This window comes from Salvelinus namaycush, chromosome 14 (assembly GCF_016432855.1).
Source record: "Salvelinus namaycush isolate Seneca chromosome 14, SaNama_1.0, whole genome shotgun sequence".
Classification (NCBI taxonomy): domain Eukaryota; kingdom Metazoa; phylum Chordata; class Actinopteri; order Salmoniformes; family Salmonidae; genus Salvelinus; species Salvelinus namaycush.
In genome coordinates this window covers 2,806,042-2,870,476 of record NC_052320.1, presented here as the reverse complement: position 1 = coordinate 2,870,476, position 64,435 = coordinate 2,806,042, and the positions used below count along the sequence as shown (strand labels likewise).

The 64,435-nt window shown below is 41.4% G+C and overlaps 2 protein-coding genes and 1 non-coding gene across 8 annotated transcripts; 2 read left to right on the top strand and 1 right to left on the bottom strand.

Moving 5' to 3' along the window:
* The first annotated feature begins 3,939 nt into the window (after nucleotides 1-3,939).
* On the top strand, nucleotides 3,940-24,847 carry LOC120059040 (tumor protein D54-like). 4 transcript variants are annotated; one of them, XM_039007808.1, is made up of 9 exons: nucleotides 3,940-4,215; nucleotides 9,147-9,313; nucleotides 10,715-10,863; nucleotides 11,698-11,757; nucleotides 14,905-14,952; nucleotides 16,732-16,833; nucleotides 20,470-20,518; nucleotides 22,173-22,206; nucleotides 22,588-24,847. In XM_039007808.1, the coding sequence occupies exons 1-8, from the start codon at nucleotides 4,197-4,199 to the stop codon at nucleotides 22,179-22,181; spliced, it is 603 nt and encodes a 200-aa protein (XP_038863736.1). In that variant the 5' UTR covers nucleotides 3,940-4,196; the 3' UTR covers nucleotides 22,182-22,206; nucleotides 22,588-24,847. The 4 variants fall into 4 exon arrangements, with proteins under 4 accessions (XP_038863736.1, XP_038863738.1, XP_038863737.1 ...); XM_039007810.1 differs by lacking the exon at nucleotides 11,698-11,757; XM_039007809.1 differs by lacking the exon at nucleotides 14,905-14,952.
* Nucleotides 24,848-26,894: 2,047 nt separating this feature from the next.
* LOC120059039 (pancreatic progenitor cell differentiation and proliferation factor B-like) lies at nucleotides 26,895-51,343 on the top strand. 3 transcript variants are annotated; one of them, XM_039007806.1, is made up of 5 exons: nucleotides 26,895-27,119; nucleotides 46,532-46,620; nucleotides 47,414-47,491; nucleotides 50,120-50,219; nucleotides 50,777-51,343. In XM_039007806.1, exons 2-5 carry the CDS (start codon nucleotides 46,566-46,568, stop codon nucleotides 50,892-50,894), a joined length of 351 nt encoding a protein of 116 aa, XP_038863734.1. In that variant the 5' UTR covers nucleotides 26,895-27,119; nucleotides 46,532-46,565; the 3' UTR covers nucleotides 50,895-51,343. The 3 variants fall into 3 exon arrangements, with proteins under 3 accessions (XP_038863734.1, XP_038863735.1, XP_038863733.1); XM_039007807.1 differs by lacking the exon at nucleotides 26,895-27,119 and adding an exon at nucleotides 44,498-44,601; XM_039007805.1 differs by lacking the exon at nucleotides 26,895-27,119 and adding an exon at nucleotides 44,608-44,752.
* Nucleotides 42,373-42,444, bottom strand: trnae-cuc. Its single transcript has one exon. It is a non-coding gene; the product is annotated as a tRNA-Glu (tRNA).
* Nucleotides 51,344-64,435: the final 13,092 nt, after the last annotated feature.

Below are 64,435 nucleotides of genomic sequence, written 5' to 3'. Positions count from 1 at the left end.
AAGCAGACATTCAATATCCCTTTGAGCACGGTGAAGTTATTAATTATACTTTGGATGGTGTATCAATACACCCAATCACTACAAAGATACTCAGTCGGCGGAGAGAAAGGAAACCACTCAGGGATTTCACCATGAGGCCAATGGTGACATTAAAACAGTTAGAGTTGAATGGCTGTGATAGGAGAAAATTGAGGATGGATCAACAACATTGTAGTTACTCCACAATACTAACCAAATTAACAGAGTGAAAAGAAGGACATCTGAACAGTCAAAATATTCAAAAACATGCATCCTGTTTGAAACAAGGCACTAAAGCAATACTGTAAAAATTGTGGCAAAGCAATTAACTTTTTGTCCTGAATACAAAGCGTTATGAGTACCACTCTCCATATTTTCAAGCATATTGGTTGCTGCATTATGTTATGGGTATGCTTGTAATTGTTAAGGACTGCCTTCTGATTACAATGAAGATCAAGATGTGCCGCTCTGTTCTGGGCCAGTTGCAGCTTAACTAGGTCTTTCCTTGCAGCCCATGACTGGACAATAATCAAGATAAGACAAAACTAAAGCCTGCAGGACATGCTTTTTTGAGGCTGGTGTCAAAAAATCAGAGCATCTCTTTATTACAGATATACCTCTCCCCATCTTTACAACCATTGAATCTATATGTTTTGACCATGACAGTTTACAATCTAAGGTAACGCCAAGTAATTTAGTCTCCTCAACTTGTTCAACAGCCACACCATTCATTACCAGATTCAGCTGAAGTCTAAAACCATCCATTCCAAAACAGACTGCAACTCTTTAAGAGTTTCAGTGACTTCATTAGCTGTGGTTACTGATGCGTATATGGTTGAATCATCAGCATACATGGACACGCATGCTTTGTTTAATGCCAGTGGTAAAAGAGTAGAGGGCCTAGAGAACTGTCCTGCGGTACACCACTCTCTACATGTTTGACATTAGAGAAGCTTCCATTAAAGAAACCCCTTTGAGTTCTATTAGATAGGTCAGAATCCACAATATGGCAGAGTTTGAAAAGCCATAACACATATGTTTTTTTTCAACAACAGGTTATGGTCAATAATATCAAAGGCTGCACTGAAATCTAACAGTACAGCTCCCACAATCTTCTTATTATAAATTTCTTTCAACCAATCATCAGTCATTTGTGTTAGCGCAGTGCATGTTGAGTGCCCTTCTCTATAAGCACGCTGAAAATCTGTTGTTCATTTATTTACAGAGAAATAGTATTGCATTTGGTTTCTAACAGTTTGCTAAGAGCTGGCAGCAAGCTGATAGGTCTGCTGTTAGAACCAGTAAAGGCTGATTTACCACTCTAGGTACTTTCGCTTCCCTCCAGGCCTGAGGACAAAGACTTTCCTCCAGGGCTGAGGACAAAGACTTTCCTCTAGGCTCAGGTTAAAAATATGACAGATAGGAGTGGCTATAGAGTCAGCTACCATCCTCAGTAGCTTTCCATCTAAGTTGTCGATGCGGTTTGCCATTATTGATCGCTAATAATATTTCCACCTCTCCCACACTAACTTTAAAAGAAAAAATCTAACTTTCAGTTTTTTACTTAAATCTACTTGAAAATCTATGGCAAGAACTGAATATTATCAATGATCAAGAACCAATTTGACAGAGCTTGAAGAATTTTGAAAAGAATAATGGGAAAAAGTTGCACAATCCAGATGTAGAAAGTTCTTTAGAGACTTACCCAGAAAGACTCACAGCTGTAATCGCTGCCAAAGTTGCTTCTGCAATGTATTGACTCAGGGTTGTGAATACTTACAGTGCATTCGGAAAGTATTCAGACCCCTTCACTTTTTCCACATTTTGTTACATTACAGCCTTATTCTAAAATGGATTGACTAAAATAGATTGATACTTTTCCCCCCTCATCAATCTACACACAATACCCCATTATGACATCACAATACCCCATAATGACGAAGCCAAAAAAACAGTTTTTTAAAAATGTTTGCACATTTATTAACAATAAAAATCAGAAATACCTTATTTACATAAGTATTCAGACCATTTGCTATGAGACTCGAAATTGAGGTGTATTCAGGTGTATCCTGTTTCCATTGATCATCCTTGAGATGTTTCTACAACTTGATTGGAGTCCACCTGTGGTAAATTCAATTGATTGGACATTATTTGGAATGGCGCACACCTGTCTATATAAGGTCCCACAGTTGACAGTACTTGTCATAGCAAAAACCAAGCCATGAGGTCGAAGGAATTGTCCGTAGAGCTCCAAGACAGGATTGTGTCGAGACACAGATCTGGGGAAGGGTACCAAAAGAAATGCCTGCAGCATTGAAGGTCCCCAAAAACACAGTGGCCTCCATCATTCTTAAATGGAAGAAGTTTGGAACCACCAAGATACTTCCTAGAGCTGTCCGCCCGGACAAACTGAGCAATCGGGGGAGAAGGGCCTTGGTCAGGGAGGTGGCCAAAAACCCGATGGTCATTCTGACAGAGCTTTAGAGTTCCTCTGTGGAGAGGGGAGAACCTTCTCTGCAGCACTCCACCAATCAGGCCTTTATGGTAGAGTGGCCAGACGGAAGCCACTCCTCGGTAAAAGGCACATGACAGCCCACTTGGATTCTGCCAAAAGGCACCTAAAGGACTCTCAGACCATGAGAAACAAGATTCTCTGGTCTGATGAAACCAAGTTTGAACTCTTTGGCCTGAATGTCAAGCATTACGTCTGGAAGAAACCAGGCACCGCTCATCACCTGGCCAATACCATCCCCACGGTGAAGCATGGTGGTGGCAGCATCATGCTGTGGGGATGTTTTTCAGTGGCAGGCACTGGGAGACTAGTCAGGATCGAGGGAAAGATGAACATAGTAAAGTACAGAGAGATCCTTGATGAAAACCTGCTCCAGAGCACTCAGGACCTCAGACTGGGGTGAAGGTTCACCTTCCAACAGGACATCGACCCTAAGCAAGCACACAGCCAAGACCAATGCAGGAGTGGCTTCGGGACAAGTCTCTGAATGTCCTTGAGTGTCCCAGCCAGAGCCTGGACTGGAAACCGATCAAACAACTCTGGAGAGACCTGAAAATAGCTGTGCAGCAACACTCCCTGTCCAACCTGACAGAGCTTGAGAGGATCTGCAGAGAAGAATGGGATAAACTCCCCAAATATAGGTGTGCCAAGATTGTAGCGTCATACCCAAGAAGACTCAATGCTGTAATCGCTGCCAAAGGTGCTTCAACAAAGTACTGAGTAAAGGGTCTGAATACGTATGTAAATGTTATATTTCCGTTTTTTTTTGTTTTTTTAATGTCTAAAAACCTGTTTTTGCTTTGTCATTATGGGGTATTGAGGGGGAAAAAACAATTTCATCAGTTTTAGAATAAGACAGCAATGTAACAAAATGTGGAAAAAGTCAAGGGGTCTGAATACTTTCCGAAGGCACTGTTTATATATATATATATATATATATATATATATATGTACATACATGTATATACTCCGGACTGCTGGTCCTAATATTTATATATTTCTTAATTCCATTATTTTACTTTTAGAATTGTGTGTATTGTTATAAATTGTTAGATATTACTGCACTGTTGGAGCTCAGAACACAAGCATGTCGGTACACCCACAATAACATCTGATAAATATGTGTATGCGACCAATAAAACATTTGGTTAGAATAAAAAGAAGCTGTAAAAATGGGGTATCCGCTAGTTACCACAGCCACAAAGTCACATTTGGCTCGTAAATAATAATTAGCTTTTTGGTCTTAATTGTAGGTTAGGGTTTGGCATAATGTTAGCAGTGTGGTTAAGGTAATGGTTAGGTTTAAAATCAAATTATAAGAAGATAAATTGTAGAAATGGGCGGGGTTTATGACGTTATGCCTGTGTTAACAAGTGACGACGGGGCAAGGTGACGCTTTGAACACGTCATCCACAGACGCCGGAAAAGGCGCAAGCTGAAAGTTCATCATCAAGCTGAGGTGGCTTTATTATTGGAGCGAGTACTACCTGTTCGTATCTGTCTCCCTCGACGAATGAGGTTGTTATTGTTGAGTACTGTCACGCCAGAGGTTCTCAGGTTTCGATTTATTGAGTGGACGGCACTGCTAGCTAGCCACCACCCTTTTCCATTACTAGCTAACATCGTTCTCGCTTAAGGCGCTCAAACACTCCGCTTATTCGACGCCATGGACCCTGTTGGTCAAGGTAACGTACATTACTGATACTATTGTTGTTGAATTTAAGACATATTTGCCAGCTGGCCGTTGGTTTAGGGGGAAGTTATTACGAATTATTGTTCATGATTGTGCATTGGATATGAACGCAACTCCGGGGGCCCGACGCAGCAACAGCCGTTCTTCTGGAAATGTCATAGGAAGGGGAAAGGAGGGCAGAGATCGAGTTACTGTGATGAAATATCTTTGTTAATCTCATTAATTTAGTCCTCTATCAATTATCTCGTTTAATGTGTTTATAGTTATGCAATCATTCAATTTGCTTTAATGACTCGTATCTTTTTTGTAAACAAAGGCTACTTTGCTTGCTAGCTAGCATACTAGTTAGTTAACGTAACTGGCTAGACAAGAACGCAGCCAGGATGGTTGGTTAACTAGTTTGTTAGCTTGCCAGCTGATATGGTTCAATTGAGTGACACACCTTGGCTATGTTCCCAAAGACCAACAAGGCAACAGTACAGTGAACATGTCATACCCCACGAACGATGTAGCGCCCCCCACTGGGCCATTGAGTTATCGCGTGTGACACATTTCAGTTGTGACCACAGATTTATTATGTTGACCAGATACTCAAGTGTCTGCTCAAATGGAAAATAAATGTCTTTAAAAAAAAATGGAAGCCAGTTAGCCTCTGTACCAGTAGCATATAGACTCCCTGTAGTTCATGTCATGTGCCAATTTTTATTTTTTTGTATTAAAAACTGCTTCTATAAACCAATAAGGAGATGGGAGAGGCAGAACTTGCAGCGCGATCTGCGTCAGAAATATAAGTTCTATTTTAGCCCTTGGCAACGCAGACGCTCGTTGACGTGAGCAGTGTGCGTGCAATAATTGAATAAGATTTCTAAATGTATTTTACAACGCTCGCACATGCGACGTGTGAGGTGTGGTCAGCCTATTAAGACCTTCAATTGAAAAACGACTAGGGGGGAAAAACGGCAAAATTACTGTTTGTCTCGCTTGAGTCACCGTAGCAACAACCTAGCCAGAAACTGTTCGTCAAAATAGGTTGAATTAATCCAAGATATCAAGAAAGCGGTCATTAATTTTGACGTTTTTCCAAAGAGGTCTTAGTTGCGCAATTTTACATCTCACTAAGATGTTTGGTGCAGTATTTCTCAAGTGAAAAAATGTGCATATGAACTAGTCGTCTCTCATTGAATGAAAAGGAATTAATGTTCCCACTCCTGCTAGGGGTAGTACTGTTGACCAATCCCAGACGAAGGGGTGTAAACTTAATTTCTAATTGATATTTTCACCTATGTCACATGAAACCACGCACATGTGCGGTGCGCATTTTGAGAACGGTGTGTTGCGCTAATTGCATTTTGGAAATTTTGCGCGTAGCCTACAGCGATGTGCTTACTGTTGAGCTTGTAATATGAAGAAATGAAACTAACATTCTAAACGGTCTGAGCTGTTGCATCTGTCTCATTGCTTAATTTTAACATTTAAATTCTGTGCAGTAGGTGTATGAATTTTGGATCTGTCCTCCCAGTCTTTTTCGAAACGTAGACCCAAGGACGACGGGCCCTTAATTTTGAGCCCTGGAGGCAGTTATTTTATAAGGACATTTACATATTTGGTTGTAATTGTAATGTTGCAATATATTATAGGCTACCGAGGGTGGCCAATCATCCTCCAGGAGAAGCTAGCTTTCCATCCAGTTGGCGACAGATTTCAACGGAAATATTTTAAAATCTGCATGAGGAAAATATGCGCATTTTCCCACCAAACAGACTTGTTGTTGATAAAAATCCGTGTGCTGACGTAGTGCACACAATGACCTTTAGGTTTTTATTCGGTACAATGTGTTTCCATCGCAAGTTTACTTTTTATATGGTTATTATGTTAATATTTGTGCATAAAGATGTTTCCACCATCATTTGTCGCATAATACATTTTACAGACACAAAGATTCCACCATGTCGAACAAACAAGTCTGTCGACATTTTATAAAATTGTACCTAAATGTAATTTATTATATATACATGCAGTGTATTCAGACCCCTTGCATTTTTTCCTACATTTTGTTACATTACAGCCTTGTTCTAAAATTGAATAGAGAAAAAAAAATCGAATCAATCTACACACAACACCCCATAATGATAAAGCAAAAGGTTGATCAATTTTTTTGCAAAAAAACCCAGCTGAACCCCCCCCCCCCCCACCACCACCACCACCATGCTTCACCGTAGGGGTGGTGCCAGGTTTCCTGCAGACGTGGCACTTGTCATTCAGGCCAAAGAGTTAAATCTTGGTGTTAATCAGCCCAGAGAATCTTGTTTCTTATGATCTGAGAATCTTTAGGTGCCTTTTGGAAAACTCCAAGCGGGCTGTCATGTGCCTTTTACTGAGGAGTGGGTTCCGTCTGGCCACTCTACCTTAAAGGCCTGATTGGTGGAGTGCTGCAGAGATGGTTGTTCTTCTGGAAGGTTCTCTCATCTCCACAGAGGAACTCTGGAGCTCTGTCAGAGTGATCATCGGGTTCTTGGTCACCTCCCTGACCAAGGCCCTTCTCCCTTCTCTTTGTTTATTTTGACTATTTTCTACATTGTAAAATAATAGTGACGACAGACATCAAAACTATTAAATAAAACATATGGAATCATGTAACCAAAAAAGTGTTTCCTCTTTGTGTCCTAAATTGTACCCTATTGCCTAAGTGCAGCCATGTCAAAAGTAGTGGATTATATAGGGAATAGGGTGCCATTTGGGACTAGCTTAGCCCAGTTCACTCAAAGGATAGACGGGAGTGAACTAATGGCCATTTAAAAGGCTGCTGCTTCCGTGGTGGGCTAGTTCTTCTTAGAAGAACGTTTAGGCCTAACTGTGTAATTAGCCCCACTCTCCCCCAGGAGTCTTCTGCTTTTGTGGCACTAAGCCCTTTCCTTACATTGTGTCGCTGTTTCAGTCTCCTTATCCATTTCTGTAGCTTGCCTGTCTCTCTGTAGCTGCCTGTAACCAGGTTTCCATCCCAACCTTTTTTTTATGAGAGTACGCCGGATAAAAAATAAAGTCACGACAGGGCCTGATAGAAACAGCAAATTTGTCTAAACTTTCAAAATGTCAACAAAACAGAATGCCTTAGGCAAGGTGGGATCGTTTATTCTGTAAAATGTATTATGCAAGAAATGGTGGTGGAAATATCTATGCGCAAATATTGATATAATAACCACCATATACCGAACTACACGTGGAGGTCACGTGATGATAGTGTCGTCGGAGCGAATTTACACCTTGACTTTTCCCACATCTTGTTGTTAGCCTGAATTTAGAAATATATTTTATGTCACTGGTCTACACACCTATTACCCCGTAATGTCAAAGTGGAATTATGTTTTTCAGACATTTCTACAAATTAATTATAAATGAAAAGCTGAAATGTCTACTATTCTACCCCTTTGTTATGGCAAGCCTAAATAAGTTCAGGAGTAAACATGTGCTTAACAAGTCACATAAGTTGCATGGACTCGCTCAGTGTGCAGCAATAGTGTTTAACATGATTTTTGAATGACTACCTCATATCTGTGCCCCACACATACAATTAAGGGTTCTCAGTCAAACAGTGAATTTCAACCACAGAGGTTTTCTAATGTCTCACAAAGAAGGGCACCTATTTGGTAGATGGGTAAAAAAAAAAAAGCAGACGTTGAATGTCCCTTTGAGCATGGTGAAGTTATTAAACTTTGGATGGTGTATCAATACACACAGTCACTACAAAGATGCAGGCATCCTTCCTAACTCAATTGCCGGAGAGGAAGGAAATCGCTCATTGAGGCCAATGGTGACTTTTTTTTTAAACAGTTAGAGTTTAATTGCTGTGAGAACTGAGGATGGATCAACAACATTGTAGAACCTAAATGACAAAGTGAAAAGGAGGAAGCTTGGACAGAATACAAATATTCCAAAACATGCATCCTGCACTAAAGTAAAACAACGAAAGCTAATGGTTTGTCCTGAATACAGTGTTATGTTTGGGGCAAATCCAATACATTACTGCATCATTTTTCTTCCACTTTGACATATTTTGTGTAGATTGCTGACACACAAAATGGCAGTTTAAATCTTGGTGTGAATATTTCCTGAAGGCCCCGTATGTTGTGTAGTCCTCCCACATTATACAGGGTGATGCTTGATGCTCATTTCCTCTAAATAATAATAATATTATTATTCTGAAGAGATGATTGATGCTTGACAAATAAATAAAAATATCTCGCTCTTATCCATAATATCATCATGTGCATGTAGGTAGTCTATACCTGCCACTATGGGCTCCTGAGTGGCGCAGCGGTCTAAGGCACTGCATCTCAGTGCAAGAGGCGTCACTACAGTCCCTGGTTCAAATCCAGGTTGTATCACATCCGGCCGTGATTGGGAGTCCCATAGGGCGGCGCACAATTTGGCCCAGCGTTGTCTGGGTTTGGCCGGGGGTAGGCCGTCATTGTAAAATAAGAATTTATTCTTAACTGACCTTCCTAGTTTAAAAAAATATTATAATACTCTGCGAGCTGTTGACTAGAGCCAACGTGCCAAGACTAGAATGGGCACATTCGCTATATAACGCAACATCGGTTGTGACAATGCGATAGAAACCCATTTGACTTTTTTATTCAACCGCACAAGTTATTTTTATGTGCACTACGTCATCAACGCGCGTCCTTTGATCTGCAACAAGGCAAATTGATTGAAACATCTCTGGTGGGAAAATGCGCATATTTTTTTATATTTTATTTTAGAATTTTCATATGAAATTCTGTCACCATGGAAACCTTGCTAGTGTGACTAAAGACAGTGGGTGAAGATACAGACGTCTGGTTCTCTTACTGTTGATGACATTAACACTTCAATTCAAGGCCTTCTACTCATCTCAGCGTGCCCCCACTCTCTCTCTTGAACCAGACATCAACCTGAACTCCCCCAACAAGGGCCTGGGCCCCGCAGGAGGAGTAGACTCCCTGACGGGTGTCTCCATGGAGGGGGGAGCCATGGGAGTGGCAGCCGTCAACACGCTGCCCCCAGGGCTCACAGAGGAAGAGGCCGAGGAGCTCTACTCTGAGCTAACCAAGGTAGGTCCTGTTGTCCTGTCTGTTGGGGTTAAGGTTAGAGGTAGCCAAGGGCGTAGCAGCCATCCACACGCTGCCCCCAGGGCTCACAGAGGCAGAGGAGCTCCACTCTCAACTAGTCAAGCTAGGGTCCTGTGTCTTCATCCGTCTGTCTCTGTCGTCCTTTCTGTTGGTCTGAGCTCACCAATGTAGGTCCTGTTGTCCCTAGAGTTTGGTTTACTAATAATTCATTCGACAAATATTTGAGGAACTCTGTGTCAGACAATGGGGACATTGAACAAAAATATAAACGCAACATGTAAAGTGTTGGTTCCATGTTTCATGAGCTGAAATAAAAGATCCCAGAAATGTTCCATATGCACAAAAAGTGTTCCCCCCCCTAAAATGTTGTGCACACATTTGTTTACATCCCTGTTAGGTAGTATTTCTCCTTTGCCGAGATAATCCATCCACCTGACAGGAAGTGGCATATCAAGAAGCTGATTAAACAGCATGATCATTACACAGGTGCACCAAAGATTTTTATAACTAAGATAGACCACAGCCTGTCCTTTTCAATGGGAACAAATGAGTCATAGGGGGTAAAACAAGTATGGCATCGTGTGGGTGAGCAGTTTGCTGATGTCAATGTTGTGAACAGAGTGCCCCATGGTGGGGTTATGGTATGGGCAGGCATAAGCTACGGACAATGAACAAAATTGCATTTTATCAATGGCAATTTGAATGCACAGAGATACCGGGAAGAGATCCTGAGGCCCGTTGTCATGCCATTCATCCGCCGTCATCACCTCATGTTTCAACATGATAATGCACAACCCCATGTCGGAAGGATCTGTACACAATTCCTGGAAGCTGAAAATGTCCCAGTTCTTCCATGGCCTGCATACTCACCAGACATGTCACCCGTTGAGCATGTTTGGGATGCTCTGGATAGTCGCGTACCACAGCGCGTTCCAGTTCCCGCCAATATCCAGCAACTTCGTACAGCCATTGAAGAGGAGTGGGACAACATTCCACAATCAACATCCTGATCAACTCTATGTGAAGGAGATGTGTTGCGCTGTTTGAGGCAAATAGTGGCAACACCAGATACTGACTGGTTTTCTGATCCACACCCCTACCTTTTTTTTAAGGTATCTGTGACCAACATATCTGTTTCTATTCATGTGAAATCCATAGATTAGGGCCTAATTTATTTCAATTGACCGATGTCCTTATGTGAACTGTAACTCAGTAAAATCTTTGAAAATTGTTGCATTTTATATTTTGGTTCAATGTAGTTTGCATGCTTTGAGACTAATTCACCCAAAGAAGACTATTACTCTTCAGTTAACCACACATGTCAGACATTGGTGGAAAGGGGCCTGGAATTGACCTCTGACCTCTCCTGTGTGTTGCTGTCAGGTGGAGGAGGAGATCAACACCCTGAGACAGGTGCTGCTGGCCAAAGAGAAGCATTCTGCTGATCTGAAGAGGAAGCTGGGGCTGAGCCCCCTCAACGAGCTCAAACAGAACATCACCAAGGGGTGGCAGGATGTCCAGACCTCTAATGCGTAAGTAGAAGATCCTTTAAAAAAAATGATCATGTTCAAATCCTTAGTGTTTTTTTACCAAGGCAAAATAGAAGGGTGAAACATCTTTTTAATGTTTTAAAGTTTCAGTATGAGTCATTGTAACTGGATTTTAATGACCGAAGATAAAACCACAACCGGTTGTTTTTCAATGGGAGAAAATGAGTCCTAGTGGGCAGAGCCAAGCATGAGCTACCGAGATCCTTTTGACGCGTATATATATTTCCTTTAGGGAACGCCTACTCTGAAGTGCACGTGTGCAGTAACTCAATTCGCCCTTGCGCTCGTAAACAACAAAACATTTTAATACTTTGGAAAAGGTTAAAGTCTACAAAACTTAGTCCACTCTGTTTTATACCAGATTTTAGTTTTGAGAACTGAAAACTGTATTGCGATCCAACGATGAGAAAATTAGCAGAATGTCGTCCCGACTCCATCTTCTCCCACAGGCGGCCACTGGGCTTCCTCTCGTCACCATATTTGGTAGTGAGTGGAAACACCGATTGGATGCTTCACATTTGATACATCCGGTGAAACATCTGGCTCATTATTCTGTCTGTGGTATTAGCTACTGGATTGTTCCCTTCTCAGATATCATATCAACTTAAGCCTCTTGCAAATGCTTGACTCTTACTGTACGGCTGTGCTAGCCTGGTTATCTCTCCCGAACCGTTCTGGAAATGACAAGGTGAGTAGAAAATATCTGAGCCAGCACGTTTACGGGTCTGAATCTATAGCATGAATCAGGCGACAGACGGCTAACAGCGGGACACACCGCTGAGCTGTACATCTCTAACCCCAGTCTCTGTTTTCTAGCTATGTCAGAACCACTGAGAAACTTGGCGAGTGGAATGAGAAAGTTACCGGTTCAGAGTTGTGAGTCTCCTGTTTTACTGCTCAATCGATCGCCACCTGTCGCCTGCAACTAGTGTGTTTGCGCTCCCCCCCCCCCCCCCCCCTCTGCTCAGAACTTTAGTAACATAGCTGCTGTATCTCACCATTTTATTATGTTTTAACACCTGTCTTTGTCCGTAGGGAGCATGTTAGTTTCCTCTTGGCTGCTACGTGTGAAAACTCCCATCCCCCATGAGACCATCTGTTTTATAAAGGCCATGTATTTAATAATACAGAGGGCTTTAACTTCACAGAAAGATGTAGTTTAATATAAAGGCCAGGTATTTAATAATACAGTAGGCTTTAACTTCATAGAAAGATGTAGTTTAATTTGCAACTTTTTTTTTTTTTTTCTCAGTGTCGTGATGTCATAGTGGAATTGTTTTTATTTTTATGTCATGAGTCAGTAAGTGTTAAACCACTTATGACAAGCCTAAATAAGTTCAGGAGTAAAAATGTGCTTAACAAGTCACATAAGTTGCATGGACTCACTGTGTGGAATAATAGTGTTTAATGTGATTTTTGAATGTCTACCTCATCTCTGTACCCCACACATAGTTATCTGTAAGGTCCCTCAGTCGAGCAGTGAATTTTAAACACATATTCAACTACAAAGACCAAGGAGGTTTTCCAATGCCTCGCAAAGAAGGGCACCTATTGGTAGATGGGTAAAATAAAAAAAGCAGACATTGAATATCCCTTTGAGCACGGTGAAGTTATTAATTACACTGGATGGTGTATCAATACACCCAGTCACTACAAAGATACAGGCGTCCTTCCTAACAGAGTTGCCGGAGAGGAAGGAAACTGTTCCGGGATTTCGCAATGAGGCCAATGGTGACTTTAAAACAGGTACAGGCTGTGATAGAACTGATGCTGGATCAACAACACTAATTTTCCACATAATAACCTAAATGAGAGTGAAAAGGAAGCCTGTACAGAATAAAAAATATTCCAAAACATGCATCTTGTTTGCAATAAGGCACTAAAGTAAAACTACTAAACATTGTGTAGATGGGTGAGATTTTTATTTTAATCCGTTTTGAATTCAGGCTGTAACAAAATGTGGAATAAATTGAGGGGTATGGATACTTTATGAAGGCACGGTATGTTATGCTAGCTAGCGAATATGCTAACGTTAGCTAAACATGGTTATGGGCTGGCACTGGCAGTATGGGATTATGGAGAGTGACTAGTTTATTTGTCATCTTGCTAGGTAGTTATCTAGCTGTGGCCATCTTGCTAGTATCAACTAGGGCTTTCTACAAAATGGCAACATTAGCGACGCTAGCTAACATTGGAATTTTATTTATATATATATATGCTCGCCATTTTAGCAGATGCTTTTTAATCGGAAGCGACTTATTTATTCGTGCATTTTACATATGAGTGAACCCACTACATCTGTGTTTTTATAAGCTACAATCTAGACCAGAAGTAACGCACGGACATGTATTCCCAAACGACGCTACTGCCACCTTCTGGTTTGGAGTTTTTTTTTTTACGAGGCTGACTACTTCCAAGGTCATTGCTGTGTGAACACGAGATTTCCTGCCGACAGTACTTAGAGATCTCTGAACATCAGAGAACGTTTCATTCTCCTTACCGGTGTAGGATTATCCAACGAGCTATGAGGGAGCTAAAGCTGCTCTATCTCAAAATGATCCTTTTTTTTGATCGCTAGCTAGCGATGATTCACCATCACATTGACGTCTATCAGTTCCTTTCCCCTTGTACTATATTTCATACTATAAAGCAGGGAACTTCCTTGCCCTAAGCTTCTCGGTGTTAAGGTGACATCCTCTGAGCCAACAACCAATATTTGTTTTTACACTTCTGTTATTAGTTTGGTGGCAGTTGTGCTTACAACTAGGGAAACGGGGGGACATGGGACCTAATGTTTCCCCCCTCTTCCATGCTACAGTATTTATATCCTACATCTATGTGAAAAGGTAGTGAAACTAACCTTCTCACACCACCACTGTTGCTACAGCAAATTTTATTTTCCGGGTGGCTGTAGGCCAATATTAACAGGCTTGGTAAGTGGCTTATTTGCATTGTCCTTTCAGTATACATACACACACAAATAGTTTTACTCTTAACAGGATTGTGTGGGTGAGGACTGGAATACTGGAGAGGGAGAGAAACACCAATCGAGAGAGCTAGTTGGCTGTGTGTGTTTGCGCACCTGTGAGATTTGAAATGTGACCAGACACATTTTGAAAAGCCAACTGACATTTTACTCCTGAGGTACTGACCTGTTGCACCCTCTATAACCACTGTGATTATTATTTGACCCTGCTGGTCATCTATGAACATTTTTGAAGAACAATCTGGCTTTAATGGCCATGTACTTTTATAATCTCCACCCGGCACAGCCAGAAGAGGACTGGCCACCTCTCAGATCCTGGTTCCTCTCTAGGTTTCTTCCTAGGTTCCTTCCTTTTCTAGGGAGTTTTTCTGAGCCACTGTGCTGCTAAATATGCACTGTTTGGGGTTTACGGCTGGGTTTCTGAATAAGCACTTTTTTACAAAGGGCTTTATAAATACATTTTGATTTGTATCAGTATTTACAGATAAAGAAGAAAGTTAAGGGTTTTATTTAGCCTATTTTTAGCAAGACTGCAGCTATGGTATGCTATGTATTGCTTTCCAGTTTCCTTTCTAGTCAGCAGATACTAAGCCACATCCTCCTTTCCATTCAGGCAACCGACAAACAGGATTTGCAGGATACCACTAATTCCATGTTTTGTTTCAGGGACTGTTTGGTTGGTGCTAAACGAATGACATATCAAATAGTCTGCTGTATCTGATGCTGGATAGTCTTTGATGTGGGTTACTAAGGAAGTTCTAATCCCTAAACACAGAATAGTTTACTGCAACCCCGTTAGGTACTCGAAGCCCTAGAAATTCTGCGGAATTGGTTATTTGTCACGTCTGCAATTTTCCAAAGACCCCAAAAAAAGAGGGGGGAAAAACTGTCACTGTTGTCCCGACCCAGTAATCAAGATTTTGAATTTGTGTGTGAAGTACAATTTCATATAAACTTCATAAGTCTCTAACTTGCCCTTTCCTTCCATGTAAAAAGTCTTTTTTTTGTTTAAATGTTCATTGTCACTGTGTCCGTAGATATCTTACAGCGTCTGCCACTTTGGACGACATTGCCCAATCTGAAGCGTGAGTCAATATATATTACATTTTTTTAGTTTATTTGTTTAAGTTGGTTTTTCAGCAGGGGTAAAGGGGCTTCTGACTTGATGCCATTTGCTTGGAGGGAGAGGGTGGAGTTCTGTCTGACCATGCTTCTGTTCTGTTTGGCTGGTGGTGTGTGGATGGTGTTGGGGTTTCAGTGGGTTTGATGGTAGCTTCTCTCTGTATTGGTTCTTTAGGCCCTGTTCCTCAACTGCAGCCCTGGAGTCCCCCCCCCTCTCACATTTTTGGCTTAGCCTTGCAAATGCCTACGTTATTATTATAGCTTGTGAGGCAACAACATAAGTTGTTGGTTACTTGAGGACTGAAGTTGAGTTGTTTTTTCTTTTCTGTGTTCTACTGGAGGCCTAGTCTAGCTGAATGTACTGGCCTTCTTAGTCATCACATCTCCTGCGGACCCTCTGACCTGCTTTACAACGTGTAACAATCGATCATTCATTGATTGTCCACTAGCTGCACAGTTTCCCCAACTGTGTTCACTATTATCAAACGGTTATCAATACCATTTTTTAGTTGTTTGTATTGGTCAGTCTGAATAGAAATCAATCTTAAGGGATGAGGACTTAGACCCTATAGACGTGTGTACTGAATGGCTGTCTAGTAAGAGATGCTTGCGCTATCAGGGTGACTTAACTATTGATGCCACGCTAGAGACAATCGCCACCTCTGCTCAGTTGTCTGTGTGGGTGGAGTGCCGCCCCTGTATAGGCCTAACAGCCATACATTGAGGGATATCTGTATATACGATGGGATTATACAATATTATGGGCATTGGGGCAGGAATGTGTGTAGAATGGTATGGAACACGTGGTTGCCATGGTTTTGATTCCCGTCCATTATTACGAGCCGTCCTCCCCTCAGCACAGTCGTGTCGGAAGATTTCTGCTTTAGGTTGGTCACATTGAGGTTTGTTATGGAGGCCTAGATCATTTAATGTAAAGACTATTTTACTTCTGTTTTTCAACTCTACGTTTTCAATTTATAGTACGATCTAAAATAATAACGTATTTGTTTTCGAGATCGTTTTAGGCTGCTGCGTTTTGCAATTGATCCACCCACCCTGTTGAACTTTAAAAATACTGTACACGGGGTCGGTAGTCCGCCTCGCCCTACTGAACTCCCACTGGGGTTGGGTCGTTTGTCCGCCTTGTCCCACGGGGTCGGTGGTAGTGTAATGTAGGCATACTGTAGAGAAGGCCTTGTAACTGCAAGACAGTCCCTGTTTTTGGCCCTTATAACTTACTGGCTGTCAATGAAGCCATTTTAATATCCTTTTCAATCAAACCATTGAGAGGAAACCTAATGCTTAATTTAATGTTCTTGGTAGAGACATTGGTCACGTATTGGATACAAGCTGTTTGCTGTGCTATTTTTCTCTTCTCTCCTCTGTGTTTCTGCAGACTTGTATTTGTCCTGTATGGCTGTTCATTAGTCAAAGGCTGCGTTGACACAGCCAGCCCAATTCTGATGGTTTGTCCAATTGTCAAAGAAGCTGATCTGATTGGTCAAAAGACCAATTAGGTTTCCACTATCAGAATTGGGCTGCCCTGTTTTTAAAGGCAGCTTTTGTCTGTGATTTAACTCCTTAGTGGCTGACGTCCTTCTGCTTAATCTGTTCTAAACCAAGTGAGGCTGGTTTTCAGTCATGTTCTAAGGAGATTCCCTTCTCTCTCTCTCTCTTCTGTCTACCATCTTCCCCCTACTCCCATCTCTCTCCCTCCCTTATTTTCTTCTCTCCCCTTGCAGGTATAAGAAGACTTCTGAGACCCTGTCTGTGGCTGGACAGAAGACCACTGCTGCCCTCTCCACCATGGGCACTGCCCTCAGCAGGAAACTGGGAGACATGAGGTACAGACCAAGACACAAAATGGCCGCCGCCGGCCCTTCCTGTAGAACAGGGGTGGCAAACCATAGAAATAGAATTACTAGATTTTTTTTTTTTAAAGACCCTCGGATAACAAATGTTTTCACTGTTACAGAACAGTGACTTGGGTATGTTAATTGTAGTATTTATATAGACCAACCCTCTAGGGCTGTAGCAAATCTACTAATCAGCTGTACCTCAGGACCTTGATTAGCTGAATCAGGAATTACAGCAGGACTGGAGCAAATGCCTGTATACTACTCAGTAGTTATCCAGGAAGAGGGTTGGCTACCCATGATGCCACAGATACCTTAAAGGTAAGGGAGTGGATCAGAAAACCAGTCAGTATCTGGTGTGACCATTTGCCTCAAGCAGCGTGACACATCTCCTTCACATAGAGTTGATCAGGCTGTTGATTGTAGGCTGTGGAATGTTCCACTCTTCGATGGCTAAGTAAAGTTGCTGGATATTGGCGGGAACTGGGACACGCTGTCGTACACATCGATCCAGAGCATCCCAAACATGCTCAATGGGTGACATGTCTGGTGATTATGCAGGACATGGAAGAACTGGGACATTTTTAGCTTCCAGGAATTGTGTACAGATCCTTGTGACATGGGGCAGTGCATTATCATGCTGAAACATGAGGTGATGGTGGCGGATGAATGGCACGACAACGAGCCTCAGGATCTCTTCACGGTAAAATGCAATAATGTTCGTTGTCTGTAGCTTATGCCTGCCCATACCATAACCCCACCACCACCATGGGGCACTCTGTTCACAACGTTGACATCAGCAAACTGCTCGCCCACATGACGCCATACGTGTGCTCTGTGATTGAGGCCGGTTAGACGTACTGCCAAATTCTCTAAAACGACGTTGGCTTCTGGTAGAGAAATTAACATTAAATTCTCTGGCAACAGCTCTGGTGGATATTACTGTAGTCAGCATGCCAATTTAACGCTCCTTCGAAACTTGAGACATCTGTGGCATTGTGTTGTGTGACAAATCTGCACATTTTAGTGGCCTTTTATTGTCCCCAGCACAAGGTGCTCCTGTGTAAAGAGCATGCCGTTTAATCAGCTTCTTGATACGCCACACCTGTCAGGTGGCTGGATTATCTTGGCAAAGGAGAAATGCTCACTAACATGTAAACAAATTTGAGAAGCTTTTATTTTATTTCAGCTCATGAAACATGGGACCAAAAACTTTACATGTAGAGCTTATATTTTGTTTCAGTGTAGATACTAGCTGTGGTGATGCCATGAGGACCATACTTTTTACAGCTATGTTGAACATGCCTGTATGGTTCAAAGCAACACGGGTGTCATTCATGTTATAAATATGTTAAATAATCCCATCTGTCCATTCATCACCGACACTTTAATCCCCCTCCCTAATTGCATACTAACTCCAGTATCTAAGGGAACTGGGAATATGCTTGTTCATTAACATTTTAACGTTTCCAAGTTCACTTCAGTGTGTGTGCGACTGTATGTTGGCATCCTCCCCCGTTCTAGCCGTGTTTCCAGCTCCATTACCCCGTTCTAGCCGTGTTTCCAGCTCCATTACCCCGTTCTAGCCGTGTTTCCAGCTCCATTACCCCGTTCTAGCTGTGTTTCCAGCTCCATTACCCCGTTCTAGCCGTGTTTCCAGCTCCATTACCCCGTTCTAGCCGTGTTTCCAGCTCCATTACCCCGTTCTAGCAACAATACTTAATTTCCTGTCTGTATCAATGTGTCTTATGACCTTCCGTTCTTTGGCTTGTTCTGTTTGTCCCATTTGATCATTGTTTTGTCTTTGTCATTTTCATCTATCACCAAGCCTGACTAATAGATTTTTTCTGATAATGGGTCCTAACACCCCCTACAGCAGGGCTTCATGACATGTGCCTCTGTTCAATACCATCTAACATGTAACCACCATTGCTGCCAGATTTGGGTAAAAATAAAAAATGTCTGACCTGCGTAATATTTCCTTTGTCCCTTTTAAAATCATGTCAACAAATGGTAGTGTCCCAAACGGCTCCCTTTTCCCTACATAGTGTGCACTACTTTTGACCTGAACCCTATGGTCAAAAGTGACGCACTAAATTTTTGAATAGGATGCCATGCCATCTAGGACACTTCCTCTGCGAGCGGCCTCCTTGCAACCCTGTTCTACAGTAGCTTATCTATACCCCAACCTGATAGGCTAGCTCTGCTCGACCCACCACTGCTTGTTCCTCACCCTGTTTTCGTTCTTCCTGTGTTTTTTTTTGTTGCTGCGACTGGTCTACAGAGCGCTGCCTTTCTCAAACTCCTTTGGGTAAGAGTTCTCTGCTGCTGCTGGGACCGAAACATCCCAATTAGCTACTTGGTCAACTTCTACAGCAGATCTGTCCAGTAAATATGGCTGCTCTGCTGCAGAAGTTAATTCATTTTAACTTTTATTGAATGCTAATTTGCATTCCCTCTTGCTGTTATGATCATGAATATTCTCGTTATTATTGGAGGAAATCCGTTTCCCTGCATATGAGTATGACTGTTAATCTGATTGTTTGACTGAAGTGGCCACCAGGGGGCAGTCTCCTCAACTTGCACAGACTTGTCTGCAGACATTCTTTAACTGTGTTCGTTTGACTGGCTGTCTGCTCTTTAATCTTTCTGTCCCATAGAGATAGTTAGAAGAAGCAACATTGTATTTGTCTCATTAGGGTGTCTGTGAGAGCATGGGCAGCGCCATTGAAGGCATCTCCATTTTGAAGTAGTCCATTTTCTTCTACTTCTGAGTTTGTTAACAAACTGAAAGGGTGCATACTGTCATCTGGAGTGTGTTTGAACAGGTATAAAGACAAAGTTGGTGATTTACTGTCACCTGCAGTGAGGGAATGTTGGCTGATCCCTCCTGACGACCTGGTTGGCATCATGTGATCATTAACCCTAGATGACTACTTCAAAATGGTGAAAGTCATCAATGGCGCTACCCAATGCTAAAACGGGCTTTTGGGGTCTAGAGTCCTCTCTCGCTCTCTGCTTGGCTCCTAACACTCACACTTCCTTGTCTCCTTCCCTTTAACGCTTACAAAGTAGCAACTACTCCATCCGCCAATCGATAAGTATGCCAACGATGAGGTAAATTGGCTCCCACACTTTTTTGTTTTTATTATAGTTTACTATTTATTTTATTGATCACTTTAATGAAATTAGGCATTTTAGATTAACAGTTGTGTGGTCTTGTTTGTGATGTTGGTGTTTTTAAATAAAATAACTCTGCTTTTGTAATTGGAAAATTGCTGGTAATCAGAATCGTAGAGTCTCACAAAATACTGTTGACTTCATTTTTTATTTATTTTTTAAAGCAACTGTGTTAAGATGAGCGTAAACCCAGATGATGTGTGAAGATGTCACCTCCATCAGTTTAACCCTGGATTTAAGGAATCTGGTGGTTGAGCATCTTTAGTATTCTAAATGTACCATAACCCCTTAAAGGAGAGGATTATTCTTTTATCATCCGGGGGTTTCTATCGTGAATGAACACTTCTGAAAGTTGTATTTTTTTGTTGTTGTTGCTTAGTCAGTGATATTGCTGTTTTTATTTTATTTGTTGCTTGAATGTTTTTTGTAATATCTGTTTTGCAGAAACTCTCCTACCTTCAAGTCGTTCGAGGACAAAGTTGGGAACATCAAGGTGAGCTGAAAATGGTTCATGGGCAGACGATGACGGTGTACTGCGTCAGGGACCACTTTTGATAGCCAATTCATCAGGGACCCCTCATATCAGAACACAACTTTAATGTGATTTTTTTTTAAATTTATTTATGTTTTAATCGCATACAAGCAGTTTAACTATGACTTCTACAGTGCATGGCCTGACTAAGTCTCAGACCCTGGGAAAGAACATTTTAAAGGTTCCGTCTTGGCATCAGAGAGAATGTTACTGTTTTTAAAGCTTATTTCTTGTAATTCTATATGTTTTGTCAGTGTCATTAGCATTTTTAAGCTTAAGAGATTCTGTTACTTTTGTAGACTTTTTAGCCAGTAGTTCTGAAAGTCGTCCCCCGACTATTGCGTCCAACGTCGTTGCTCTCTTTGCTGTGTCCACTGAGCCTTTGGGCCCGCCCTGCAACCTCATTTGATAACGCTGGGCTGGCCTCTTGCTCACTGTCACTCAAATTCAAAGGGCTGAAGCTCCATTGGCTAGAATTTGAATTGCTGCTCATAGATTATGCATGTATGAATTACACAGACACATCCAGCCCAAAACGGGAGGTTTAAAATATGTGTGTATATGTATGTTGCTAAAGAACCGGCTAACGTCTTAAATAAGTGCATTTATGTTCAAAAACTAAAATTTGGGCAAATACAAGAATTGTGTCATTGATGTATTATTGTGGATACCAATTATCCCCTGCGAGCCTCCCAGGCCCATGTTGTGCATCTGAGAGTTAAGAACGTAAACTGTGGATGAATAATATTACACCCTCACCTTTTTCCACAGATCCCTTGTCCAAAAATGTGTTTAATCTGTTATTGCTTGCAATATTACCAAAAAAATATATATAAATATTTTTTGACGTCTAGTCGCGGATCCCCTTACAGGACCTGAACCCAACTTTGAGAACCTCTATACTAGTAGACGCTGACCTAACACAACTCCATTTTGAACTGGAATGTACCAACAACAAGCCAAGTCAAATGGAAAAGTATATTTTTCTAGTTTGTACTTTCAAAAAATATATATATTTTTTTTTTGAATCTGCAGTGTGCGCTAACAGCATGTTTTTGCTGTGCTGCCAACAAGTGTACCCTACAAATGAGTTGGAGGTTAAATGCTTTACCCTACAAATGAGTTGGAGGTTAAATGCTTTACCCTACAAATGAGTTGGAGGTTAAATGCTTCTATAAACTGGGTGGTTCGAGACCTGAATGCTGATTTTTATTTTTTACATTTATTTTATTTGTGATTTAAAAAAACATAAATAATAATTGGCTGAAAGCCTTGGTATATGAGACCATAAACCATTGGTATGACACAACATGTATTTTTACTGCTCTAATTACGTTGGTAACCAGTTTATAACAGCAATAAGGCACCTCGGGGGTTTGTGGTATATGGCCAATATACCACAACTAAGGACTGTATCCAGGCACTCCATGTTGCGTCGTGCATAAAGAACAGCCCTTAGCCGTGGTATATTGTCCATATACCACACCCCCTCGTGCCTTATTGCTTAAGTATCCTATTTATTATTATTTTTTGATATTGGATTATTCTCAACTGTCTCAACACCACTTTTTAAGCGACTGTCTCCCTGACGATTGACCATCTATTCTGTTCACAGTTGGGCTGATTGGTGTCCCTGCACTGCAGCACAGGTAAACAAAACGTGGCTGGGGAAGTTGATTAGAATTGTACCTAGTATTTACTAACGGGCTTGTTTGGGTTATTGTTAGATTGTATTATAGCTTGGTGTCACCCTCGAGAGTTTGTCACATCGTTTAATAATTTACTGGTGCTGCAGCATTTTTGTTAAAGTGTGAAAATTCTTAACAGATTCATGATCAGTACAAATCTCAAATGACTTATATATATATATATATATACTGGGTTAACCTCTCACACACAGCTCCTTTTGAATTAAATTACTTCTGGGAAGATTTACCATCACGTTGATACCAGGCCATTCTTTTTTCTTTCCCCCCCCCCCCCCCCCCCCCCCCCCCCCCCCCCCCCCCCCCCCCCCTGTCATCCTTCAGTACATGGTGGTTGGACCCAGAGGTAACGGAAAAGCTGTCCAGTCCCCGACCGAAACGAACCCCGTTCAGGACCACGCACCCTTCTGAAGATCCTCCTTCCGCTCTTATCACCGGGGACTGTGACATCATCACTGAGTGACCCTTGACCTGTGACATCACCCTCCACACCATATGCCATTACTCACTACTGCCTCCCACCTCAGTTACCTATAGCCCAGTCCTAAATGGGCCCTTGGCTCCTAGGCCCTTGTGGAGATCTGATAGGTGTAAGCAATACGGCAACAATTCCACCTATCCAATGAGAAGGTGGAGCCACTACCATATTGTTGAAACCTATCTGATTCTGATGATTTGTTGCCAGATTGCTTGCGCCTATCTAGTCAATTTCAGCTCTACACAAGTGCCTCGGGAGTTATGGGCTAAGGGTCGATCTAGAATCTCAGCCTCCTCGCCTACTAAAAGCATGTGCATATCTCATCTCAAAGGACAACAGGTTACACAACATCAAATCACCACCGCTTGTAAAACAAACAACAACAAAAACTGTTAAACCATTTTTGTATTATAACTATTTTACACTGCTTTGCATAATGTTTTTACATAACTTTTATCTATATGTAAAATTATATATGAATAGATATATTGTAAACAATACTGCAAGTCGGCATTTATCAGTAGGTAACGCGGATGGAGAGTCTCGGAAACACGAGTGCAAAAAAATATATAATGTCCAAAAGGAGAATAAAAACACTATGAATACAACAAGGATCTCTGTTTTGTATCCTGCTGGGCATTTACTTCAGTTTATTTTCTACACTGACTAGAATGTGAAGCAATGCTTTGCTGTATAGCTACCTGGCGAAATGTAGAAACTGTCTTTTAGCCTTTTATTCTTTCACTCCTGTTACTTTGTTTACTTTGCTGGTAGAAAAGTTTATTTCGGTATTTTTCTCTTCCCCCTTTTTTTTTTTATGTGTGGAAGAGGGTTTTAAAGGGGAGGGTTTTTAATCACACTGTGTGTAGGCTCACTGCTAATGTGCCACATCTGAAATGATCTACTGTGAAATACAGTCCAGACATTCTGACATTTATTATATGAAGAATTGTCCCCATGCCCCAGAACTAATCCCCCACTGGTGTGGTGTGTGTGTATATATATACACACACACGAATTATGTACACACTTGTCTCGTGCACACAACATACACTCCCACAGACCCTGACTAATGTCACTGTTATGATCACCAACTGTTTTAGCCAGTGTGGACTTTTTAACACGGATGATCAACTAGCTGTAACTTATCCAACCACAACCTTCAAACACAACCATCAACAGCTGCAGTTGGTTTGGTAGCACAGTCACTTTTTTGTTATTTTCAACATGAAGTACCTATTTTAGATTTGTGTTATTTTGCCTGATTAAGTCTATTTCTATCCATGGGATTATTCATTTTTCCTTTATCTATCCTACTTAAGTATTTTACTTTTTTTTTTTTTATTATCTGTTTTGTGTTCATTTTTTGAAGTCATACTTGGGTGATGTATTTTAGATTTTTTTTCTTGGGTGGAGTTTAAGAGTCATTTTGTATTTAAGTGCCATCTGTAAATTTGTTGATTTAATAAACCTGCCTGTTAGATTTCTCAAGAGAATCCTAAAGTTTAGATTTTATTAGGATGCCCATTTAGCTGTTGGACATGCAGCAGCTACTCTTCCTGGATTCTACATAAAACTAAATATATGACTGAGTACAGAACCGTTGTAGATGAGAACAGAAGATAATATTACATTACATTTAAATTAAAATAACAGTACAGATACTGGTTTCCCAGACCCAGAGAATCTCCATTGAGAATACTTTTTAGTCCAGGACTGGTCTTGTTGGCAGACCGGTCCTCGCAGGCAGCCTAATTCTGATATTTTGGGCAATTATTGTTAAGATCTGATCTGATTGGTCAAAAGACCAATTAGCGGCAAAATATCAGAATTGGGCTGCCTGAGTAAACACCGTAGGTTTCTATTGTCTCTGGTTATGACACGGCAAGGAGAACGGCATATGTAGCTTGTGTAGAGCTGCAAATACATGTTTGGGTCAAATGTACATTTTTGCAACGGGATGAAAGAATGAATATATATTTGCTTTAGGACGTGAGCCTAATTGTAGACATTAAAGGGATCAGAAAGGTGAATGTTGGCTGAATAAAATAAAAAGTGGTTTGTCGTTATGTTTTGGATTTCAATAAAGCATTCCTTTAAAGGAAAGAGTTGTGTGGTTTAGTGTTTTAATTGTATACATTTTATTTGACCTCCGCAGGTCATAAAGGAGGGATTTCCTATCTGAGTTAAACAGGTCATAAAGGAGGGATTTCCTATGAGTTAAACAGGTCATAAAGGAGGGATTTCCTATCTGAGTTAAGCGTGTGTCAATGGAACGTAATTCCCTTTTTTTTTAATTAACTTTTCACTCTACATGTATTCTGACATTGAACTCAAGCACAAGAATAGCACGATATTCACCCGCTATTTGCTTAGGGTGGAGATCAAAGAAATGGTGTGTCTACAGTTACACCATATTCTGACCTTTACTTAATTTCCTCATAATTCCCACCACTTTTACGCAGTGGTGTGTATTCACGGATCAAATAAAACTTTTCACATGCGCCGAATACAACAAGTGTAGACCTTACCCGGAAATGCTTACTTACAAGCCCTTAACAGTGCAGTTCAAGAAAGAGCTAAGAAAATATTTACCCCAAAAAAATACAAAATAACAATATGGCTCTATTCAGGGGAGTACCGGTACCGAGTCAATGTGTGAGGGTACAGGTTAGTCGAGATAATTTGTACATGGAGGTTGGGGTGAAGTGACTATGCATAGATAATAAACAGGATACCAAGGGAAACCAGGTTTCCCCAAAAAAATTGACCAATAAAAAAAAATCTAAATTATAAAATATATCTTTTGTCTATAATTTTCCTTTAATTCGCAATTGACTTTATTTTACCAGAGAAATCAACCCGAGCGAGGGGAACAGCGCCCCTCTGTCTCAGTATGTGTAGCCTATGTATCTGATGCTGTCTGGACAAAGAGAGTATGACACGTTGCCGTAGCGTTCGATTGATTCCAGTGAGCGTAAGTAAAATATAATAACTCGCCAATCAGCATTGAGCTGAGCTCAACTGTGGGTGGTCCTGGCGCAGCAAAACACCCCCAAGGGAGGCCAGTTTTGATTTGGCGTCACACCAAAAGCAAGAAGTATTTGTCAGAAATAAAACATGTTTCTGCCATTTGCTTGTGCCGTGTGACCTGTAGTAGATACTGTAGATAGGAAAGGGCCGATTTAGCGAAACCATGGATGGAGATGGGAATTTGGTGCTTTTATTTAATTTAATTCACCACACAGGACAATGATTAGGCTATGACTGCGATCCTGATTTAATCATAAATTCATACATTGTGCCAGTGGCCTGAGATGATTGAAAGTGTAGCCTACAGGTGCACGTTAACTAGCTAGCTGGTTCATTGTTACCCATGCAATGAAGTTAAGACTAACAAGCATGTTAAGGGTTTATCATAGTCCAAAACGTGTATGCAAGGTTGCAAGATCGAATCCCCGAGCTGACAAGGTAAAAAACTGGCATTCTGCCCCTGAACAAGGCAGTTAACCCACTGTTCCTAGGGTGTCATTGAAAATAAGATTTTGTTCGTAACTGACTTGCCTAGTAAATATAAATATATATATATATATATATGCACAGCAGTGTTCTAGAATATTGGACTGTTGGCTTTCATACACCAGATTATCGCGTCTCATCATCTGTGGATTATGATTTAAATTTTAGCCAGGTAGCCTAATCTAGGACATCAACAACTAAAAGCGTGTGCTATTGTATGATTGTCATGGGCATTGACATTCATCTAGTCTGGTTTCTACAAATTATTCAAAAACAGTTGTGTTCTACTTGCGCGCACACACACACACATACAAATCAGTAGGCCTACCATAAAACAGCCAGGATATTTAGCAACATTTATAGGACTTAATAGTTTTTTATCTTTAAATTTGTTTTCACTGTATTAGACTAATCATATATTCCCTCGTTGATTTGATGATGTTTTAGTTGAAATGGTGCTGGAATATCGGAGGCAGTGTTGATTTGTAACTCAGTGGTTCTACATCAGTAGTTTAGTAAACTATCGGAAACATTTAACTTGCTTGACCATGTTCCAGGTCATGTGACTGTTTGTTACATGCAATATTTGCTTTGTGGACTTCACCGGACAGATGTTGCTCTCTGGTTTTGTGATGAAACAAACGTACGGTTACATTTATTCACTGTGTGACTTGTCTTTTTTTTGTCTCCGCCTTATTGTATATCACGGTCGCGTATGAACGAAGGGTTTTTTGAGCGAACAACGCAATTTTTACAACAGGTTGTAACATGGCTTTTCCCCCCTGGCTTCCTTTTGCCCACGCACCGCTACTGACTTTATCCGCGATGAAACGATGAGTAAGAACCTGTTGGTTGCTAGGTGAGCATCTACTTTTGTTAGTTTTTTTACGATAGAAATTACACCATTCTCCATGCACTTTAATTTACAAATGGATAAGAGCTAGGTAATTGATTACGCCTTTTTGATAGGGGGAATTGTAAATATAAATTACAATTGTTTTAGAGTTTTCCTTATGATCGCTTGAGACAAAATGTGAAACCAGTCAAGCATATCAACATATCACATTTTCCACAGTGAAGTTTGAAATGCTTGCCTTATAAACTTTAAAATATGAGCTATAGGCTTCTGTAGCCATGTGTAAATGACAGTACAGCGCCAAACCGACAGTTTTCTCACATTTTGCATCATTCCATTACATCGTTAGTTGACCTTTATTTCCTCTGTCCTGTTGGTGTGGTTGTTTCTGAGGATCGCTAGCTATAGTGGATCATATTAGGCTAACGTATTACAAGTTGTGCAATAATTTGGGACATGTAACATATTTGAATCATTATGGATCCATACATAGAAGTTTAAACCTGGAGCCTGGCCCACAACAACTGGGCCGTTGTCATTACAGTCCCATGATTCATGAGGATTGGTAGATTTATAGGCCTACTGTTCAACCCCTATTGTACACTTTTCTCACCTTCCAATATTTCATGGATTGAACAATTTGAATATGGCAACTAAGGATGAATCAAACCACACTTTTTTTTAATTCATCAATATATTTTGTGCTTAAACGGGAAGCAAATTAGTAATAGTGGGCAGCCAAGCACGAGCTAGCGAGATCCTATTGGCGCGTTCTAACATGTGTTTGCATATTTCTGTTAGGGAACGCCTACTCAAAATGCGCCTGCGCAATAACTCAATTGGCCCTTGCACTCCTAAACAATGCCATTTTTAGAAACTTTAGCAGTGTAAAATCTACCAAAAAAAGTCCACTCTGTTCGTAACAGATTTTAGTTTTGGAAACAAAACTGTATTGAGATCAATTGTTTAAATTGATGAGGAAATGAGCAGAATGTTGGCCAAATATTAATCTCGCTCCATCTTCTTCCACTGCCGGCCACTGTGCTTCCTCTCATCACCATATTTGGTAGTGAGTGGAAACGCCAACGATGCTTTGGATTTATACATCCGGTGAAACATCTGGCTCATTGTTCTGTCTGTGGTATTAGCTAGCTTGCTTTAGCTTGGCTAAAAACATAGCAAGTTAGCTAGCCTTTTTAGCTTTCCACATCTCCATGTGAAATAATCAGATTTATAATAAAACAAATACGCCCTGGTAAATATTGTTCTACTTGCCGGTGTAACCTAAAACATCATAGTTTGATATGCTGCTTGTGTATTCATTCCCATGTCAGTCAAAACAAAATGTAACATCATGTTTAGGTCGTGGACAAGAAAAAGCACATAGCTAGCTTGTTGGCTACAGCAAATTCTACCATTTCACAATAGCCTGTAATCACTAGTTACTACTTCTAAACAAAATACCTTTTTGGGTGGATTTTTGGTTTATTGTTTCAACAGTCGGTGAGATTATATTTGGTTATCAATGCAAAATAGGCTACTTTGATGAATAGCCTACAGATCAGACCAAGGAACCAAGCGACAACACTGTCCTCACGCTGCGGACAGAATAATACAGCGTGTCTCAATTTTCAGCAAGTAAAAAGTATGTTGAATGTGATACGCCCCTTTTTGTGACGAAAAACAACATTGCAACTCTCCGAAGCTTGTATTAATAGCTGAATAGCAACTACTGAGAAGTACGTAGGATGTTATGTTGACATAAATAACACGTTCAAGGTCAATTGGTTGAAAATATGTTTGGTCAATATGGAATACATTTGGTATTTCATTTGGTCAATACAGAATAAATATGGTATTTCATTTGGTCAATATGGAATACATTTGGTATTTCATTTGGTCAATACAGAATCAATTTGGTATTTAATTTGGTCAATACATAATACATTTGGTATTTAAATTTGGTCAATGCAGAATCAATTTGGTATTTAAATTTGGTCAATACATAATACATTTCGTATTTCATTTGGTCAATACAGAACCAATTAGATTTTTCATTTGGTCAATACATAATACATTTGGTATTTCATTTGGTCAATGCAGAATCAATTTGGTATTTAATTTGGTCAATACAGAATCAATTTGGTATTCAATTTGGTCAATAAAGAATCAATGTGGTATTCAATTTGGTCAATACAGAATCAATGTGGTATTTCATTTGGTCAATACAGAATCAATTAGATTTGTCATTTGGTCAATACAGAATCAATTTGGTATTTAAATTTGGTCAAGGTAGAATCGTGAAGTTTCTACTTCCTGTCTAGTCGGCTGCTCATAGTGAACCACAAAGTCGCAGCATTCATAGCGAATGCAGATACCGCCCACTAGGTATATGGGGGCGTGCCAACAAACTTGGATTATTGTTTACTTTGAACGACACTAGCACAGTAATCTCAGAACTTCTCTAGGCAAGATTTTTGTTTTTAAACGATTGTTTTTCACTAACGTTTGACAAAATGCCTGTGAGGTGTTCTGTGTCTGGCTGTGCTAATTACAAACAAGAGTGAACATTTGTTATCTTTCTACCTACCAGAGATTCACCCCGATGCAGCCAGTGGTTTGTGGATATCAAGAATTATGTTTAAAGTGACCAAAGATTATCAGAGGGATTTTCAGGCTGAATTGATGGGGAAATCCATTTCAATGACAACTGAGAAGTGAAGCGATACCATTGTTTTATTTCCTCTTCACAACAAATACGGAGGATTCTTGATTAGAGGTAACTTTAGCTAGCATGCTAACCTAGCTGGACTAGGTAAATTAGTTAGCTAATGTTACAGTCTTGTATTGAAATCTGAAAGACATCAGCTAAATCATATAGCTAGCTAGCTATCTTTTGTATACACACTGTCAATCAATTTAGGTTATCCCATGGTAGTCACTGCTAAACTGGTACCTTCAGCAGAGTAAACATGTTTGTTCATTCTATCTTTGACTAGCGTTAGCTAACGTAAACTAGTTAACGTTAGCCAACAAGAGTAGCTCAATCTGGTAGCCATCTATATCACACCTTTGTCTGGAAAACACTCCGTCACTAAAAAATAACGTTTTCAATATAGCTAGCTAACGCACGCTCTGTTTGTGTGTTGGTAGCAATAATTATATTTTATTAGGATATATTTTAGTCCTAATTTGGACTAGTCTTCCAAGAGTCCTTAAATGTTAAAATACAATTTATAATACAATCACATTTTCACATATAACACATTGTTACAAACATAACACTTAATACACAAACATATTGACCAGATCAATACTCTAACAGTCTGAAATGATACATGGAAATGATACATTGATTCCTTCATCTGCCATCTGACAATAAGTGTCCAGCACAACCTTCCAATTTATTATATTTAAATGGTTCTAACATATTGTTTGAATTTATATATTGAAAGGTTTCTGGTTTGCTCAGATAAATTATTACATTTCTTTATTGCTCAATGTTCTTTTGCCTATTTTTGTATTCATGTTACCTGATGAAATTGCTATACAATATGATCTTGTTGCCATCTGACGCACATTCAAATGTCATAAAAGATCAACACTGCAGAGCTCTCCCGGTCCTCTGCCGTGCCCTGATTGTATTAATGCTGATGATATCTGGAAATGCGCATGTACGCCCTGGCCAATCTAATGTTGCTAGCCCCAATTCGGACTTGTGCTCTGATATCTGCTTCACTGATTTTTGCTCTCATAAAAGCCTGTGTTTTCTGCACGTTAACACTAGAAGCGTATTACCTAAAATGTATCAATTGAAAGTTTGGGTTCACAGCTCCAATCCAGATGTGTTGGTCATTACTGAGACGTGGTTAAGAAATAGTGTTTTGAACACTGATGTTAACCTTTCTGGTTATAACATTTTTTGGCAAGACAGATCTTCCAAAGGTGGTGGAGTGGCAATCTTTACCAAGGAACACCTTCAGTGCTCGGTTGTCTCAACCAAGTCTGTCCCCAAACAATTTGATTTGCTGGTTTTAAGCATTAAACTTTCAAATAGCTCTTTGTTGACTGTTGCTGGTTGTTATCGTCCACCATCAGCACCCTACCTGCAGTACCCTACCTGCCCTAAGCTCTCTCCTGGCCCCTTACACTAAATCTGAATTTCTCCTGAATTTGTCCTAAACTGGGACATGCTTAAACCACCTGACCAAGTCCTAAAGCAATGGGACTCCCTAAATCTTTCTCGGGATTATTACCAATCCCACAAGGTATGACTCCAAACACCCAGAAAAGGCTACTCTCCTCGATGTTATCCTCACAAATAATCCTGATAGGTATCAGTCTGGTGTTTTCTGTAATGACCTTAGTGATCACTGTTTTACAGCCTGTGTTCATAATGGCTGCTCGGTGAAACGACCTGTCCTGATTTGTCATAGACGCTTGCTAAAAAACTTTAATGAGCAAGCCTTCCTTCATGACCTGGCCTCTTTAAATTGGTATAGAATCAGCTTGATCTCCTCTGTCGAAGACGCTTGGACCTTCGTTTTTGATATTTACAGTGGTATTGTTAACAAACACGCCCCCATAAAGAAAATGAGAATTAAAAACAGGTTCAGTCCCTGGTTCGACGGTGATCTGTCACGATCGTCGTTACGTGAAAGAGTGGACCAAGGCGCAGCGTGATAATGATACATCTTCTTTAATGAAATGAAGACGAAACAAACACTATTACAAACTCACAAAACAACGACCGTGAAGCTATACAAACTAAGTGCTGACATGCAACATAGACAATTACCCACAACAGCCTAATGCCTATGGCTGCCTTAAATATGGCTCCCAATCAGAGACAATGAAAGACAGCTGTCACTGATTGAGAACCACTCAGGCAACCATAGACATACCTAGACACCTACACTGAACACAACCCCATAAACTCTACCAAAACCCCCTAATACAATACAACCACCCAATACGAGACAAATACACACAAACATCCCCCATGTCACACCCTGACCTAACTAAAATAATACAGAAAACAAAGATAACTAAGGCCAGGGCGTGACATGATCTGGCAGTGTTACTCCACCTCAAGAATTCCGAAAGGCTCAGCACACACATACTCAGGCTGACTGGCTCTCGTTCAGGAAAATGAAAAATAAGTGCACTCAGGCTATCTGGAAGGCCAAAGTTAGTTACTTTAAGGCTCAGTTCTCTCTCTGTGGGTCTAACCCCAAGAAGTTCTGGAAAACAGTTAAAGACCTGGAGAATAAACCCTCCTCCTCCACAGCTGCCCATGTCTCTTAATGTTGATGATGTGGTTGTTACTGACAAGGAGCACATGGCTGAGCTCTTTAATTACCACTTCATTAAGTCAGGATTCCTATTTGACTCAGCCATGCCTCATTGACCGTCCAACACTTCCTCATCTACCACCCCTTCTAATGCGACTAGTCCTGCTGCTCCTCCCTCTTTTCCTCCTGCCCCGCTACAATGTTTCTCCCTGCAAGCAGTCACAGCCTGAGGTGCTAAAGGAACTCCTTAAACTTGACCACCAAAAACATCTGGGTCAGACGGTTTAGAATATTTCTTCTTTAAGGTTGCTGACCCTATCATCGCCGAGGCTGTCTCTCCTCTCTGGGGAGGTTCCCATTGCTTGGAAGGCAGCCACAGATGCGTCCTTTATTTCAAGGGGGAGATCAAGCTGATCCGAACAGTTATAGGTCAAATTCTATTTTGCCCTTTTTATCAAAAGTGTTGGGGGGAAAAAAACGTATTGATGTCTATAGTATTCTCTCTGGTATACAATCTGGTTTCCGCTCAGGTTATGGATGTGTCACTGCAACCTTAAAGGTCCTAAATGATGTCACCATTGCTCTTGATTCTAAGCAATGTTGCGCTGCTATTTTTATTGACCTGGCCAAAGCTTTTGATACGGTATACCATTAAATTCTTGTGGGACGGCTAAGGAGTATTGGTGTCTCTGAGGGGTCTTTGGCCTGGTTTGCTAACTACCTCTCTCAAAGAATGCAGTGTATAAAGTCAGAACATCTGCTGTCTCAGCCACTGCCTGTCACCAAGGGAGTACCCCAAGGCTCAATCCTAGGCCCCACACTCTTCTCAATTTACATCAACAACATAGCTCAGGCAGTAGGAAGCTCTCTCATCCATTTTCTACAACAAAGCTTTCTTAGTATCCAACAAGCTTTCTCTGCCCTTAACCCTGTTCTGAACACCTCCAAAACAAAGGTCATGTGGTTTGGTCAGAAGAATGCCCCTCTCCCCACAGGTGTTATTACTACCTCTGAGGGTTTAGAGCTTGAGGTAGTCACCTCATACAAGTACTTGGGAGTATGGCTAGACGGTACAGTGTCCTTCTCTCAGCACATATCAAAGCTGCAGGCTAAAGTTAAATCTAGACTTGGTTTCCTCTATCGTAATCGCTCCTCTTTCACCCCAGCTTCCAAACTAACCCTGATTCAGATGACCATCCTACCCATGCTAGATTACAGAGACGTAATTTATAGATCGGCAGGTAAGGAGGCTCTCGAGCGCCTAGATGTTCTTTACCATTCGGCCATCAGATTTGCCACCAATGCTCCTTATAGGACACATCACTGCACTCTATACTCCTCTGTAAACTGGTTATCTCTGTTTACCCGTCGCAAGACCCACTGGTTGTTGCTTATTTATAAAACCCTTAGGCCTCACTCCCCCCTATCTGACATACCTACTGCAGCCCTCATCCTCCACATACAACACCTGTTCTGCCAGTCACATTCTGCTAAAGGTCCCCAAAGCACACACATCCCTGGGTCGCTCCTCTTTTCAGTTCGCTGTAGCTAGCAACTGAAACGAGCTGCAAAAAAACACTAAAAATTAACAGTTTTATCTCAATCTCTTCATTTAAAGACTCAATCATGGACACTCTTACTGACAGTTTTGGCAGCTTTGTGTCATGTATTGTTGTCTCTACCTTCTTGCCTTTTGTGCTGTTGTCTGTGCCCAATAATGTTTGTACCATGTTTTGTGCTGCTACCATGTTGTTGTCATGTGTTGCTGCCATGCTATGTTATTGTCTTAGGTTTCAATTTATGTAGTCTTGTGGTGTCTCTCTTGTCGTGATGTGTGTTTTGTCCTATATTTTTATTTTTAATCCCAGCCCATGTCCCTGCAGGAGGCCTTTTGGTAGGCCATTATTGTAAATACGAATGTTGCCTAGTTAAATAAAGGTTAAATTAAAAAAGTATATTTTCTGTTGGGATAACACATAGATGGTGGACTAGTAGTATTCCTAGTATTGACTGAATGTCTGTCTCTTAGCAACTGAATACTGTTGTGAGTGGAGTTTGGCCGCTTTAAATGGTGTACATTGTGAAATAAAATAAGCATGTTTTTTTATGATCTTGTTGATGACCAACCAAGAGCATTGTGCCTGACTACAACAGAAGAACCATATCTCCACCTTAAAAACAATCCTTACTGCTTTGTTCCGTCCAATCTGCAGCCTCCTAATTTAACTTGTTTGTAGCATTTCCCCAGACCACAGAACAGTAGTTCACCTGTCTCTCAATTAATGCTTGGGTTGTTTGCTTTAAGAATCTTTAACGGGTATGTCACGGCCGATGCTGGAAGAAGACCAAGGTGCAGAGTGGTGAGCGTACATATTCCTTTTTATTGAATGTCGCCAACAAAACAATACAAAACGACCGTGAAGCTTAAGGACTATAGTGCCACAAACAAAGACAACTACCCACAACGAAAGGAGGGAAAAGGGCTACCTAAGTATGGTTCCCAATCAGAGACAACGATAGACAGCTGTCCCTGATTGAGAACCATACCCGGGGCAAAATATAGAAACATAAAATCATAGAAAAACAAAACATAGAATGCCCACCCCAAATCACACCCTGACCAAACCAAATAGAGACATAAAAAGGCTCTCTAAGGTCAGGGCGTGACAGTGTGAATATTTAGCTATCCTTCTGATCATGTTGGCAGTTTAAATTATACTATTATTTTTTTTATACATAGATCAGTTATTTGAGACGACCATGATAAGCAGTTGTCTAGCTGCACTCCTAGTAGTTTAGTTTCTGCCACTTCCTCAATTTGTACTCCCCCCATACTTAATTGTATCCCATGCTGTCTTTTCCTGGTGGAACTGGTAGAGCTTGCTGTACCTGTTGAACCGATTGTCTTGCTGTATAAATTGTAGTATCATCTGCAAATATAGTAGCATGAGTTTCAGATAAGGCATAAGGAAGGTGGTTGGTATATATTAAGTAAAGAAGTGGCCCAAGGCAGCTGCCCTGCGCTATTCCACAGTTTAAAGCATGAAGGAAAGAAAACGACCCGTTGATCTACAGTCGAAAGTTTACATTCACTTAGGTTGGAGTCATTAAAACTTGTTTTTCAACCACTCCACAAATTTCTTGTTAACAAACTATAGTTTTGGCAAGTCGGTTAAGACATCTACTTTGTGCATGACACAAATAATTTTTCCAACAATTGTTTACAGGCAGATTATTTCACTTATAATTCACTGTATCACAATTCCAGTGGGTCAGACGTTTACATACACTAAGTTGACTGTGCCTTTAAACAGCTTGGAAAATTCCAGAAAATTATGTCATGGCTTTAGAAGCTTCTGATAGGCTAATTGACATAATTTGAGTCAATTGGAGATAGGCCTTGAAATACATCCACAGGTACATCTTCAAACTCAGTGCCTCTTTGCTTGACATCATGGGAAAATCAAAAGAAATCAGCCAAGACCTCAGAAAAATAATTGGAGACCTCCACAAGTCTGGTTCACCCTTGGAAGCAATTTCTAAACGCCTGAAGGTACCACGTTCATCTGTACAAACATTAGTACGCAAATATAAACACCATGGGACCACGCAGCCGTCATACCGCTCAGGAAGGAGACGCGTTCTGTCTCCTAGAGATGAACGTACTTTGGTGCAAATCAATCCCAGAACAACAGCAAAGGACCTTGTGAAGATGCTGGAGGAAACAGGTACAAAAGTATCTATATCCACAGTAAAACGAGGCCTATATCGACATAACCTGAAAGGCCGCTCAGCAAGGAAGAAGCCACTGCTCCAAAACCACCATAAAAAAGCCAGACTACGGTTTGCAACTGCACATGGGGACAAAGACCGTACTTTTTGGAGAAATGTCCTCTGGTCTGATGAACCAAAAATATAACTGTTTGGCCATAATGACCATCGTTATGTTTGGAGGAAAAAGGGGGACGCTTGCAAGCTGAAGAACACCATCCCAACCGTGAAGCACGGGGGTGGCAGCATCATGTCGTGGTGGTGCTTTGCTGCAAGAGGGACTGGTGCACTTCACAAAATAGATGGCGTCACGAGGAAAGAAAATGATGTGGATATATTGAAGCAACATCTCAAGACATCAGTCAGGAAGTTAAAGCTTGGTCACAAATGGGTCTTCCAAATGGACAATGACCCCAAGCATACTTCCAAAGTTGTGGCAAAATGGCTTAAGGATAACAAAGTCAAGGTATTTGAGTGGCCATCACAAAGCCCTGACCTCAATCCCATAGAAAATTTGTGGGCAGAACTGAAAAAGCGTGTGCGAGCAAGGAGGCCTACAAACCTGACTCAGTTACACCAGCTCTGTCAGGAGGAATGGGACAAAATTCACCCAACTTATTGTGGGAAGCTTGTGGAAGGCTACCCGAAACGTTTGACCCAAGTTAAACCAATTTAAAGGCAATACTACCAAATACTAATTGAGTGTATGTAAACTTCTGATCCACTGGGAATGTGATGAAAGAAATAAAAGCTGAAATAAATCATTCTCTCTGCTATTTTTCTGACATTTCACATTCTTAAAATAAAGTGGTGATCCCAACTGACCTAAAACAGGGATTTTTAACTAGGATAAAATGTCAGGAATTGTGAAAAACTGAGTTTAAATGTATTTGGCTAAGGTGTATGTAAACCTCCGACTTCAACTGTAGGTGGACTGTTTACTGTCAGTTAGATATAACTGTACCCAATTCAATGCTGCCTCCTCAAACCCATAATGCAATAATTTTGTCAAAATTATTTCATGATCCACTAAATCAAATGCTGCACTAAAATGTGAATGTGTATAAATCGTCTATGGTTGGTTAGTTGGTTCTCTGCCGGCTAGCAATCTTGTTGCCAATTTAGTGACGCTAGCTAACAGTAAGCTGACAGTATTGTCAGCTAAGCTAGTCCGTCTTATAGAGATCATTATGGGGTGGTTAAATTGTGTATTGTTGTAGTTGGTACATAATCTGATTCCACCAGTATGTGTTTTCAACCCCGAGGTTTGCACAAGGTGGAGGTAAATTGGAAAAAATGTTTACAAGCTTGGCATAAACATGAATTGGGTAGTATTTATATGGGTTTGTGTTATAGGTGGGTAGATGTAGCCCGAGGACCACAGAGAACCTTCCAGAACATACAGTATCCCAGAACATATCATACATTTAGTCTACCCCTTTCTCTGGAGTCCTTCCACAAGCTCTGTCAGGTTGGATGGGGAGCGTTACTGCACAGCTATTTTCAGGTCTCTCCAGAGATGTTTGATCGGGTTCAAGTCCGGGCTCTGGCTGGTCCACTCAAGGAAATTCAGACTTGTCCCGAAGCCACTCCTGCGTTGTCTTGGCTGTGTGCTTAGGGTCGTTGTCCTGTTGGAAGGTGAACCTTCACCCCAGTCTGAGGTCCTGAGCGTTTAGGAGCAGGTTTTCTTCAAGGATCTCTCTGCACTTTGCACCGTTCATCTTTCCCTTTATCCTGACTAGTATCCCAGTCCCTCCACTGAAAAACATCCCCACATCATGATGCTGCCACCACCATGCTTCACTGTAGGGATGGTGCCAGGTTTCCTCCAGACATGACGCTTGACATTCAGGCCAAAGAGTTCAATCTTGGTTTCATCAGACCAGAGAATCTTGTTTGTCATGGTCTGAGATTCTTTAGGTGCCTTTTGGCAAATTCCAGGCGGGTTGTCATGTGGCTTTTACTGAGGAGTGGCTTCTGTCTGGCCACTCTACCATTAAGGCCAGATTGGTGGAGTGCTGCAGAGATTGTTGTCCTTCTGGAAGGTTCTCCCATCTCCACAGAGGAACTCTGGAGCAGCTCTGTCAGAGTGACCATCGTGTTCTAGGTTACCTCCCTGACCAAGGCCCTTCCTCCCCGATTGCTCAGTTCTGCCGGGCGGCCAGCTCTAGGACGAGTCTTGGTGGTTCCAAACTTCTTCCATTTAAGAATGATGGAGGCCAATGTGTTATTGGTGACCTTCAATGCTGCAGACATTTTTTGATACCCTTCCCCAGATCTGTGCCTCGACACAATCCTGTCTAGGACCTCGACGGACAATTCCTTCGACCTCATGGCTTGGTTTTTGCTCTGACATGCACTGTCAACTGTGGGATCTTATATAGACAGGTGTGCGCCTTTCCAAATCATGTCCAATCAATTTAATTTACCACAGGTAGACGCCAATCAAGTTGTAGAAAAATCTCAAGGATGATCAATGGAAACAGCATGCACCTGAGCTCAATTTCAAATCTCATAGCGAAGGGTCTGAATACTTATCTAAATAAGGTATTTCTGTTTTTTATTTTTAATACATTTGCAAACATTTCTAAAAACATGTTTTCGATTTGTCATTATGGGGTATTGTGTGTATAATGCTGAGGATTGTTTTTTTATTTAATCCATTTTAGAATGAATAACAAAATGTGGAAAAAGTCAAGAGGTCTGAATACTTTCCGAATGCACCGTATATCAAATCAACAACTCAAGCATACCATTGTGTTAACGTGGCACGTCTGAGGACTGGCAGCATTAGGTCCGTCTCCTGCATCACCATGGCGTTGTTGACACTCTGATGTTATTATAGCCACGTCCAGCAGTTCAGCCTGACTCCATCAACTCACTTAGGATGGAGATGTGTCCTCCACAATTTAGTGACAACTGCCTCAACATACCTGTTACAGACAGGCCGCTGTGTTACTGTCAGGCCCCTGTGTTACTGTTAGGCCGCTGTGTTACTGTCAGGCCCCTGTGTTACTGTTAGGCCGCTGTGTTACTGTTAGGCCGCTGTGTTACTGTCAGGCCGCTGTGTTACTGTTAGGCCGCTGTGTTACTGTCAGGCCGCTGTGTTACTGTCAGGCCCCTGTGTTACTGTCAGGCCGCTGTGTTACTGTCAGGCCGCTGTGTTACTGTCAGGCCGCTGTGTTACTGTCAGGCCGCTGTGTTACTGTCAGGCCGCTGTGTTACTGTCAGGCCGCTGTGTTACTGTCAGGCCGCTGTGTTACTGTCAGGCCGCTGTGTTACTGTCAGGCCCCTGTGTTACTGTCAGACCCCTGTGTTACTGTCAGGCCCCTGTGTTACTGTCAGGCCGCTGTGTTACTGTCAGGCCGCTGTGTTACTGTCAGGCCGCTGTGTTACTGTCAGGCCGCTTGGTTACAGTCTGGCCTATGTCAAGCTGGGAAAGGATGCTGTGACCTATGTCCAGCTGGGAAAGGATGCTGTGACCTTTGTCCAGCTGGGAAAGGATGCTGTGACCTTTGTCCAGCTGGGAAAGGATGCTGTGACCTTTGTCCAGCTGGGAAAGGATGCTGTGACCTTTGTCCAGCTGGGAAAGAATGCTGTGACCTTTGTCCAGGTGTGGAAAGGATGCTGTGACCTATGTCCAGCTAGGAAAGCAGTACAGCCCTCCAGGCTGACTCCACCACTATGTCTGGAGACCCAGCCTTGCTCCATGCTCTTTTAGTAGTTTTTGTCCTGTAAACCCTGGAATCCTTACTGTCCGTTAAGACAAGGCTTCCATTTGGCAGTTTTCTGAAGCTGGGCGCCATGTTTGCTGTGAAAATAAGAGGGATAAGTTTATATTTAATAAATATAAAATTATATACATTTTAAATCACAGTGAGCAGACTGGATTAAATGATATCCATTTTAAAATCACAGTGAGCAGACTGGATTAAATGATATCCATTTTAAAATCACAGTGAGCAGACTGGATTAAATGTTATCCATTTTAAAATCACAGTGAGCAGACTGGATTAAATGATATCCATTTTAAATCACAGTGAGCAGACTGGATTAAATTATACCCATTTTAAAATCACAGTGAGCAGACTGGATTAAATTATATCCATTTTAAAATCACAGTGAGCAGGCTGGATTAAATGTTATCCATTTTAAAATCACAATGAGCAGACTGGATTAAATGTTATCCATTTTAAAATCACAGTGAGCAGACTGGATTAAATGATATCCATTTTAAATCACAGTGAGCAGACTGGATTAAATTATACCCATTTTAAAATCACAGTGAGCAGACTGGATTAAATTATATCCATTTTAAAATCACAGTGAGCAGGCTGGATTAAATGTTATCCATTTTAAAATCACAATGAGCAGACTGTATTAAATGTTATCCATTTTAAATCACAGTGAGCAGACTGGATTAAATGATATCCATTTTAAAATCACAGTGAGCAGACTGGATTAAATTATATCCATTTTAAAATCACAGTGAGCAGACTGGATTAAATTATATCCATTTTAAATCACAGTGAGCAGACTGGATTAAATTATATCAATTTTTAAATCACAGTGAGCAGACTGGATTAAATTATATCAATTTTTAAATCACAGTGAGCAGACTGGATTAAATGTTATCAATTTTAAATCACAGTGAGCAGACTGGATTAAATGATATCCATTTTAAATCACAGTGAGCAGACTGGATTAAATGATATCCATTTTAAATCACAGTGAGCAGACTGGATTAAATTATACCCATTTTAAAATCACAGTGAGCAGACTGGATTAAATTATATCCATTTTAAAATCACAGTGAGCAGGCTGGATTAAATGTTATCCATTTTAAAATCACAATGAGCAGACTGTATTAAATGTTATCCATTTTAAATCACAGTGAGCAGACTGGATTAAATTATATCCATTTTAAAATCACAGTGAGCAGACTGGATTAAATGATATCCATTTTAAAATCACAGTGAGCAGACTGGATTAAATTATATCCATTTTAAATCACAGTGAGCAGACTGGATTAAATTATATCAATTTTTAAATCACAGTGAGCAGACTGGATTAAATTATATCAATTTTTAAATCACAGTGAGCAGACTGGATTAAATGTTATCAATTTTAAATCACAGTGAGCAGACTGGATTAAATGATATCCATTTTAAATCACAGTGAGCAGACTGGATTAAATGATATCCATTTTAAATCACAGTGAGCAGACTGGATTAAATGTTATCCATTTTAAATCACAGTGAGCAGACTGGATTAATAGGTGGAACAATAAAATGAAGTGTATAAACTCCAGCTCCCTATATTGTTATCTCTAGTTACTTGCTGAAGCATATATTGACCACAAACCCACACACAAAGACACACCAGCATAAGCAAGTGCAAAGGATATCGCTTGTGCATTTTAATTCATAATTAACATGATGACCCTAGCCTATTTATTATCAAGACAGTGTTTTCCCTATTAACTTACCCTATAGCTATGTCTAGTCCAATTAGGTACATGAATTTTAAAAGGCCATCCCCCAGATCCTGGTTCCTCCAGGTTTCCTCCTAGGTTCCTGCCTTTCTAGGGTGTTTTTCCTAGCCACCATGCTTCTACATTTGCATTGCTTGCTGTTTGGGGTTTTACGCTGGGTTTCTGTACAGCACTTTGTGACATTGGCTGATAAAATAAAGAGCTTTATAAATACATTTGATTGATAGAGTTACTGTAGCTACACAGTCTGTAAATCTCGTTATCTGTGCTAACATGTTACTGTAGCTTAATACACTGATTTTACTTGTTAGATATTCCGATCGATGATGATGATCAATGAAAACAGCAGACAACAAAACATCGTAGCTACTTTAGAAAAGAAAGATGACTCGCGAAAATTACCTGAGAGGAAATATATTTTTCCAGGGTCCTCTTCTAACGTTTAAAGGTCCCGCAATAGATCTATCCTCATTCGTCAATTATTGGTTACATCTTGGTTGCACTGGCGTCTCGGATTAGTTGGCGAGTGCAATTCTTGGTTGGAGACGGCGATCTGATTGGTTGTCACAACCAGACATTTCTTCGACTCACGTTTGTTAGGTGGGCGGCGCCTTCGTTTTTAGACCGTTACCTGTATAATGTGGATGCTTCTGAAACTTCTCGTATATCCCTTGAGGTCTGGTGATAAAAAGTGTTGTTCCCTGACCGGGAATCGAACCCGGGCCGCGGCGGTGAGAGCGCCGAATCCTAACCACTAGACCACCAGGGAAACTGAAGGGCAACGTAGTTGTAATTGTTGATAACTGTTGATAGCTATACTGAACAACAATATAAACGCAACATGTAACAATTTCAAAGTGTTTTACTGAGTTACATTTCATAGAAGGATATCAGTCAATTTAAATGAATTCATTAGGCCCTAATCTATGGATTACACATGACTGGGCAGTGGCGCAGCCACTTGGGAGCTCGGTCATAGGCCCACCCACTTGGGAGCTAAGCCCACCCACTGGGGAGCAAGTCCCAGCCAATCAGAATGAGTTTCCCCCCACAAAAGGGCATTATTATAGAGTGATTATAGAGTCACTTTAACTCTACGTACATGTACATATTACCTCAATTACCTAGACTAACCGGTGCCCCCCGCACATTGACTCTGTACCGGTACCCCCTGTATATAGCCTCGCTATTGTTATTTTACTGCTGCTGTTCAATTATTTGTTTATTTTATTTTAAATGTTTTACTTTGTGGTCCCGTGTGGCTCAGTTGGTAGAGCATGGCGCTTGCAACGCCAGGGTTGTGGGTTCAATTCCCACGGGGGGACCAGGATGAATATGTATGAACTTTCCAATTTGTAAGTCGCTCTGGATAAGAGCGTCTGCGTAAATGTACTTATTTATTTTTTACTTAGCACTAATTTTTCTTAAAACTGCATGGATCCTACCCTTTTCCCCCCCAATTTTCGCCTAAAATAACATACCCAAATCTAACTGCCTGTAGCTCAGGACCTGAAGCAAGTATTCTTGTTACCATTTGAAAGGAAACACTTTGAAGTTTGTGGAAATGTGAAATGAATGTAGAAGAATATAACGCATTAGATCTGGTAAAAGATAATACAAAGAAAAAAACATTAATAATTTTGTCTTTTTTTTGTACCATCATCTTTAAAATGCAAGAGAAGGGCAATAATATATTATTCCAGGCCAGGCACAATATAGTGTATGTGCAAAGTTTTAGACTGATCCAATGAACCATTGCATATATGTTGAAAATGTTGTATCAAGACTGCCCAAATGTGCCTAATTGGTTTATTAATAAATGTTCAAGTTCATAATTGTGCACTCTCCTCAAACAATGGCATGGTATTCTTTCACTGTAATAGCTACTGTAAATTGGACAGTGCAGTTAGATTGACAAGAATGTAAGCTTTCTGCTCATATCAGATATATCTATGTCTTGGAAAATGTTCATGTTACTTACAACCTCATGCTAATCACATTAGCCTACGGTAGCTCAACTGTCCCGTGGGGGGACACCGATCCTGTAGACGTTAAGGGCTTGTAAGTAAGCATTTCACTGTAAGGTCTACTACGCCTGTTGTATTCGGTCGCATGTGACAAATAAAATTTGATTTGATTATTGCAGATGGATAGTCTCAGATGATCCCGCAGGTGAAGAAACTGGATGTGGAGGTCCTGGGCTGGCGTGGTTACACGTGGTTTGCGGATGTGAGACCGGTACTGACAAATTCTCTAAAACAATGTTGGACGCAGCATACCGTAGAGAAATGAACATTCAATTCTCTTGCAACAACTCTGTTGGACATTCCTGCAGTCAGCATGCCAATTCCACGCTCCCTCAACGTAAGACATCTGTGGCATTGTGCTGTGTGACAAAACTGCAAATGTTAGTGGCCTTTTATTGTCCCCAGCACAAGGTGCACCTGTGTAATAATCGTGCTGTTTAATCAGCCTCTTGATACGCCACACCTGTCAAGTGGTTAGATTATCTTGGCAAAGGAGAAATGTTCAATTGACAGGGATGTAAATAAATTTGTGCTCACAATTTGAGAGAAATAAGCTTTTTGTGCATGTGAAACATTTCTGGGATATTTTATTTCAGCTCATAAAACATGTGACCAACACTTTACATGTTGTGTTTATATTTTTGTTCAGTATAGTTATATATATATTTTTTTTTTAATACTTTCGTCCTAGAGAATGCTTTATTGCTTTGGCAATATAAACATATGTATCCCATGCCAATAAAGCCCTTAAATTGAATTTAAAATTGTATTGTATTTCCTGTTTTTTTTCTCCAGAGGAAACAACTCAGCCAACGTTACCTAAGATCAAGCCCCGCCTAGTCTCTTCAGCTATTGTCGTCGCATCGTAGTATAAAAAGGACTCACCACCCTTCATTCAGGCAAGACATTTACTGCAGATATATCGTTGGAGGGTTTTTATTTACCCAAAACTTATTTTCAAATGGGCCCCGTCGCCTAGCGTTTACTCTCCTAAGCCTCGCCTATTGAGTTGGGTGCTGTTAAACGTCAGCACGGCTGGTTAACAAAAAGGTGAGATTTGCTTAAAAACGGCTGTTTGATGATGAAAGAGACTAAAACGATGCTAGCTACTATAATGCTAGGAAAAAAAGATGCCCGGTTGTTATGCTTGTTTTTGGACGTTTGTATATGGCAAAGTCATCCTGATTTCAGCCTTCTAGACTATTTTTTATTTTCTTCTGTAGCTAATTTGTTTGTTGCTACACTCAAATTTCATGTGTGCCAATACTGCCAGTTTTTTTTAGGTCTTTCGTCCCTTTTCACCAACGAATTCCATGGACAGATCAAAGGTTTAGCTAGGTAACGTTAGTCGAGTTAGCTTTGTTTTCTTCAGCATACACAGACCACCAAATGTATGTTCTGTTTAAAACCCGTGTTCGTCGTTTATTCACCCAAATTCCCAAGAATGAGAACATTGTCATTGTTAGCCAAACGGCTAGCATAACATAGTTAGGCGCCTAGTTATCTAATGTAACGTAGTTATCTAACGTAACGTTTTATCTACAGTAGCAAGCTACCTTTTTTGGTAACGTTATGTACCGCAGCGAATGACTGCTGGGATTGATGTAGGTCGAATGGCCCTGAATTCCCTGGGTTAAGCACCCGGACGTGAGGGGTACATTTTCAAATGGGAAATATTTAAAGCAGTGTATTTTGTGTTCGGTAGTAACGTTATTGGATGCCTAAAAGTCACAGACCAGATGTGTAGCCAGGCTACCACTAACATTTTGAGGCAGCATTGCGTAAATATTTTATTTAACTAAGTCAGTTAAGAACAAATTATTATTTTACAATGATAGCTAAGTGTGAAGTAACCGTTTACTATTTGACGTATTACTTACTGTTTGTACTTAGCCACCCATGTATTCTGAATAAACTTATGACCCAATTCTTGTAAGTTAAGACTCTGGAACATGGATGTGCTTCCTGTATTGTGCTCATAAGCCGCCTTAGAAGGGAGTGTCCCGCAATTATTTATTTTTTTCCAGTTTTGGCACCCATAATAGTTGAATAGGAAAACTTTATCACTCCCTATTTTAATGTTGCTCTTGTGACATAACTGGGTTTGAACCAGGTCTCCGACATGTCACGACTGTTAGCACACTTGGCTAAAACACATAGGGATGAGTTCCGGGAGCTAACAAGTCTTAGTCTCCAGGAAGGTTTACTCATCAAGGGTGTGGTTCAACGAAGATACGTTTCACCTCCTATGACCTCTTACACAGATCACAGTACCGTTCTGTGGCAAGCAGGAGGGGTCTGTGCACCCCACTTAATGAGTGGAGGGGGGGGACTGTGATCCATACATGTGATTACCAGACTGACTACAGCATGTAGGTAACATTCGTGTAAGCTTGCGGGATCTGGCCGCTCGCTAGGCTAAGACGTGTGCGTTTGACTGATGTTCTAACCCAGGTCTCTTGTGTACCAGACAATGCAACTTTTCAGGGCTCTGTTAAGTTATTCATTATATGAGCGTGGTCACCGACAACTTGTTACACCCCCCCCCTTGACCTCCTTGAAAATACCCATCCAAGACAAAGGACCAATGAGGCTTTAGCTCAACAGGCTAAATGAATCTGAATGCATCATCAAACTAAATATTGAATTTAAATATTCTGTTTAAAATCATAAAATGCGACTTCATTTTTATGAGTCAATTTCAACATTTACATATTTAAAAAATAAATCCTAATGCAATATAATGGTATTCAAATACAATTTGTTGGCACAGAAATCGTTCCATAGTCTATGTACCAATGTGTCTGACTCAAACCTCCTTTCTTCCAGGGTTTCTAACGCATGATTCAACAAGTTCGTAAGAATGGCAGCGATCAACGCAGGCGGTTCTCTTGTGGCAACCCATGACTACTACCGAAGTGAGTAGCTCTCGGCCGGGTTATGTCTTTACAAACTTGGCCCTAAATCAATCAAGCTCTGTTTTTTGTTTTTTTTAAACATTTTTTTTCCCTTCGTCTTCAGAAAGATTGAATCAGTTATGATAATTCACTTCAGCCTTCAACAGTAGTGTGTTCTCAAGCACTCTCATATCCTCTGAATTTAGCACAAACAGTTCTGGGACAGTTAGGCTATCTTGCCAACAATTATGTCAATGTCACACCAAACATGACAAGGCGTTGACCAGACCGCACAAACAGATCTGTGACTCATGCTAGTCGTCTCTCTTGCCTGTACCTTGTGTCAGGGTTTCCCAAATTCGGTCCTCACATTTAGTTTTTTTGCCCTGGCACTACAGCTGATTCAGATAATCAAAGGTGGATGAGTTGTTAAACTGAATTAGCTGTGTAGTTCTAGGGAAAATACCAAAACGTAGCCTCACGAACGAGTTTGGGGAAACCCTGCCTTATTTGTCGGACAGGAGTGGTTTCTCTTGTATTAGGTAGAGGTGGGGGGGGGGCTTGTGAGGTGACTGACTTGTTTTGCCCTGTCTAACCCTAGACTATGACAGAGTGGATTCTCTTGAGACAGCAGTATGAACTTGTTGGGATCTCACCTCTTGGTCATGAATGGGTTGCATTCTATTATCCTATCCTGATACGGTGATGGGATTATGGATGAATTCTGTGATAATATCCTGGGAAAGAGCTTGTGAGGGTGTTGGTATTTTATAGCGTTGTCCTCTCTCCTAACCTTCACAATGTTTTTTTCCAGGGCGCATCGGCTCCACCTCCAGCAGCAGCTCCTGTGGCAGTTCAGAGTACAGTGGGGAGGTCATTCCACACCATCCAGGTACACAAGCATATGGGCGACAGTGGGAAATGTGTCTGATGGGGGGGGGGGGGGGGACCATGTTCAGGGGAGGTGCTATTTGAGTGTCTTGCCTGGCTGCGTCACTACCTGGTACGGCAACTGCTTGGCATCTGACCTCAAGGCGCTACAGATGGTAGTGAGCTCGGCCCAGTAAATCATTGGGGCCGAGCTCCCTGCCATCCATGACCTTTATACCAGGCGCTGTCAGAGGAAGGACCTGCGCTACACAGCTGATTCAAATGACCAACTCATCAAGCTTTTTTTAATCAGCTGTAGTGCTGATTAGGACTGACCTTGGGGAACCCTGAGCCAGTCAACAGATTGCTGATTTGCTGTACAGCTATACGATCAGGTGCAAATGTCAAATTTTAGTGCAGGAGTTTTGCCATAAGAAATATGCTGCACCAATTTTTATTTTTATTTTTTTATCAAGAATATACAGTTTACTTTGCAAGCTCACCAGCAATGAGGCAACAATTTACTAGCATAGGCCTACTGGTCTTTCGGTATGTTAAAATTGCTTGACATTTATAATTTACTTACGAAGCTTGCGTCTAGGAATTTGTTCAAATAAATGATTACAGTGGTAAGGACGTGACCTAAGCTTCTACACCTGTGTTGCTTGCTGTTTTAGGCTGGGTTTTCTGTACGGCACTTTGTGACATCAGCTGATGTAAGAAGGGCTTTATAAATACATTTGATTGATCAATGCATCTCAAATCCCGACAGTGAAGAGCACCTTGTTCTCTTGTTTAAATGTTTGCTGTTGCTTTAAATGTGTTTAATGGGAACTCATACATTCCATCTTATCCTACAATAATTGCTAGCGTATTACCTTCCCTACACCGTTTACTGCAACCGCTTAGGCATTTCTGTTTCGTAAGATGTTCATTTAGCCTACTGTTTTCTTACCCTCTGAATGGGCCCAATGAATATTGTGCAAATGAACGTTCACAAGACTCATGAGGTAGAACAGTCCTCATTGAACTGTAATGGTGTTTTGTGTACAGTTGGCTATGTGATTATGAAGTCAAACGCACATTTTCGTGGGGTGACGGGCTGGAGAAATCACAGCGTAAAGTAGTTACACAGCCAACGGTGTGGGGGGGGGGGGGGGGGATGGAGTTGAACAATGATTGTCCTCTTACAACCTCAACTGCAACAGTTCATGATTTATCACCTACAGTGGTGCCTAGCCCTTAAGCCTGGTGATGCGCGGTGACGTAAGGTTGCCTTGCTGTGAGTTGACTCGGACGATGCGCCGCCTCAGTCTGGGGTGACCACATGTCCCGGGTTGTGCGGAATAGACATACATTCTAACACCACTGAAGCTACTGGTGATGTTTGACGATAGGCGTATGTTTAACTATCATATTTCTCAAATCCTTTCGGGCTTAACATACTTACATAATGTGTGCTTCTGAAGAGCTACAAATATTAGGCTGGAAGGTAATTTCGTTAAACTTGTGAGGCTCTCGTTGCTCATTAGAAGTGATGTTTGATTTGATACTGGAGCTAAGCGGTTTACTTTGAATCGGCTCTAAATTCTTTTGACCAGCAGGTGTCACTAGTGTACACTGATCAAAGCCTCGAGCGATGAACCTATTTTCGACAATTGTATGGAAAACTCAATTTTTTTTGTATCCGTAACTAACATTCCCTGAGACCAAACGAATGTATCCTCGGCCAAATATTCTGACGTTCATAACGGCCACATGTGGTCTCTTTTTTTCGGCATCAATTAGTGCTGCCGTTGGGTTCCGCGGAGCATCGCTTGACAGCTTCTCAATGGTGCTTGTTTATGTTGGATCAAAGCTGAATCTGTTTTGGAAAATCATTTTTTTTAACCTTTTATTTAACGAATGATTTAGTATTCTATATAACACAACCAACTATAATAGCATGTTACTGTTACACCAAAAACACATTTGTCATTTTATAAAGGATGGTTTGCTGAATAGTCCCTAACATGATCAAAACTTAACAGTGCACACCACAAGGCAGAATGCTGTGATTTGAAACAAAATACAGGAAGGCTATATAGTTTAACAATCTGCTCACAAAAAAAGTAATTCAAGAACTAAATGCATATTCCCATGAAACAGAAATCAAATGATTGGCATGCAGACAGTTTGGACATTTCACTGGTAAAATGTGAAGAATTATCATTGACGATGCCATGGCTTATTTTTTAAGTTTGGTATGAATAACTTGGTGTTTGAGGGTATTAAAATTTGAAAGTTTTCTTACGTGAGACAATTGCAATTTGAAGGAGGATCAATTCTATAATATTTGATGGGGGCACCTTTTTTTAATAAAATGTTTATTTGTGTAGGCTACGTTGTACTGCAAAATCATCCTGTTGTCGCACATTTGGATATTTTTTAAATGTGGTCACCCTAGCTCAGTCAGTAGACTTGTAATCTATTAACCAACATGGTGAACCAATTGTTTAATGTGACATGGAACTTTGAGCAATGACCTGTTGAACCCTGGGAACAATTTACTGCACATTCAGTCATTCAGAGTTCTTGTTCTGTGCAGCAAAACCGTCTTATATATTGAGGCCTTTTCGTAGTGTTTGACCTTGTCCTAATCTGTTCCTAGGTCTACCAAAACAAGACTCTGGACATTGGTGGTCCAGCTTCTTCTTTGGGAAGCAGAACCAGCCAGGAATGACCACTCTGACTGAGGAGGCCCAGCAGAAGTAAGTAGACTAGGGGAGAAATGTGGTGTATGAACCGACTGTCATAGAGAGAAATGGGCTGACCAGCAACTGGCTATCATAGTGGGAGAGAACAAGCGTGCCAACTTCAATGCAGTAAGGATACGGCCTGTCAATGCAGTAAGGATACGGCCTGTCAATGCAGTAAGGATACGGCCTGTCAATGCAGTAAGGATACGGCCTGTCAATGCAGTAAGGATACGGCCTGTCAATGCAGTAAGGATACGGCCTGTCAATGCAGTAAGGCTACGGTCTGTCACCTCATTTGACTATCCCAAAGAACCAGCTCTTTTATAAAGTGTTGCGAAACTTTTTCAACGGTCGTACAGGGTGAACTCTCTGTAGCTGGCATGTCCAAACCCTTATTAGGGCGTGTGTCTTGCTTCCTGACTACTACCTCCCTACAACAGACATGCCTTTCTGGCACAGTCAGAAGTAATCGTAGCATTTAGTTTTGTAACACTAAACAAGTTGCACCCTGTTGAATACAACCCTGTTTTGTTTTTTCTATCTCTCAACCTCTTCCCCCTCTTTTCAAGGGCGACGGCCATGACTTTGACCAACGGCCAGGTGACCTGCGTTGCCAGGGAGATGGTGATGAAGAGGCAGGTTAGCGACCCCGTGAGGTCCGAGCTGGCGAGTCCACCCCCCTCCTGAGGCAAGAAGGGACCAACGCTAGGAGACGGGAGGCTGCTTCCCCCCTCCGTCCCTTAAACCCTTTTGATTTTCTTCCATCCTTCACACTACATAGAAAGTATCAGGCATACAATGTAGTATTCTAGCGTAGGTATTGGAACAGAACCCCCTTCCCTTTAACCCTAAACTATGAATACATCCTATTCCCTATTTAGTGCACTACTTTCGACCCAAGACCCATTGGGTTATGGTCAAAAGTAGTTCATTATATCGGGTGCTGTTTAGGATGTAGAAATGTTGTCAACATCCACGTTAGAAAACTACATAGAATGAATGTCTGTTACTTTGCTTCATGCTAAGCATTATGGGTATTGGAACAATTATTTGTTTGTCTTAGGACAGGCTGCCAATTAACTTTTTTTTTTGTATCCTGTTTTCTATGACTAAAAATAAAATGAGAACAAACTATATATGTTTGACTTTTGTACTTGGTACACACATTCAACTCCTGTTATCTTGTCCATTTGGTCACCCTGTGACTTCCAGATGTCAAGCAGCTTGACTCTGGACTTTGTTTCTTTCAATGAAATTTATCGCTTTGAAATACTGGAAACCGTCTCTGTATGACAAGCACAGCGTCAACTTTAACTTGGCACTCAATGGCCTACTCTTTCCTGCTGAAATACTGACCAGGCTGTCGCTATGCATGCAGTCTGCTACCGTTTCTGTGACAAGTTGTGGATCTGAAATACAAAAAAACGGACATTCTGCTAGGTACAGAGTAAACACACAAAATAGTGACTCGCAGTCCATTTCTGCTGTTCTGCAGCAGAAATGGTTACCTTAAGTAACCTGACGTCCTAAGACCGTACAGCCAATTGCTATGTGAGACTTCACCACTATGAGAACTGTGCCTTTCGGTGAGTTGACTGCGTAGCACAACAGATTTGTAACGGGCAGTTATCTTGAGTAAGCAAAGTGCATCAATCTTCCACCTGAGGATTGGTCTTTTTTTTTTTTTTTTCAGCCATCTATTTCCTGTGTTTGCGGGGTGCAAAATCCACTTGTCATTGACGTCTCGCTTGATTGCTTTATTATACTCGTGACTGACTTTCATACTCTTGCTTGTGCCTCTCCCCCCCCCCCACCCTGTTAGTGGTACTCCTGCGGAAATATTTAATGACCTGTCAAACGCTGAGATATTGTCTTTCCGTTGCATCTATAAAAACGCGGAAGCGGCGCTGAATTAAATGCACCATCTCTAGTCTTGCATCGCAGAACTTTAGATTTTTTTTTGCGGATCTTGGCGGGGTGAACACCAGCCCCCCCCCCCCCCCTCCGAAATTGTTTTATTTTTATTTTTTATGCATGCCAGCAAAGCCACTACACAATACATTAATTGCACTATAACGTTTCCCACAAACTGTCAGGGCGTACATAAAGCTGTCCCAACAGCACAGCTTTCCTTTCAGCTTCGTGGAGTGAATCCTCACCTGGCGATCAGCGGAGCCTTGTCTGGCAGCAAAAGTTTATTCAGCCTCGTTATTTTCAAAAACAACGCTGATATGTCAGACTTAAACATGTGTTTTCTACTATCAATTTAAGATGTACGTACTATGGCATAAGGGAACAATGAGCGGATAAGAGGAAATCAGATTTTTATTAAGACAAGGAGTGAGCTAAAATGCACGTAGTCATAACTATTTGTTCAGCCCTTTTGAAATGTACAGTGACAGAATTCAGAACATGGGCCATGCTTTGTGTTTTCCCTGTACACCAAGTCAGAACTGTAGGATAAATTAAGGGGGAATATATGGAGACCAATGAAAGCTCTTACAATAATGAAAGATCTTACAATATTCAATGATTACATTTCTCTAAAACAGGCTATAGGCTACATGTGCATTCCCAGTGTGTCAGAAGTTTACATGCACTCAATTAGTATTTGATAGCATTGCCTTAAACTATTTAAACTTGGGGAAAACAAGCTTCCTACAATAAGTTGGGTGAATTTTGGCCCATTCCTCCTGACAGCTGGTGTAACTGAGTCAGGTTTGTAGGCCTCCTTGCTTTGTGATGGCCACTCCAATACCTTGACTTTGTTGTCCTTAAGCCATTTTGCCACAACTTTGGAAGGTTGCTTGGGGTCATTGTCCCTTTGGAAGACCCATTTGCGAGTTTCCAGTTTTGAATGCGGGAGAAGTCATGCTGGATTGACAGAGCCTGTTGGTTATAGATCAGTGTATTCTAGAGCCTGTTGGTTATAGATCAGTGTATTCTAGAGCCTGTTGGTTATAGATCAGTGTATTCTAGAGCCTGTTGGTTATAGATCTGTGTATTCTAGAGCCTGTTGGTTATAGATCAGTGTATTCTAGAGCCTGTTGGTTATAGATCTGTGTATTCTAGAGCCTGTTGGTTATAGATCAGTGTATTCTAGAGCCTGTTGGTTATAGATCAGTGTATTCTAGAGCCTGTTGGTTATAGATCTGTGTATTCTAGAGCCTGTTGGTTATAGATCAGTGTATTCTAGAGCCTGTTGGTTATAGATCAGTGTATTCTAGAGCCTGTTGGTTATAGATCAGTTTATTCTAGAGCCTGTTGGTTATAGATCAGTGTATTCTAGAGCCTGTTGGTTATAGATCAGTGTATTCTAGAGCCTGTTGGTTATAGATCAGTTTATTCTAGAGCCTGTTGGTTATAGATCAGTTTATTCTAGAGCCTGTTGGTTATAGATCTGTGTATTCTAGAGCCTGTTGGTTATAGATCAGTGTATTCTAGAGCCTGTTGGTTATAGATCAGTGTATTCTAGAGCCTGTTGGTTATAGATCAGTGTATTCTAGAGCCTGTTGGTTATAGATCAGTGTATTCTAGAGCCTGTTGGTTATAGATCAGTGTATTCTAGAGCCTGTTGGTTATAGATCAGTTTATTCTAGAGCCTGTTGGTTATAGATCAGTGTATTCTAGAGCCTGTTGGTTATAGATCAGTGTATTCTAGAGCCTGTTGGTTATAGATCTGTGTATTCTAGAGCCTGTTGGTTATAGATCTGTGTATTCTAGAGCCTGTTGGTTATAGATCTGTGTATTCTAGAGCCTGTTGGTTATAGATCTGTGTATTCTAGAGCCTGTTGGTTATAGATCTGTGTATTCTAGAGCCTGTTGGTTATAGATCTGTGTATTCTAGAGCCTGTTGGTTATAGATCTGTGTATTCTAGAGCCTGTTGGATATAGATCTGTGTATTCTAGAGCCTGTTGGTTATAGATCTGTGTATTCTAGAGCCTGTTGGTTATAGATCTGTGTATTCTAGAGCCTGTTGGTTATAGATCTGTGTATTCTAGAGCCTGTTGGTTATAGATCTGTGTATTCTAGAGCCTGTTGGTTATAGATCTGTGTATTCTAGAGCCTGTTGGTTATAGATCTGTGTATTCTAGAGCCTGTTGGTTATAGATCTGTGTATTCTAGAGCCTGTTGGTTATAGATCTGTGTATTCTAGAGCCTGTTGGTTATAGATCAGTGTATTCTAGAGCCTGTTGGTTATAGATCAGTGTATTCTAGAGCCTGTTGGTTATAGATCAGTGTATTCTAGAGCCTGTTGGTTATAGACCAGTTTATTCTAGAGCCTGTTGGTTATAGACCAGTGTATTCTAGAGCCTGTTGGTTATAGACCAGTGTATTCTAGAGCCTGTTGGTTATAGATCAGTGTATTCTGGAGCCTTTTGGTTATAGATCAGTGTATTCTAGAGCCTGTTGGTTATAGATCAGTGTATTCTAGAGCCTGTTGGTTATAGATCAGTGTATTCTAGAGCCAAGTCTCTACTGCCTGTCTCTCTAGCTCTGCACCCAGCAACAGGTCTCTGTTAAGAGGGGTTTGATGATCTGCATTGTACAAGGAGATCTTATTCAACTACCATGCTGCACCGAAAGGAAATACCACCAACCTTTGGGTGTGTTGCAAGAAACAAATCTGAATCAATCTCAACAGATTCCTGCTGTAGGGAATTGAATCGGATCGGATCTGCGATCAAATCTTATTTGAATCACGTCAATAGGGAATTGGTGAATCGGATCTGCGATCAGATCTTATTTGAGTCACATCAATAGGATATTGCTATAGAAGGGTTGGACATTCTGATCTGTTATTCAACTCATGTGTGAAAGAATGTTCCCATATTGCTGCTTGGAAACCAGCCAGTATCAGGAGAAAGTTTAACATCTTGTTCCTTCAGTTGGGCTGCGGAGAGGACAGGCTGTGGCCAAGTGGAGAGGAGGACAGGCTGTGGCCCAGTTATGAAAAGAAGGGAGGAGGAAATTAAAAAGGAAAGAGGGGTGGGGGGAAGAGAGGGGTGGGGGGAAGAGAGGGAGGAGAGGTGAAGAGAGGAGGAGAGGAGAAGGGAGGAGAGAGGAGGAGAAGGGAGGAGAGAGGAGGAGGAGAGGGGTGAAGGGAGGAGAGAGGAAGAGAGGGGATAAGGGAGGAGAGGGAGGGAGAGGGGTGGGGGGGAAGCGAGGGAGAGGGGTTCCTGCAGGAGGCCTTTTGCCTTTTTGTAGGCCATCATTGTAAATAAGAATTTGTTCTTAACTGACTTGCCTAGTTAAATAAAGGTTAAATAAATACAACAAAAGAGGGCAGGATGCGGAGGGTTGTACTGGGCTGTGTGTGATGGTATTGAATAATATTGTCTGTTTAAGAGAGTGCTCACAGAAATGTCTTATTTTTCTGGCCCTTCCTGCTGCCTCCTAAAACAGGAGTCAGTGTAGAGACTAGAGCAATATAGAAAACATGTTCAACGCTGACTGGCTGGATCAAGTCCATACTTCTGCGCTGAGAGGACAGAATAGAGAGGAAGATGTCTTCTCCCTCGTCTTCCTCTGTGTGTTTCAACCTGCTGATTGGTGACGGTGTGTCTCTACTTGACAGCTCTGTTGGCCGGGCTGGGGCGCTTGACGGGGGCCGTACGGGGTGTAGAGCTCCCCAAAACCACCCGCCATCCTCTCGATATCCTCCCTGTTCCTGGGAATCCTGAAGAGGATGGAGGGGTAAGGGAGGAAGGTTAAAGAAGGTTGGATTATATAGTTATACCTGCAGGCTCGAAAGTAATGTGTTACCACAGGTTGCATTACATTTTGAGTGATGTCAGTGCTTGAAGTAGAATGTTAATTAGGGATAGTCGTCCCGTCAACGGGACAGTTGTAAATCATGTAGCGCGGTGTGTCATGATCGTAGGTTTTAAGAGAAACAAAAAATGGCGGTACATATAAGTGTCTTATATCGGCTGAAAGCTTAAAATCTTGTTAATCTAACTGCGCCGTCCAATTTACAGTAGCTATTACTGTGACAAAATGCCATGCTATTGTTTGAGGAGAGCTCAAAACAACAAAACACTTTTTTTCATCGCAACAGGTTTGATACATTCACCTCTAAAGCTGAAATGTGTTCTTACATTCTGAAATCTTGCTCTGATTTATCATCCAAAGGGTCCCAGAGATAACATGAAGTGACGTTTTGTTATAGAAAATCCTTTTTCATATCCTAAAAAGGTCCATATAGCATGCACGATTGATTTTGTATTTCCCTCGTTCAATTTGCAAAGAAAGGAATCTGTGAAAATCTCACCCTAAACGTTGTTTCAATGAGTCAAATCACGTTCGTATTTATTCCTCAGAGATCCTAGAACGTAACCAGACTTCACTATATCATTAGGAGTGTAATATATCCTATAGGACACCAAATTTGGTCAGAGAGCGACGCCGTCATGGCGCGTCGATGACACGGGCGGTCTTGACTTGATTGACTGTAACCTTGTCAAATAAGCACCAATCGGGGTCACACAAAGCTAGCTAGATGGCCAATGAGCTGGGCTTCACGGGAGTATGCTGAAACCCCGTATCTGTCACACAGTTTTGCTGCTAACCTTGTGAGCAACAAGCCTTTTACTTTTGAACAAAAATTGCAAGAATATGGCGGAGCGCGTTGCGAACATCTGGTATGAAGTTATGAAAACTGGGTGTTTTGCAAATGTTGAACTTACAATACAGCTACTAATACTGGAAAAGCTAAATCAAAGTCCAAGTATACAGATTTGATTATATTCTTGCAGAAAAATGTAATGTAAATGTACATTTGGTCAAATCGTGAAGGACACCTGGGTGACTTCACACTAAATATGTTACGCTACAGTTACTAATTTAATGTTACGGTACAGTTACTAATTTAATGTTACGGTACAGTTACTAATTTAATGTTACGGTACAGTTACTAATTTAATGTTACGGTACAGTTACTAATTTAATGTTACGGTACAGTTACTAATTGTAATGTTACGGTACTGTTACTAATTGTAATGTTACGGTACAGTTACTAATTGTAATGTTACGCTACTGTTACTAATTTAATGTTACGCTACTGTTACTAATTTAATGTTACGGTACTGTTACTAATTGTAATGTTACGCTACTGTTACTAATTTAATGTTACGCTACTGTTACTAATTTAATGTTACGGTACAGTTACTAATTTAATGTTACGGTACTGTTACTAATTTAATGTTACGGTACAGTTACTAATTTAATGTTACGGTACTGTTACTAATTTAATGTTACGGTACTGTTACTAATTGTAATGTTACGCTACTCGGGTTCATATATTAGAGCAAATATTCTACAAGACGGTGCCGGTACTCAAGAAGCAGAACATTTGAGGTGCCAATAATCTGTACAGGACAGTACCAGTCCAATTGGACCACTGGTGGTTTTAATTTAATTTGTTTAAGTCATTCATTGAAAAAAATTAAAAAAATAAACCGAACATCATCATCATTTAAAGGATAAGTATGGAGAATAGGATGATCCAGTCACCTGGCTGTGTAGACATGGACACCCACATAGTTACATGTCTTTGTTTGGGTGCTAGCGTCGACCAATCAGAGAGGCTGTAGACTGTAGTAGGTGTTGTGTTGTTTGCAGGGCTTCTTGTGTCTATGGAGGAGAAGAGAGCGAAATAAAACAGGTCATTTAACACATTTTTTGGGGGTGCCAATGCTAAGTCTATCTGCACGTGAGGGACTGTCACTTAACCAGCCTTGTTCTCATTGAGACTGACGTGTCTGATTGAAATCTGTAGTGAATCCTTTCAGGCTGTCGTGATTGGCTCATAGCACAGATTACAGCCTCATACACACCAATATGTTTCTGTGCTTCTATGAAGGAAAAACACGTGGCAGATTTTTATTTAATCCCTTTATTATGGATTTTATTCCATACGTCCTGTAAATTAGTGTTTCATGGTTCATTACCTTCAGTTTACAGCAGAAATTTTGTTGTTTGGCATTCATATGTACTGTAGACCGAGGCTGAATGGATGGGATTAGGATGTACTGTAGACCGAGGATGGATGGATGGGATTAGGATGTACTGTAGACCGAGGATGGATGGATGGGATTAGGATGTACTGTAGACCGAGGATGGATGGATGAGATTAGGATGTACTGTAGACCGAGGCTGGATGGATGGGATTAGGATGTACTGTAGACCGAGGATGGATGGATGGGATTAGGATGTACTGTAGACCGAGGCTGGATGGATGGATGGGATTAGGATGTACTGTAGACCGAGGATGGATGGATGGGATTAGGATGTACTGTAGACCGAGGATGGATGGATGGGATTAGGATGTACTGTAGACCGAGGATGGATGGATGAGATTAGGATGTACTGTAGACCGAGGCTGGATGGATGGGATTAGGATGTACTGTAGACCGAGGATGGATGGATGGGATTAGGATGTACTGTAGACCGAGGCTGGATGGATGGATGGGATTAGGATGTACTGTAGACCGAGGATGGATGGATGGGATTAGGATGTACTGTAGACCGAGGATGGGTGGATGGGATTAGGATGTACTGTAGACCGAGGCTGGATGGATGGGATTAGGATGTACTGTAGACCGAGGATGGATGGATGGGATTAGGATGTACTGTAGACCGAGGATGGATGGATGGGATTAGGATGTACTGTAGACCGAGGATGGATGGATGGATGAGATTAGGATGTACTGTAGACCGAGGCTTGATGGATGGGATTAGGATGTACTGTAGACCGAGGATGGATGGGATTAGGATGTACTGTAGACCGAGGCTGGATGGATGGGATTAGGATGTACTGTAGACCGAGGATGGATGGATGGATGAGATTAGGATGTACTGTAGACCGAGGATGGATGGATGGATGAGATTAGGATGTACTGTAGACCGAGGATGGATGGATGGATGGGATTAGGATGTACTGTAGACCGAGGCTGGATGGATGGGATTAGGATGTACTGTAGACCGAGGCTGGATGGATGAGGTTAGGATGTACTGTAGACCGAGGATGGATGGATGGATGAGATTAGGATGTACTGTAGACCGAGGATGGATGGATGGATGAGATTAGGATGTACTGTAGACCGAGGATGGATGGATGGATGAGATTAGGATGTACTGTAGACCGAGGATGGATGGATGGGATTAGGATGTACTGTAGACTGAGGATGGATGGATGGGATTAGGATGTACTGTGGACCGAGGATGGATGGATGGGATTAGGATGTACTGTAGACCGAGGCTTGATGGATGAGATTAGGATGTACTGTAGACCGAGGATGGATGGATGGGATTAGGATGTACTGTAGACCGAGGATGGATGGATGGATGGGATTAGGATGTACTGTAGACCGAGGATGGATGGATGGGATTAGGATGTACTGTAGACCGAGGATGGATGGATGGGATTAGGATGTACTGTAGACCGAGGATGGATGGATGGGATTAGAATGTACTGTAGACCGAGGATGGATGGATGGGATTAGGATGTACTGTAGACCGAGGATGGATGGATGGGATTAGGATGTACTGTAGACTGAGGATGGATGGATGGGATTAGGATGTACTGTAGACCGAGGATGGATGGATGGGATTAGGATGTACTGTAGACCGAGGATGGATGGATGGGATTAGGATGTACTGTAGACCGAGGATGGATGGATGGGATTAGGATGTACTGTAGACTGAGGATGGATGGATGGGATTAGGATGTACTGTAGACCGAGGATGGATGGATGGGATTAGGATGTACTGTAGACCGAGGATGGATGGATGGGATTAGGATGTACTGTAGACCGAGGCTGGATGGATGGGATTAGGATGTACTGTAGACCGAGGATGGATGGGATTAGGATGTACTGTAGACCGAGGATGGATGGGATTAGGATGTACTGTAGACCGAGGATGGATGGATGGGATTAGGATGTACTGTAGACCGAGGATGGATGGATGAGATTAGGATGTACTGTAGACCGAGGATGGATGGATGGGATTAGGATGTACTGTAGACCGAGGATGGATGGATGGATGGGATTAGGATGTACTGTAGACCGAGGATGGATGGATGGATGGGATTAGGATGTACTGTAGACCGAAGCTGGGTGTTTATACTTGGGGTGAATTTGAATGTTGTTTACATCATAAAATGATTACTTGTCTTCTTTGTTGTTGTTTTTTAACATAAACTAAGGAGATATTTTGACCTCAGTGGGACAACCTGGTTCAGAAAGGTCGAGATCATCTACAACCCTGAAACATTTTTCGTTTTTGAAGTTCATCCTCAGAATCAGAGGTTACTGTTAAAAAAGACAGACTATAGTCAATAAAAAATGAGTCATGTATTGTTATGACCAGGTGTTGACATCACGGTTCTAAAGTGAGGTTACTGTTCAGCCCCCCCCCCCCCCCCCCCCCCCAAAAAAAAAACTGCCCCACCAAACAAAACACAGGATATATTTTTTTTTTAAACACCCCCTATTTTAAGTATTTGGCGCTATGGTTCAAAAGTGTAGAGGTTGACCGTCCTTCTCCGTGAAGTTAACACGTGTCCTGCTGTCATTCAACTATCACCCAGACGCCAATCGCAGTTGTCCGTCCAAGTACAATATTTACTGTTGGAACGAGGCAAAGTTACAAAGTCAAGGTTTAAAAATAGAGTTTCTCCTTACTTCGATAGAACTGGTTGCGAGCCAGGACGCAGGCGGGGGAGTTAACACTGGTCATGGTGCTTCTGTGCGGCCGGTCGGCCAGTCCACGCTTCAATTACCTGAAAAGAGAGAGAGAGAGAGAGAGAGAGAGGGGTGATCAGGCTGGTTAGACATGGACAAACAGAGAATCATGTCTCTAATCAGCCTGAACTCTGGAACAGTTTGTTGACCCTATAGCATCTATTTTGAGCTAATTTTTTTTCAGTATATTTCAAGTCATTTATCAGATGCTCTTCTCCAAGATGACAATCAGAAAACTGAGTATGATGATGGTGAGAATACTGTGGGTTATATTAATGTAATGACACTAATACACATACTGTGCATTCGGAAAGTATTCAGACCCCTTCCCTTTTTTACACATTTTGTTACGTTACAGCCTTATTCTAAAATAGATTAAATTGTTATTTTTCTCAGCAATCTACACACAATACCACATAATGACAAAGCAAAAATAGGTTTTTAGACATTTTTGCAAATGTATTCAAAATTAAAAACAGATACTTCCTTACATAACTATTCAGACCCTTTGCTATGAGACTCGAAATTGATCTCAGGTGCATCCTGTTTCCATTGATCATCCTTGAGATGTTTCTACAACTTGATTGGACTCCACCTGTGGCCTCCTCTGTAAAAGACACATGACAGCCCGCTTGGAGTTTGCCAAAAGGCACCTAGAGGACTCTGACCATGAGAAACAAGATTCTCTAGTCTGATGAAACCAAGATTGAACTCTTTTGCCTGAATGCCAAGCGTCATGTCCGGAGGAAACCTGGCACCATCCCTACGGTGAAGCATGGTGGTGGCAGCATCATGCTGTGGGGATGTTTTTCAGCGGCAGGAACTGGGAGACTAGTCAGGATCGAGGGAAAGATGAACGGAGCAAAGTACAGAGAGATCCTTGATGAAAACCTGCTCTAGAGCGCTCAGGACCTCAGACTGGGGCGAAGGTTCACCTTCCAACAGGACAACGACCCTAAGCACACAGCCAAGACAACACAGGAGTGGCTTGGGGACAAGTCTCTGAATGTTCTTGAGTGGCCCAGCCAGGGCCTGGACTTGTACCTGATCCAACATCTCTGGAGAGACCTGAAAAGAGCTGAGCAGCAACACCTCATCCAACCTGACAGAGCTTGAGGGGATCTGCAGAGAAGAATGGGAGAAACTCCCCAAATACAGGTGTGCCAAGCTTGTAGCGTCATACCCAAGAAGACTCGAGGCTGTAATCGCTGCCAAAGGTGCTTCAACAAAGTACTGAGTAAAGGGTCTGAATACTTATGTGAATGTGATATTTCAGTTTTTTTTTTTTATAAATTCGCAAAAATGTCTAATACCTTGTTTTTGCAATGTCATTATGGGGTATTATGTGTAGATTGATGAGAAACAACAATTTAATACATTTTTGAATAAGGCTGTATCATAAAAAAATGTGGGAAAAGTCAAGGGGTCTGAATACCTTCAGAATGTGCTGTACATAGACTCATATTGTGTGTCTGTCCCAGTTCCCAGGAACTATACCCCTTTAGTCACTGAGGAAATCAAGTATAAATCTGTCTAGCGTACGAACAGATTGTTGTCTCAGCAGTAAAAACGAATCGCTCCACTGAAAATCGAATAAAGTTTGACGTGATTCATGAATAAAATAGTCAATAGTTTGACATGATTCACTAATAAAATAGTCTGTGTCCTCGACTTGTTGCATAACTCACTTGTTCTTTGTGATAATGAAATATAGGCTATAATATATAATATAATTAGGCTAAAACTTGTCACAGTGTTCCATTGAACACATCACCCCAATAAAGACATTTTTATACAATGAAGAAAATCCTATACCCTAGGAGGAAGTTACTGTCTGTGTTCGTGGTGGAAGGTGTACTAGAAACATATAGCAGGTGTAGAGGTGCACCTATAGCAGGTGTAGAGGTGCAGTGACCCATCTCGGGTCATTGTAGTTGATGATGCGTTGGAAAAATCTGTATTTTTTTGTTTTTCTGTCTTGGGGTGTTGTTGTTGACGCTGGTTGTGTACAAATGACACGATGTGTCCTAAAGTCTGGAGTCAACCAAATCTGGAATCAGCCAGCTGCCCTCCGGCAAAAAGAATAATAAAAAGCGGAACATTGTTTACTCTAGATAACAGTGGTTCTGTGTATCCTCGTGAGTCCGGTCAAAATATTGGTTTTCTGTCGGATGCTCAGATAAACAGGCATTACCTGGCAATGACTTCTTCCTGTTGCTCAATAGTGTCTGGCCTGCACAAGTTGTGGCAATGTTGTATTAGAATTCAATTTAAATAAAATGCAGGTACAAAACTAAGACCGTCGTCGAAACCAAGACGGTTCTGCCGAGTTGTTCTGCCGACTTCTTTGAGGAAGGAAAGAGAGGAAGGCTCCACTCTCTCTCACTTGAGTATCTTACCTCGTTATTTTCAGATGATCTCCTTTTTTGTCTTTCGTATGCTTTGGCAACCATGTGTGTGTTTTCTATACGTGTTCCGCTCCTCTCTCTGTAGGCTTTACAGACACTCCCCACCCATTGGTTTGCAACCCTTCTAAATTAGTGTTCCCTGCGCGGCACAACCCCGCGTGGAATTCCTGGTCTCTGTTAGTGTTTGGAACTGCCGATCTGTGGTCAAGAACGCCGAGTTCATCTCAGCCTATGCTGCCCTTCAGTCACTTGACTTTTTGGCCCCGACGGAAACATGGGATCACCCCAGAGAACACTGCTTGTCCAGCTTCTCTTTCTTCATCTGACAACATTTTCTCTCATAGTCCGAGAGCATCTGGTCGTCGCGGTGGTGGCACAGGTCTACTCATTTCTCCTAAGTGGATATTTTCTCTTTTCTCCCTCTCTCACCTGTCCCTCCTCATTTGAATTCCATGCTGTCATTGTCACTTGTTTCTTTCAAGCTTAACAGTAATGTCATCTATCGCCCACCAGGTGCTCTTAAAGAGTTCCTCAATGAGCTTGACACCTTGATAAGCTCATTTCCTGACGATGGCTCACCGCTATTTGTACTGGGCGACTTCAACCTCCTGACGTACTGTATGCCTTCGATTCATTTCTTTCCAACTCTGTCTTTCCCCTCCTTGCCTCTTTTGACCTCATCCTTTCCCAATCTCCCTCCAACTCACAAGGTAGGTAATACGCTTGACCTCATCTTTACTAGTTTGTTTCCTTCTCTGTCTCCCTTTCCTCCAACCCTATCCACTCAGCCTCTTCCCAGATTGTCATGCGTTGTCGCAATCTTTGCACTCTCTCTCCCACTACTCTCTCCTATTCTATCTCTCCCTTCTGCTAAATCTTTATCACTCCTGTCTCCCGATTCTGCCTCTTCAACCCTACTCTCCTTCTTTTCCGCATCCTATGACTTGCACTGTCCCCTTTCCTCCCGGCCGGCTCAGCCCTCCCCTCCTGCTCCGTGGATGAGTGACTCATTGTGAGTTTACAGAACAGGGCTGCGGGCAGCTGAGAGAAAATGGAGGAAAACTAAACTTC

What these genes read in the sequence shown, in the direction of transcription:
- LOC120059040 (XM_039007808.1), top strand. An exon ending in AAAGTTACCGGTTCAGAGTT is followed by an intron (nt 11,758 to 14,904) that starts GTGAGTCTCCTG and finishes CTGTGTCCGTAG; the next exon opens with ATATCTTACAGCGTCTGCCA. An exon ending in GACATTGCCCAATCTGAAGC is followed by an intron (nt 14,953 to 16,731) that starts GTGAGTCAATAT and finishes CTCCCCTTGCAG; the next exon opens with GTATAAGAAGACTTCTGAGA.
- LOC120059039 (XM_039007806.1), top strand. Translation starts at nt 46,566, where the DNA reads ATGGCAGCGATCAACGCAGGCGGTTCTCTTGTGGCAACCCATGACTAC. An exon ending in AACCCATGACTACTACCGAA is followed by an intron (nt 46,621 to 47,413) that starts GTGAGTAGCTCT and finishes GTTTTTTTCCAG; the next exon opens with GGCGCATCGGCTCCACCTCC. An exon ending in ACTGAGGAGGCCCAGCAGAA is followed by an intron (nt 50,220 to 50,776) that starts GTAAGTAGACTA and finishes CCTCTTTTCAAG; the next exon opens with GGCGACGGCCATGACTTTGA.